Source organism: Protomyctophum parallelum (genome assembly GCF_964188405.1).
Source record: "Protomyctophum parallelum genome assembly, chromosome: 17".
NCBI lineage: Eukaryota > Metazoa > Chordata > Actinopteri > Myctophiformes > Myctophidae > Protomyctophum > Protomyctophum parallelum.
In genome coordinates, this window is record NC_139719.1 from 9880076 (window position 1) to 9952164 (window position 72089).

A 72089-nucleotide genomic window follows, 5' to 3' on the forward strand; every position below is an offset into this window, starting at 1 on the left:
GTAACATTACATTTTTTCCATCAATCAAAAGTCAACAGTCACTGATGTTCAAAGTCTCCTTTTTTTCTTTCTTTTTTTTACATTTTCTTTAGTTTTTAGTTACTTTAATAATGTCAGTCTACCTTAGTGGGAACGCTGGCACTGGGAAGAGGAGTCTAGTTTCTCAAAGTCTGGGTTGTAGGCGCTGGTTGCAAGCCTCAGCCTGTCATTGTGGTTCTGTACTTTGATTTGATGAACTTCATGTGAGAGAAAGCAGACTCACAGGTGCCCCATCGGTTGTAATGGAGATGAGTTTATGCAGTGGGCAGTTTGCTCTGCTGAACGAATACCATGAACGCCTGAAAGATATCTTCGCCTCCAGTGTGGCCCTTAAGTGGCAATATGGTGAGAAGCTCTTCTTTTGCACTCATGTTTTCAAAGGCCATTCTAATGAAGATACATAGCTGCGCCACATCTACCATGTCAGTGGATTCGTCGAACTGCAGGGAATAACACTCACAATTGTCAATTTCCTTTTTTAGTTGCTCCTGGACATCTCCTGACATCCTCACAGCACCGGGTCACAGTATTACGTGACAGCTGAAGGTCTGCTTGTTTTTGAAGTCATCAAACAGTGAATCAGCAGCAGCAGTAAACGACTCTTTTACTAATTCCCCGTCTTGATTTCACGATATGACGCTATTGTAGCCGCCTTTGCCTTTGTTGTCGGCCTCGTAAAAGTTGCCTGTTGCCCCGCTAAACGGTCCTTCAATTCCTGTACCTTTGTCGTTCGTAGGACTGATTTTTTTTGGGAAGGCTGGGTCAATCTTCTTTTGGTTCATTGAAGAATAATGCCGCTCCAAGTTGCCCCTTTTGGGGAGGGCCACCGTCGCATTGCAGAGCAGACAGATCAATTTATCTTTGAAATAAATAAAGAAAAACTCCTCCCCACACTCTTTGTGAAAATGATATGTTTTGGGTCGTTTCGGTTGTTGTGCCATTATTGTCGCTTGTCTCAAATCACTTTTTTTTCTACACCAGTTTTAATGCATGCATCAACACATTCGCCAGCATGATGGGCGTAACTCCACCTGTTGACTTGATTGACGGTTCATTGACCATTGGCAGCTTCCAATTATAATTTATTCACGTTCAGCAAGCTGAAAACACCACCTCCGCTGTTTTCAACCAATCGTTTAATTGTATGTTTAATTTATTCACGTGCAGAACAGATGTACAAGCAAACAACCTGACTGATGCAATGCATAATGCACTTGTAGAGAGGTTGTAGATCTGCTTTTTTCGGTAGCAGTGTATTATGGAGGGCTCAAGCTATCCAGCTCACATTCTTTTTTCTTTTTCCCGAAATCATCTCGCGGTCTACTGGCAATCCTCACGCGGTCTAGCGGTGGACCGCGGTCGACTGGTTGGGCACCCCTGAAGTAGAACAATCATCGGGAACACCCACATTCGGCTGACGCTGCTTAATTGACACGGCTGCTTGACTGGCTTAATTACAACCTGAACGCAGAAGGATGAAATCATCCGTCAATTAATTCAGTCATGAATTGAGCCGGGAATGTGGGATGGGACGGGGGGGAAGCCTCTCCCCCGTGGGGGCGAGGATTCCCTCCTCGTCACCTCCCGCGACCCCTCCCCGTGTGCAACCGGAACTGCCGCACACACAATCGCAATGCATTATGGTCCGTATGAAAAGTGTGAATAGGTGAAAACATAAATTGGCCTGCAAGCACCACCGTGAGGCTGATTTTAGCATGGCATGTCGTCCTTTACCTAGTAGGAACGTGTGCATTTTGTTCAAAATGGACCAATCGTGCAAACTTTGGAAGGGAATCTTAGCCAATGGGGATGGAATATGGGAAAGCGGACAGATGTTGATCACATGACTATGGAGATAGTGTACCAATTTGCGTGATGTATGGATAAAATGTTTATAAGTATCTACATAAATGTGTTTTGCCAAAATCTGCCTGTGGCGCTCTAACCGGGAGAGGTGAAGAAATGCAGGGCAAAGGCTTTTCCTTGGCCTCTAGGCACTGCATGCGCATACAAAGTTGTACACAGATCAGTGCTGCAGTTATAGGTAAGAACATGAATTGGCCTGTTATAGCGCCACCATGACGATGATTTGAGTTTTTTAAGTGGCATTTTTCCTCGACCTAGTGGGAATGTGTGTGCATATTTTCACGGAAATTGGTCAATTCTTGAACAGCAAGGTAAAATAAAGTAAACTGTTGCACTGGGCACATTTTTATTTCTTTTGGGGTTATTTTCTAAAATAATGAAATTGTTAAATTTTGTTCAACCTCTAGATTAGTTTTATCTGAAATGACACCTGAGGGCTTTCGTGAAACATAAAAGATTCAAAGACTAAAAAGGCAAAAGGTAAATGGACCGATAATGACTGGGGAGGTAAAAAGGGGTAAAAATGATAATAATTGGTTACTCCAAAATGTGGTAATAAACCAAGTAGGCAAGATGACTACTTAAAAACCCCTTCAGATGGGGGGTCCGTGGACAAATATATCAAGAACCACGGCAATACAACACACATCTAATCATAACATGGCTGCCTCAAACTTGTATTAACCCAGATTTTGGTGTAAGTTCCATAAGACAAGGTGACGTTTTTGACACTTTTCAATTGATCACACGGGTATAGTGAGTACAGTAGCAGGACTTTGGGCTCACAGAAAATAAAAAGCTTGTCTGGGGGAAAGAAAAGAGATATCTCGCGGAATGAAACTTTACAGCAGACGTTTTCACTTTCATACCTTTTAAGATGTGTCTCCGGAGTTTTGGCACGAGTACTTTTTGTTATACTGTACATCGCAGTAGCAGTGAGACTATTGTGGTCTGACAGCGGGGTTTGGCAGCTCACCAACCCCAGTGCTTTGAAGTAACTAAGTACTTGAGTACTCAAACAATTTTGAGGTATTTTTTACTTTCTACCTCACTGCATCTCAGAGGAAAATATTGTTCTTTTACGCCACTATACAAGACTATTAACCCATTCTGACCTGAGATCAGATTCTAAAAAATGTCAGTCGTTCTTCGATTTTTCAAAAATAGCAGACCTACAAGCTCGTAGCGCGCCACTCGGTGGCGCGCTATGAGCTTGTAGATCTGCTATTTTTCAATAGCTAAAGCATAACGTGATGCTGACACCAAAATGGGTGCCCGGTCAGAATGGGTTAAAACAACTATTTGTTGATTTTAATTATTCCAAAACACAAACTACTTCAGCCCTATATATATATATATATATATATATATTAAGGCCATAGCAGGTTGGCTATTTTCAAAAGATTTCTTTTACACATTTTGAACTTGGGGGAAATGGGACATTCTGCACAATGAGTATACTTTTGGTATTTCAAATTCCATATTTCTACATTATATTTTACACATATTCTACTTGGCACGTGCAGGGTGCTTTCCCCACCACTGAGTCCTTTTTTATAATGCTGTAGCGGTGAGACTGTATAGTGGTCTGACATGCCGTTATCACAGCCGGTGGGGTTTGGCAGCATGTGAACCCTGCATGCCCCTCACATGGCTTCAGGTCGTTACTGTACGTGGCATATCATGCCATGTACGTATAGCCTGTACTGTACATTGTGTGTGTGTGTGGTGTGTATATATAGATCGTACTTCTGGGAGTGTGGGGACCCGACAGCCTGCAGAGCATATCGTTTCTGTCGTGCGGAAAAACACTCCATAATTATTTAAACTTTGCATGAATTTTTTTCTTCTATAAATGAATGCATGACTTCATCATACAAGAGTGTTGCAGTCTAGACCTGCTATTTTCATTACTTTTGTAGTATATATATTTTTTTTACCCACGTTTCTCCCTTAAAGTTATATTCAGTGATTTCACTCAAAAAACCTTAGGTTTAGTTTTTGGCTGTGGGACCTAAGCCTTTCATCCAATCAGGATAGAGAGCCAAAAACGAAACCTACGTTTTTTTGACCCCCAGGGGTTAACTGGGGACAGGGAGGAACTCCTTATATGGTCAGCACACTCTATAGTAGAGAGGATTATCACAACAAAACAAAAAAATAAGTGATATTTGAGTGAAAGTGAAATCACTGAATATACCTTTAATTTAGTGGTTATGGCTTTTCTGTGCTGTTGTCACTGCTGTACTGTTGTATCCTACTGGCTCACTTTCCAGTGAGGAGCCCTCACCGGGGACGACGTAGAGTGCAGCCTCCTTCTCCTCCTGCCCAACACTCCCTACTGACAGGCGCCATATAATAAGAACAAACCATTTCAGATGGCTAAAATAGGACTAAATGGTGTGTTATTCAAAAGACTAAGACTAAATCAGAATGTGTTGTCGAAATTAACACTGGTACTGGAAAGATAAAGAATGTGTAACTGTGATATTGGTGAATTCTGAATAATTATCAAGTTATTCTGAGGCACCACCTGGACTGGCCTCACCTGGACTCACCTGGACTGGCCTCACAGCACCCTAGGTTGTCCTATAGCACCCACTTTAAGAGACCCTGCAAATGTATACTGCTTTATTGTAAGCTTTTACTGAAATGTGTCGTGCGACACACTCGCCTTCTTTGCACGTGTGAATCAGAATTGCATACATAAAAACATGAAGACGAGAGCGACGACATGTCTTTCATCATTCTGCTTAAACCCTTGGCCCGATTCTAAATGTAGCCTCACAGTCGAATGATAGACAAGGACATCTGTGGTCATGATGACTTTGCGCTTTTTCTCCTTTTTTGAAGGTAACTAGTCCTAGGGGTCCCAAGGAGGCAAAAAAAAAAAATCTAACGATAAAAAAGAAAATCAAATGATAGTGGAGGGAGAAAACTGTGCAATGCACAAAAAAGCTTTAAGGCCTCCAAACAGCGTATACTTACAACTTTGTGTTATTTTGGGGCGGGAACCCCTTTTGGGGCATTATGCTATGCTTTAGCTATTGAAAAATAGCGGATCTACAAGATCATAGCGCGCCACCGAGTGGCGCGCTACGAGCTTGTAGGTCTGCTATTTTTGAAAAATCGAAGAACCGCTTACATAGAAACATAGCTTTTTCAGAAAACTGTCAGGATGTAGAAGACGTTTTTTGAATCTGATCTCAGGTCAGAATGGGTTAAGACCCGAGGGGGATTCTACAAATGCCTTTTAAATCACACTTTCAAGATGTTTCAAAAGTGTTCAAAATTAGAAGATGTACAATCTTGCACTGTGGCACAAAGAGACCCACTATGAGCTTATCTGCTATTTGTGAATAGCTACAGGTAAATGGCACAGACATGATGCATCTGATGGAGGGGGAAAGGAGGCCCGCCTGATGGAGGGGGAAAGGAACTGGTTGGAATAACGTGTTCCTTCCACGCGCTACGTCGGGTCGTGGAAACTATACCCCTGTCAGGGCAAAATAAGCAACTCCTCAGGCTGTATTTTGCGTGTCTTAAGTACCAGGTCTTATTACTTAACTTAAGACCTGGAGGCGTGATCAATGCCATTTGGCTATTCTGAGTGGCCAAAGAGTAATAAGTAATAAGACCTGGTACTTAAGACACGCAAAATACAGCCCCTCATGCTTAGAAGGAAGCATGAGGTCAGTCCGCTGCCCTCCCCAGGTTGGCAGAGGAAGTGCAGCGCCCAGGGTTACATTAGATATGACACTGGCAGGTTGATTAACCAGTTCCAATAATATTACATATCATATTACAGTTTTTAGAGCTGGGGGCATGTGGTATGTCATATTGCAATTTTGGGCATGTTAAGAAGCGCTTTCGACACCCCGTGAATTGCGCAAAAACGGCCTTGAATTAGTCATGGGTGTGTTTAAGGTGTGTTTGAGACGTACCCAATCAACATGTCCGTACTATTCTCTTTACCAGTCAGCTGATGTCACATACGGAATGCGCACGTTGGGGATCGTGGTATTACATTTCTTCAGGCTGGCACCATAGAAGACATGACATGACTTTGTCACATTTGGGTTAATTATTCCTATTGCACTGCATGCTGTCACCTTTATGCCTCAAAATAATTTGTTTCTATTGAAAAACACCAGTAAAATAACGTGTATTATATTTTATTTCATTCAAGTCATGATGAAGGAATGAGTTGAATGTTGCTGCTTAATGCTGTGCCTGTGGACCCGATGTTATATGGTCTTCGCTCGTAGCATTTTATTGAAGAAGACTTGAATCGGGTGTACAGCATATGAAAGCAAACTTCCCAAGGATTATGGAGATGTTTTTATTTATTTTTAAGGTTGAGAAATGAAAGAATTATGGCCGTTTCTAATCTCAACATTTTACAAAAGAAAGACGCTGTTGCCATGTCTCATAGAAACAAGTAAATAGGTCTATAAAAATAAGCGCATATAACAGGGGTCTGCAACCTATTTTAAATGAAGTGCCATGTTTTTATTTTCTAGATAGTGAGTCTGCCATATCCAGATTAACTTTAATGACACCACATTAAAATAAAAAAACATATTTTGATTGTCCACAAATATAAAGTTCTTCCTTATTTTTAAATATGTTCTTGCACATCGTTATAATGATCATTATATATATCCCCCTGCAGTCAGAGTTCATAGTTTTAATGAATGAATGTGATGCATTGTGAGCTGGTATAGATCTGCTATTTTCAAAAGTAATCTTGGAATTTTTTTATTACATTTTTGGATTAGCCGTCCTTAGTTGGGCAAATGCATTCATCTGGGGATCCTTGACATGGGAATGTGCTGTGTGAGGATCACTGGTTTAAACAACATTAGGAGTAAAGCCCAAATAACCACTTTATAGAAACAAGAAAAGCAACCACAAAATAGTACAACTACCAATATTTACAAGCAACTTTACAGAAAAAGAAGCCGCTTATAATAAACAGACATGGCAACACTCTACCAGCCTCCCAGAGCCGCTCAAGTGTAAAATCAAACAGTGCTTGTTGCGTTTATGAGGTGGTCAGACCCACGTCTAATCGTTATGCGCTGAGTGTCTTTAGGTCAAGGGGCTTAATAGCAAATTGCGCAAAGCGAAAATAATTAACATATGGACACTCCCACAATGCTAAAATATTCAGGAACGCCGTATGCCATAATGTGTGTGCGTTCAACACGGGCCGAGTGCGTTCAACACGGGCCGATATGCCTTTCATAATACGAATGTGCGCAGAGCGAGGCCAATTTATGTATCACCACATGGTAAAACGCACCTTCAAAATCTAGGCCTGGGTGAAAAAATGGGTTGCAACAATCGTGGGATAAAAATGTTGATAAATGGCACAGATACTCTCCCAGTTTGAATGGGCTATAGTCATATGAACAATTAGTTCAAAACCTTACGGACCACTCAACACATTGTGATGTATGATAACTCTTCCTCGGGCAAAAAATATGCATGAGATTCTGAGCCCATTGTGTGTTCATTTGTCCAAACAAAAAAGTTGTAAAATTGCTGCTTGAAGGCATTCCACCCTCTGTCGGGTGGAAACGTCCAAAACAGTTCCTTTTCAGGATTACAATTCAAAAGTAGCAAAAGTAGCATATTTGCAAAAAGTGCCACTCTGTGCCAAGTTTTCAGCTGGATCTGCTGCTTCTTTCTTACAGAAAAAGAAAAACACGCAAAGTTTGAATATGGAGATGAGGATTCTGCCCAACATAATTATGATAAGTACATGCATAGTCTTTCAAGTGATTGACCAACCATCTGTGAATAATAATAATAATAATAATGATGAATTTTATTTATATTTCACTTTTCATTCACAAGGAATCTCAGAGTGCTACAAGGTTAAAAACATATGGTCTATCATAAAAGGTTAAAAACAGGGTTACACAAAAAGGCCTTCCGAAACAGGAAGGTTTTCAGGCCTGTTTTAAAACATTCCACAGTCTGCGGCACTCTCAGGTCCATGGGTGGATAATTTTTGTTATTTTGTTTAAACTGAATGTGATGTTATTATGTATTATTTTGTTATGTCCAGTGAGTCGGCATGTTTCTGCCAGTCAGGCAATGAGGAAATCAGTACATCCTGTATATGGTGATTGTGCATATAAGCTGGACAACATGTGTCTCACTCATTTTTGTGTGTTTAACTGTCTTGTTGCAGTTCCTTGATGTCCAGTAAAACGGTCATAAAATCAAACCACACTGATATGGGCTCATTCATTGAAGTGTGTAACATTTACTTAAAGATGGGGGAATCTATTTTCGTCCATGCTAAACCCAATATCCCTAAACTACTTTAATTGCCTTTTTTACTATTTTGAAAAACATTTTTGAATAGTTAAAATAGCCAATCGACACATTGTGAGGTTGTAGATTGGCTATTTTAACTTTCAAAAAGTTTTTTTATTGTAAAAATAAATAAAGCAAAGTACTTTAGGGATAAGGGGTTTAGCATGGACGAAAATAGAGCTTGCGGTGCCATAGTTTTGTACTTTTTCTGTTTTGTATGTCTATGAAGTTACTCTAATTGGCCCCCAGGTGTGGTTATATGCAAGGGTGTCTTCCCTGTGTATTTTTGTTTCTTACTGAAAGTTGAAAAGGCCCAATCAAAATAAGTGACACAGTAAAATCAGCCCCTCCCCCAGTGGCGTCACTACGCAGCAACAGGCCCTAACGCAGGATGGTCCAGAGTGCCCCCCCCCCCCACACCAAGCCGCTATATAGAAACAAATTAACTATGTTTAAAACAACGGTTTTGTATCAGACCAAACACTACTCTAAAATGAATAGATTCAAGCTGTGGCAAGTGGCATTATATATCAAATTCGGTCTCTTTTCTGTTTAGCCAATTATGAAAAGAAACTAAGAAAACAGCCAAAACAATGCGCTGTCAATCTATAAGGCCATGTTGCACAGCACGGAAAACTAAAAAGCGGCAAGCTAGAAATGCTTAAGGAAAACAACAAAATAATCAAGTACTGTAAAACACTGGCATTTTATTTTAAACTATTCATTTTGTTTCTCAAAGCTGTTTTGACCACAATAAATGAGCTGATGGGCAGAATTGATAGTTAGTTCGCAGCAGCGGCAGCGAGCTGTATGCGCCCATGCACAAGTCAATTAATTATGCTCAAGTCCTCCATGTAAAATGCAGCAACATTCCATTTCCAACACAACAATGTCCATATGAAATCTCCATATCTCCATATGAAAAGCTTCGTTTGAAGACCACCCACAGGCAGCAGGCCACCTTGGACAGCGGGTTGAGAGGAGAAAAAAAGAGAGAAAAAAAAGAGGTGAAGTTGAGCTATAAAAATATGGTGACGGCGCACCACGAAAATTAGACAGCAATTATGTAATTAAATAAAGAGGCTCTGCCTCTGCGCTCTGCTTACCTTATAGGTGAACCTTCCGGGATTTTCTCTCTGCAAAATCATCTATCAGGTCCTTCACATCCAGCTGGCGTGCATGGGTATTCTCGATGGACAGAGTGGCAAGTCCACTGAGCCGACCCTGTCCCATTGTACTCAGATAACTTTTGATCAGCTTTAATTTTGAGAATGACCGTTCGGCTGATGCCACTGTGACTGGAATGGTTAGGAAAAGCAGCAATACAGTGCAGACTTCGCCAAAACTAGCACTAATGCTGCTGTTCTCCACAATAAGCAGTTTTGTGAGCTCTCGGATGGTCTTCACGTTAACTAATGCCGTCTCTCAGGCACTCACGGAATGATACAAGTTGAATGGGGAATTCACAGGTTAAGTCGTGATTGTATTTTTCTACAATGGTTTGCGACGTAAAATCAACCTCAGTTAACAATATATTGTTAAGGGGCCCGGCCGCCTCGTTTATTTTTATTTTTTAAATTTGCCACCTCTTTTTTTTTTTCTCCCGACCTGGGTGTGCCCTCAGGCGTCATGGGCCCCCACGCAATCGCGTTGTCTGCGTCACGGTAGTGACGCCCCTGCCCTCCCCTTATTATCATACAACAACAGCTGTGGCCGCGGCCCAAGCTGAAAACCAGGTGTACTTAATGAACTGGTGGGTGTGGCCCCATAAAAACATAATTTTAACACTTTCTGTACACCTTTTTGAAAATAAATCTTTCTACTAGTACCTGATGATCATGTTTTACGGGGGGCACTCCATTATTAAGTAAAAGTACCGATACCACAATGTAGAAATACTGTCACAAGTTCAGTATTCAAAATTGACATGAGTAACAGTACAAAAGTATTCGTATCTAAATCCTATATTAAGCCTTTAAGACATGAGACAAGATTCTACAAAATGTCTTCTAAAGACAGTTTTCTGGAAAACTTGTCAGTGGTGCTCAAACCTTTTCATGTCAAGTAGCCCTTTCTGAAAATGTGGGACCCCTCAGAAGCAAATATTTGAGTTAATAAAAACATTTGCTGTGAAAGAATATTCAAAGATTTGCACCACATTGTCATGATTAACCCTCTAACACCTGCATTAATTTCTACTTAATTTCTACTTAATTTCTAAAAATAGATTTCAACCTTACTGCTACTTTGTACTACTAGGACTAAAAAATATGTTAAAAAAAAATATCTTTCACAATAATGAATAAAACATGTTCTAGACATTCTAATGATCACAAAAAAACATGTATTACAATTATTTTACCTACTTTTATTAGGGTAAAGGTCAAAAGTCTTAGGTTGCAGTCCAGACATTTTTTATTTGTGTGAATTTCAGCCTCTGTGGGGGGTATTTATATGCAAATATCATGACCAATGGCATTGAAATGGCATTGCAATGAACATCACTGATGACGTTTAGGTGAAAAAAGAACAGAAAAAGAAAAAGTAATTAAATAAAATAAAATTGTTGCTAAAAAGCAACGCTGGGTCTTAGAGGGTTAAAAGTAAGTAAAATTTAAGTTTTTCCGTCACCTGAAATGTTGTAGTGTTGGTCTGAACACACTCTATATCAATGATCTATATAGTTGGACTAAATATCATACGAATTTACTACTAATCTACTAAATCTACAGTTGATTTTGTCTACAATAATGCATTTTGGCAGGCCTTGGTGGCGTAATGCCTGATTTTACACTTGGTTGCAAAATTATCTCTTCTCCACTAGTAGGCCTACGTACCTCCCTAACATTTTAGGCAAACCAAAAAACAAACCAAAAAGTACCGACTGACACCATCTCAAGGCCAAGTTTATTAGTATGTCCCAAACTGGGCACTTCATTTTACATGCACATCCCTGCTAGGTAAACTAGTGCCAACAACCAGGGGTGCTGCAGTGCACCCTGACCAAACCAGCCACTGTGTGACTGAACGTTTCACATGGAAATCACAGTAGGGGCTGAGACAGAGACCATGGCGGCTCTCCACTCAAGAGCTACTTTATGGCTCTCCAGAATCTGCGATAATGATCTTCTAATTCCCAGAATTATTCCCACAAGACTCTATTTTCTTGAGCACATCCATTCTCTCGATGCCAAACACAACATGCTTTCCATTCATCCTAAGGAGAGAATGAAGAGGTTTGCTATCATCACTAGTCCGTACCCGTCTGGGTATACGCACACTCAAGTATTTGCAAACTTTGGGTGATGCCCTGTGTACATGTTTTGCATTCGTATTGCTGAACATCCGTAAAGAAAGTAGTAGTAGCAACTATTCAGGTGAATGAATTATTTCTGTATTCACAGAGAGAGAAGCTTTTGACTCAGTCACGCACGCACGCACGCACATACGCACGCACGCACGCACGCACGCGCAAATTCAGATCAATTGCTCCAGCCACTGCAGAAGGCAGCAGGGGCAGGATAGACAGGTTGTGAGTTTTGTGGACAGGTTGTGTGTGACCAGAGCTTAGGTTAAAATAGTTGTTAGATTATCACCACCTCGGACAGGGTCAAAATTCAGTAATTCAGTATACTTCTTAACAGGCATAACTCATGCCTCGTTTGTCCAAAAGCCATGGCACTTGTTTCCATCCATTTTGAGCAGTTTGAAAAACACTTAAACCTTGATTTAAATTAAAATTTGTGTGAAACATTCTATACACACAATCTATAGTATAGACCATTATCTGAAATCCCAGTTGAAGAGAAGGTTGTATGTGGAAAAATTGTAAAATAAATGCAGGTATAGCTGCAAGCACTGGACCTTGTTTTGTGATTATTATTATTTATTTATATTGCAGTTATTTAAATTATTTGACTTTGTTGTCTAATTTAACATGTGGCATTGTTGAGAAACCTAAAAAGGCCATTCAGACTGAGCACTGTAACTGCAGCCAGCCAGCGGTATTGTTGAGCAACCTGTGTGAACTGAGCAGGTGTGATTTTTCTTATTGCTTGGTCCCGTCTTATCGCTGCTTGCAGATATATTATTCTCTTATATTTAACCCATTCTGACCCGAGATCAGATTTAAAAAATGTCTATTACATCCTGACAGTTTCATTATTAACCCATTCTGACCTGAGATCAGATTAAAAAAATGTCAGTCGTTCTTCGATTTTTCAAAAATAGCAGACCTACAAGCTCGTAGCGCGCCACTCGGTGGCGCGCTATGAGCTTGTAGATCTGCTATTTTTCAATAGCTAAAGCATAACATGATGCCGACACCAAAATGGGTGCCCGGTCAGAATGGGTTAAGGCTGATGAGCGAGTACATTTAAATTGTCGAGCGACTGACTGTGTCCTCAAACTACCGGATTTTGGCGGCTTGTCTAAAACTGTGAACCGCGTTTGTATGCAGCTTTTGCTAATCACTGTGTCCTTGAGTGGAGTACTCTAAATGGCGATGACAAATGTCACAGTCTCACACTTGCTAGATTAAATGCAAAACATGGTCTGTCATCGCCTCGTCAAATATAAGCATTCCAAGCTACTCATGCAAATTGGGACGTCAACGCATATACTGCAGAGTCTAGCACACCGTTTCCCAAACAGTGGGTCGGGACCCATCTTTCGATGGGCAGCTTAAATGTTATACATACAACCATGTTAATGTGCTGCTCTGAGGGCAGCTTTTGAATGCTGCTCTCAGGGCATCTTAAATGCTATACATACAAACATGTTAATTTGCTGCTCTGAGGGCAGCTTTTGAATGCTGCTCTCAGGGCAGTTATATGCTATACACAAGGCCGGTTCTAAGGGGGGGCAAGGGTGGGCATAGCCCACCCAAACGTGCATCCTGCCCACCCAATCAAAGATTATGGAGTGTGTGTGTGTGTGTGTGTGTGTGTGTAGAAACTACTGTAATGAAGTAATTGTTAATTTTATTAACTGTCCTACGTCAAACTGTGAATATCAGTGCATGGTCAAAGGACGGCAGTGAAGCAAGACTTTTATTGCAGTGAATGGAATGAAGTTGGCACGGACGATCATCTTTTAGGGAACTGTGTTGCTGTTGGACAGATTAATTTATACTGCATAAACAATATAAAAGCATGATTATCAAAAGGACTGCTGATATTCACCGTTTGACGTGGACAGTCAATAAAAATGAACAATTACTTCATTACAGTATTCCATAATACATTTGTTTTGGCCTCGCATTACCTTTATTCACCTCACTGAAGCGCTGGACAGACTCAATTCAATTTATACACATTATATTCTTTCCTTTTTCTTCTTTTTCTCCATTCATTTATGATTTCTTACTTTAAATCAATGCTAAATATCTCTGTATTCCAATATTCCGGTAATCATTGCCATAGTGTGTTTATTTCAGTAGCAGGGGCCTCCCAGTTTCTCCACCTCCACCGACAACTTTAAACCCCTGTAGCCTACCACTGTATAAACGGACATTAAAAACACTTGACCAAAAGCCCAACCGTTACCACCATTGCCACATAGTTCAAAAGTACAACTTATTTAATTTTAACAGCTTTAAACACTTTGCAGATGCTTGTCTCATTTTTAAGATCGTAAATGGACTTGCACCTCCACCACTGAAACAGTTCATAGATCGAAGGGACAGTGGTGACAGAGCAACAAGGGCAACTACCAGAGGGGACTGTGAAGTGCCAATCAGACGTAGTGTGTTTGGTAAAACAGTCTTCTCTGTTAGCCTCCCATTACTGGAACAGTCTCCCCACATAAGTAAGAGAGACTTCCAACTATCTGACCTTCAAATTCAACCTGAAAAGGTGGATAAAAACAATTCAAATCTGTAATCATGAGTAACTATCAGCACTAATTAGTATTCATCACCAGTGTCATTTCTCACTTCACTTTGCAGTTGTTCTGTCCCCTGTACCATGTTGATCTGTTCCTGTATTGTATTGTATTGTGTTTGTGTATGGACATGGTGTTGGGTGCTTGCACATATGCACACATGGCATCAACGCATGGTGTTGTGTGCAGGCGCCCTACACTCTGTCTTTCTTTTATCTGTATTGTACTGTGTTTTTGTATGGACGTAGTGTTGGGTGCTTGCACATATGCACACATGGCATCAACGCATGGTGTTGTGTGCAGGCGCCCTTTCAACGACACAGTAGTTAGCCGTGTGTGTGTGAGACGGGAACTACCCATAGATCCGAAGTCCCGTTAGTCCGAACATGCACTGCTCCCGTGCTTAATTGCGGTTAGGTTTAGGTTTGCTCCCGTGCTTGCGGTTAGGTTTAGGTTAGGGTTAGAGATAGGGATAGTAATTTCAGAACAATGAACCTTCTGACTAATGACATGGCACCTGTGAGACTTACATTGTGAGTCAGTCAGCTAAATACACCAGACCACTGGTATGCATTTTTTACATTAGATGAATCTAATCCACATGGGTGTGGTGCTTGAGTAAAGTGAGTCACATGTCACCCATGCAGGTTACTACTTCGCCACCCCATAATGGAATGGTGTACAGCTGACCGGTGGAAATGTTCTGTGTGAGAAAGACGGGGAGGGGAAAAGAGAGTGAGGCGTGGAGATTATGGCAATTTGGCAGTGACTATAGACCGGTGACTCTGAGGCCTCTTTTAGACGGCGGCCATCTCCATATAACACGTCAAAGTCCCGTTGCGTTCTCATTTTATTGGACCATTTACATGAGAACGCACACTTGAATGAACACGCTACAAAGTGCATGCATATATATGCTAGGTGGCGCGTGTCCTTGTGGGGTCCGTGTGACGCAGCGCTTGGCATAAACCATAGACATAAGTCACGCATGCGTAGAACTACTTCCGTTCTTCTTCTACACAGAAAGCAAACAAACGTCGCGTCCTCATCACACCTCCAGCAAACCGGACTATCCGACATGGTTGTTGTTGTTCGTTTCCCCTAGCAACTGACGCATGCCTATGACACCATGTAAAAAGATTGTGGTGGTTTCACTTCGTTGCGTTTTCACCTTCTGTGAACATGGTTCTCGTCTAAATGACAGCAGCAAACGATACTTTATTTTGCCGTTTTTTATGAACACCATCCTCGTGTAAATAGCACCTCTGTAACGGCAGTAGCGCCGGAGAAGTTCATCTGAACACAACAGAGAAGACAAACTGATAACAATTATACACTTTTGAGTGAGTATACCATTTACTATGGGGTGAACACTGAGGTATTTAATTCTCTATTGGTGTCATGAATCCTTAAATTGGACTCCAGGTTAATGTTGGTTATATCGTACAACAAACCCGTCTATGGAATGACAGATTTATAGTCGTGCCATTTGTGTCCATGGACCAAGAGGATTATGTTCATAGAGGGTAAATTTCACCCTGAATGGTGTGTGCTTATTTAAACTTTAGGACACAGTATTGGGATTCCGCATTCATACCTGAATGCTGTGTGTTTGTACTTGGTATGTGTTGGTGACTGCCTGGGCATTTTAATCCAAATAGAAAGTGGTCAAGGTAGAATGTGGTTGAACTCGTCTGACAGGATGTAGCCGATAACCTTTCACTCACGCACACCATGAAGGGAGAATTGAAAGAGGAAACGGTGTTCTAGTTAAATGAAATGCTGCTGAACGGGAGCGTAGGCATTATCAATTACCACACACACCACAGTACTTGTTTATTCAGGCGCACCGCATGGAAGGAATACTGTAGAATGGATGAAAGGGAGAATGTTTAATGTTTGAAAATGATACAAAATATTTTGAAGACAGGATAGCTGCACACTTACACTGACAACCGACAGACGGTTCATGACATGTTACAGTAACTGTAGTAGTGTGTTCAATTCTGTGTAGCCTTTCGTTATCATGGAAGGCAATATTTATTCAGGGCATAGCAGTGGAGTTCTGCTTTTCTAGTTTCATTATGACATCATTTCAACGACACAGTTGTTTGCCGTGTGTGTGTGTGTGTGTGTGTGTGTGTGTGTGTGTGTGTGTGTGTGTGTGTGTGTGTGTGTGTGTGTGTGAGACACACCTCAGGCTACAACCACATGTACTAACGTACAGTAAATGTAACGCACCCTCTGTCTCGTTGCCCTTATTCTACTTACCTAATTATAACTGTGATTCAGGTTGTGCACTTTAGGCTTGTACTACCGTAGTTGTCATAGCCTTTTCAGTTCCAAAATGCATCCTTCACATCTTGTATAAGGGTTGGTCTAATCACGGCGCAGCGTCAATGTGGTTCTCAGACTGATGTCATCTATGAAGTCAGTATGACAGTCAGTATATTTGGGAAAGTTTCAGCCCAAGCTGACTTCCAGTATCCATCTATACTGTGTGTGTGTTTTGTCTGTCTGTCTCTCTCTCCGTCATAAATTTGGTCCCAACCGCTGGCCTCAGGGAGCTTCATGCTTGTGCCGCATATAGGCCGTGTTGGGACCCATGAAAAAGTGCTTAGAAAATGAGTTTCGTTCCCATGTCAAGCGAACTACGCATTCAATGCATTTTTTCATAGATAATACCCTTCTAGACTTTGGGTAAAAAGTTCTACTCATAAAAACCTGCTGTTTTTTTTTTATAGCCATAAATGTATAAACAGTTTATAACCAAAAAACGAAAATCGTGTGCTGCTGTTTTTGCTTGTAAAATGTGTTTTTGGCAACAAATTTTTTTTCTCAAATGTCAAATGCATATACATAACATCTGACATAAGTATTGGTGCCTTTAGTTTACTCATATGTGAATTTATATCATGAAATGTAGCATATTTGTTAAAGAATATGCTTCAACTTAAGTGCAAGTACAATGAAACCTACACAGTAAATTGTGCCAAGAGCTTATGTTTCATACATAGAAAATGTCTCATCCTACTGTGTAATGAAAGGTAGAAAAGAAAATCAGGGCACCTTGGACCAAAATGGCAGAAAATCTATCCAAATGTTACCACGCCCCCTAAATTACAAGACTAAAAATTAGGTACTAGAGGTCAGAATGATTACAACATAATTGTATGAAACATTTATTTATTTACAAGTACCGCAAAGTGTCACAGCATCTGTCATTTGTACACCCCCCCCCCCCCCCCTGCCAAGAAAATATATGAAAATACAAAATAGCATACAAATGCCTCACAATAAAACCTTCTGTTGGCTGTGTAAGTAGTCTGTGCTGTTTGCATTTATGCATTGCATTTAAATGGATGTAGGTAGTGTGGCAATTCTTTAACATCTTAATAATTCCTGAACAAAACAAGTAGTAGGCCTACATGGTAACATGTTGGGTTACTCATCCCTATCACTTTCATCAGTCATCATCCCATGTACCTCTTTCTTCTGTTTCTTTTGACACATTTTCACAGTCCTGGCAGTGACATAAATCAGTGCAAGACAGTTTTGCAGACATACATGAACATCTTTCAGTCTCACATTTGCTTTTTTTTTTTACAATTACAGTGGACTACCTGCAACACACTATCAGGGGCAGGATTTCTAGTCATCCATGTTACTGTTAACTCCCCATCCTCCATGCCCCATCCACTGCCAATGGGTGAAGGAGCACACATCCTACTAGTCAGAGAACGTCTCATCACTGCTGCTTGGTAGTTTGCCCTTTTGCAATGTTGGTGGAGAGCATCACTTGTTGGGGGAATGGACAGTTCTGGCAAAGCTGATGATGCCGTACAGAATGATTTGTACCTTGCATCATTCACGTTTTTGGCAGATGATTGGCCATACAGGTAGCACACATATTTGCTCAGTGTGTTGAAAGTTGACTGGTCAAGGTTAAAACAACAACATGAAAGTCCTGTGAAGAATTTCATTTTGCTGTCATCAAATTCTGAAGGATCAAGAGTACGATGTTTCAACTCACTTTCTAATTTGTTGACTTTATCCCTGTGATTGACATTCAGCATTTAAAGATTTAATCTGTTCATGTAATGAGGCAATGTCATTTTGTGTTTCCTCTGTCTGGACCCCAATGCCTGGGACTTCAACAACAGTCTGTACCTCTGCTGTACTTCGATCAGTGATGGAGGTGAAACCAAATAACCTTGGCACGTAGTCAGGATGTAGAGGATCATCACTCTTTTCCCCTTAAATAACAAAAACAACAAAAACATTTACTAGAAATATGATATTAATTTGTTTACATATATGGGGTGTTTTCACATATGTCCTGTTTCAGACATCAGCCTCAAAACAAACTCATCCGGGACAGGGCTGCCAAATCATTGTGAGATTATTTTTTTACATTAACCACTGGAACAATAGCATCCCTATTCTGGAGGGAACATTTGCAGAAAATAGCAGATCTACAAGCTCACAACATTGTTGGTGTAGAGCAGGGGTAGGCAGCTTTAACCACGGGTGCTAAGGGTGACCACTGGCACACACTGGCAATGCCAGTGTCTCACTCTAATGCCAGTCTGGCATTAGAGTGAGAGAGGATTAGCCTGCATGTCTGTAACTGTGTACAAATGGAACCAATGGACCCCATTGGACCCCAAATGGACCCTTCTTAGGAACCAAATGGACCTTACAGGTCTGTAACTCTGAGAGATGGAACCAAATGGACCCTTACAGCCTGAGTGTACAAATGGACACATGCAGGTCTGTAACTCTGACACTATGGGTCCATTTGGTTCCATTCGTACACTCTCAGAGTAAGTCCATTTGTGCAATAACAATCAAACGTTATGTGGGTCCTTGAAAAAAACAAACAAAAAAAGTTTGATATTAAACCACTGTAGTGGTTATCAGTGGACTCTTAATGTGTCATATAAATCAGTGTCATACGATATTCTGAGGGAAACCATGGAGACTTAACATTCAGTAACTGCAGGGTGTGTTGATCAATAAGAACATTAACATTAAAGTCTTTCCACGGACTCACGTAACATGTTGATGAGTAATTACTCCTGACCAGATCTCTTTCAGGGGAATTAACGGACTATGTTAATCCACTTCTTGGTCCACAAGAAGAGAACTCCGTTAGGTTCGTTTAAAACGGGACATTGTGTGAAAAGGCCCTTTTACATTGAACGTATGGTTTTACAAAAAAAGCAACATACCTGACACAAAGTGAAAGTGGCACCCGCAAATCCATGTAGCCCTGAAACATGACTACATCGGCGAAGTGCAGCGATCCATTTACTTCTTTTTTCTTTACATTTCGGCAGTCTGTAAAAGGATAGCTCCGAGTTCTTTTTTAATCTGTTTGTACAGTCAATCGCACAACGGCTCTTTCCCATTTTCCCAGTTTAGAGAATGAAAACAGCGTCGCAACAGTGAGTTGCTAGGTTGCTATGGACAACAAAAAGTTCTTCCGCATACGAAGACGTTACGCGCATACTCAAGGGAATAAAGCGGCTACGCGATTGGTCCACGTGACCAAAACCACACCACTCCCCTTGCACATATTATTACGCCTTGTAAGAAATAGTCCCGTCTTAGATCGCGGATTATAAAATAACTGCAGCGTCGGACGAGTAGAACTTTTTTATTTAGACTGTCTACCTATAAATCTCTTTTATGGAGAAAAGATTGTGTAGTCCCCCTTCCGTGGGAACGGACCTGAACGAAAAGGGACCTCACCACACGGCCTAATAACGGTATAAATGGAACAGCTTTCATGGTTCCTGTCATGCATCTTCCCCAATAGGCCGGGGCCCCGTTCCTATTAAAATGTACGTGTTAAAAACATGCATAGGAAGAAAACCCTCCTCTCTAGACAACTCGAGCACCTACAGGACTTCACTGTAAGAAACCTCTGATCGTATCTTAATGTCACCTGCCTTCCCTCTCCCTTCCCTCTCTAAGCTATGAACGAAGACCACAGTGGAAAGGTCTCTGGGTCGCCGGCATCGGGAGACACCGTCCTGGGCCAGCTGTCTCCTGTCTCTCGCTCTGACGCCTCCAGGAGCTGCCAGATACGACAGGAGGAGGAGAGGAGAGGAGAAGAGAGGAGGAGGAGAGGAGAAGAGAGGAGGAGGAGGAGGAGGAGGAGAGGAGAAGAGAGGAGGAGGAGGAGGAGGAGAGGAGGAGAAGAGAGGAGGAGGAGGAGGAGGAGTGGAGGAGAAGAGAGGAGGAGGAGAGGAGAAGAGAGGAGGAGAGGAGAATAGAGGAGGAGGAGGAGGAGGAGGAGGAGGAGCAGGAGATGAATCACTGCATGCTTGGCTGACATCTCACAGTGATTGTCCTCCAACCACCTCAAGCTGAACCCAAGCTTCTCTTCTTCCCAGCTAAGTCCTGCCCTATACGGGAGGTAACTATTTCCATAGACAGCGCCCTTGTAACGTCTGTCCCAACCTTAGTGTTGTCCTGGACAGTCAGCTCTCGTTCAAAACTCACATCACAGCTGTCACTCGATCCTGTAGGTTCACACTCTATAACATACGACGAATTAGACCGTTCCTCACCCAGGAATCAGCCCAGCTCCTAATCCAGACAACAGTCTTGTCAAAACTTGACTATTGTAACTCCCTCCTTACTGGCCTACCAGCATGTGCACTTAAGCCTCTCCAACCGATCCAAAATGCCGCAGCTCGCTTGGTCTTCGACCAGCCAAAATTCTCACATGTCTTCCCCCTGCTCCGCTCCCTCCACTGCGGCTCCCGGTCGCTGCCCGCACACAATACAAAACTCTGATGCTGGCATTCAAAGCAACCAAAGGTATGGCTCCCCCATATCTTGCAAGTATGATTGAACCCTACAAACCCTCCCGCACACTCAGATCAGCCAACGCAGGGAAACTGGAAGTACCCTCACTAAAAACGCCGGGACAACGCTCCACACGTCCCAAACTCTTCTCCCTTCTGGCTCCAAAACTGTGGAATGCACTTCCCATTGCAGTCAGAGCTGCAGCATCACTGACCCAATCTTCCCCAGTAGTCTGAAAACCCACCTTTTCAGACTCCATCATGGCCCATAGCACTTACCCTATACCCCCTTAGATAGCATTCTGTAGACTTAGACTTATAGCATGTTATGTAGACAGCACTATAATTGCATAGTATGTAGTCATAGCACGTCATAGTACATGTATAGCATAGTATAGTATATATATAGTTTATATCTATAGTTTCATTATATAGATATTCCACTGTTACGTTCTTAGCTTACGCATGTTTCATGATAAATGCTTTTTATGTGATGTATTCCCATGCGTTTTTGTTCTTGCTTAATGTAAATCGCTCTGGATTAACACAATTAAGACATACGACGTCTGAGAACGTCATAAGGATCACGAAATATTAGTACCTTTGACGTGTGAGGACGTCCTAGCGACGTCCCAGCGACGCGGGCCGAGATAAGATTTTTTTTTTTTTTTGGCATTTCGCTTTTCGCTTGCCTTATGCTAACGCTCAGTGCAACTATTAGCTTGTCATTGACTCCCATGTTAGCACGGCGGAAAGAATGACTCGTATCTCCTAATCCAGGGCGCTCTCCGTGGTGATGAATGGATCGATATGCTGGCGCTTCATTTCTGCTCCTTATCCGTCTCTCCCGCAAAATATGAACTCTTTTTGGAGCGTAAAAAAATATATTAAGATGATCGGGGATCTGAAGTCTCTTTGTAAAGTCAACTTTTTTAGGAAAGTGTTTCCTGTTTCATGGCTTTCAAAGTAAAAGCGATCAGACAACTCTGGCACCCAGAGCTTCTATTTTGAAGGCACTTCCGGCACTAAATGTTAGAGCGTCTGCTAAATGCACCTTGCACTTACTATTGGTCAAAGAAGGAGAATATAGATAGATAGATAATCTGAGATGATAGCATAGTTTTCTATGCATTTCAGGGGATTATTACGCTATGTGGTGCATGCGGGATGCACCCCCATATATTTGTCCTGCCCACCCTAGTGGGCCAGGCTACAGCCGGCCCTGGCTATACATACAACCATGTTAAAACAGTTTCCCTGCAAAGAACGACATCGGACGAGTTATAAATGTGATTGAATATCGCCTAGGATGACATCGAGCGACCCCTTAGTTTAAAATGTTTAATATGGATTTTCACCGGCTCTTGGCTTCATCGTCACCATGGTATCGCTTCGCTCCCTATTGGTGCTGTCATCGTTCATTTTCCATCCACGGATCCTGGGCTGGACGCGATCCAAAAACCTCTTTGTATTGGAGTTGAGCTCAGATTGAGGTGATCATACAAAACATCCATGTTTTCGGAGGTCAATAAGAAATCATCACGACCACGCGGGACCGTTTCCAGCGCTCATGATGAAAACAAAAGTGTGCGCCCTGCATGTGCCCCGGACATGATTCAGTGTTCCCGGAAGCGTCACTTTCGGTGGCGCTCCGTACTGAATTGAACCAGGCCTTCTAGAATCTAGACCGTCCAGGACAGCCGCGGAAAGGCCACGGGCGTGCACAACACCCCCCCCCCACACACACACACACACACACACACACAGACAGACACACACACACACACACACACACACACACACTCACACACACTCAACGGCGCAACAATGAGCTGCACATCAACGTTATAATACTGGAACTGGAGGTCTGAAACAACAAAAGCACACACAAAATAATAATAAGCTGCAGCCTGTCAACCTGTCACCGGGGGACCGCACGCACACAGACACACAGAGAGAGAGATCCGCACACAGCGCATAAGTTACAACCAAGTGGGCACTGAGCTTGAGAGAGACTCGGCCACACATTCAGCACCAACCACCAACAACCATAGCGCATATAGCCAGCCATAAAATGAACAATGATCAATAAACCGCATCGCATGTACCGGTATATAAATATCCTTACCATGGCTGATCATATGACTCCCAGGTAAAAAACACTTAAATAGACACAAATAGCCCCAAAGATGAATACAAAATCAATATCAATATATAGGTTAGGTTATAAATAAGGCATGAGCTTTGCTGCCCGTGTCTCTGTCACTTTGTAAACGACACTCGTGTGCGTGCATGTGTCCGTGCATGAGATGGAGCTACATTGGCAGTAACCTCATGTCACCAGACTTTCTACCTCACCTCGGAGTGACAATGTGCAGCCCCTCACCCTGGGCAGCCCCTCACCCTGGGCAGCCCCTCACCCTGGGCAGCCCCTCACCCTGGGCAGCCCCTCACCCTGGGCAGCCCCTCGCCCCGCATGCACATTTCTGTTGTAGCCAACGTGTCCAAAATCACAGCAAGCCGCCCTTTGTTTTAAACGCATGTCCCCCGTTAGCAAGTCGGCAAAACCGGTTTCAGTTGCGCGTCCCACGTCTCCCTTTTTGTTGTTGACCACTGCTATTCTGTCCTCTTCCATCTGTATGCTGAACACGCTGTCTGCCTGTAAAAGTCCGCCTGGAGTTTTGACTTCAATGTTAGCTTATTAGTACACTCCTCGCCCTGACAAACCTGTTCCTTCCAGAACAGACTTTACAAGTGTATTTCGGAGTGCCTATGGTCGGGACTGATGCGCTTGATCTGAGTACCTAAAAAGCAGATCCAACACATCGCCAAACCATAATAAATATATTGCTCATCTTATATCCAATAAATATATATTCCATCCATTCTTGAGTTGTCCTGACTGAACAGTACTTAGTTGTCCTTTTACTTAAGTACAGTACTTAAGTAAAATGTTCATAGTCACTCTCCACCACAGGGTGCCAGCAGCTCTCATGAGCAGTCGATTGAAGATGCTGAAGAGCTTCCGCTCAATGCGGCGAGCTGGGTTTACTTGAGTGTGCGTATACCCAGACGGGTACGGACTAGTGATGATAACAAACCTCTTCATTCTCTCCTTAGGATGAATGGCAAGTGTAAATTTCATTACACCTTTAGAGCGATAGATGGTCATCATATGGGCATAACTAACAATAGATGTCAAAACAATGGGAGAACCCCCCCCCCCCCTCCCCCATGGATGACATTAAAGTGACACTTTAATGTTTTAAAGAATTGGCCGCTCTGTGTAGAAATCCATGCTGTCTGCCTCTGTTGTAGGAGTAGCATGCTGAAATGTGGACTTAGTTATCGGTGTAACCTATCATGCTGATTCTAATTTAAAATTATATATTTTCTTAACCTGGCCTCAAATATAAAAATATTGCATAATTGCTCTTTTAGAAATGTCTTGCCCTCATACATTATCTGAATGCACATCTACATAACATAAGTGTGGGCTGCATGTAAACTACATTATTTTTGTCTTGCTGAAGAATGTCCCGCTTACTAAAAGTAACCGGCATGTTGGGCTGCCACCCGCACATACTGTACTGTACTGTACTGTACTGTACTGTACACTAGGTCGCCCACAACCTCCCTGCTTCCAAGTGACAAGTGTGTCATGAAACCAGGACTCAAATTTCTTTGCAATTCCTCCACGCTGCTGTGGAGCCTAAAGATTAGTTTTTATTAAAAACGCATGTGAAAAACTGGTGCTCAAACATTCTCATGTCAAGGACCCCAAAAATGAGATGTATTTAGCCGCGGACCCCCAGATCAAAATATTTTGTTCCAGGGACCCCCAGAAGCAAAGATTTGAGTTAAAATGTTCGCTTTCACTATATAGGCCTATACAGGCAGACGTAGGCTACTTTAAGGAACATCTAATTTGAGGACATACAGTATAGAGCACCGAAGTCCTGACGTAACTCGCTCATCCCTTCGATTCCCCTGGTTCATGGAAGTAATGTCTCTATGGAGAATAACATGGGGTGATCTTAATATCGTCTACTATAAGCGTTGTGGTCCAAAAATAAACAAGCTGTCTCGGCGTTATTGTCAGTTGATTCTTCATATCCATATGAGTGAAGCGGCCGGGATGACATGTTCATTTTTCAAACACAGTTCTTATATGAGGCGATCTAAAATCCCCCTATGGGGATTACAATGCAACTAAAAAAATACATGAACCTGGGGACTGACGCCCTCTACTGAAAGTGACGTCAGACTTCGGTGCTCTATTACTGGACACATTCACAGACACTGATTTACGTAACATCCTATCCAGTGGTTAAGTGCCAATGGCGTAAATATATGTCAAATTTTCTTAATAACGGTTTATGATAGATGCACGATAGTGTGCTATACATTATCTCTTGGTTGCTAGGCGATCGAGTAAACAGACAGTTGTTTACAGTTTTCCAAATGCCTTTATCTCAAATTCCTTTCCCTGATTTCGCCCCTGGTCTCTAAACAACCTTTATTTCAACGTCCCACAACCAAAGAACCAACGATTGTGGCCACAAATATAATATCTTCTCCGGCCGGGTGAAAGAAAAGACAAGCATGCACAAAACACATACTTTTCCCACATCCTGGTTTATATCTCGGGTGTCACTGAAAAATACTATATTCATTCATTCTTTGGAAGAATGAATGAATACCTGGCAGTCGGGGGAGGGGTGTAAATAATAAAACTATTACAGTAACTCCTTCCTCCGAGCTTTGCAGACTCGTGTGACCTTTTGATCTCATTTCGTTTGGATTGTTCACCTTTGTTCGCGCCTTTTCTTCGACCAACTCTACAGCAAACAAAACAAGCAAAACCAGACAAACAGATAATCGATGGGGAAGCCTGGCCCGAGGGCTCGCCGCATTGAGCGGAAGCTCTTCAGCATCTTCAATCGACTGCTCATGAGAGCTGCTGGCACCCTGTGGTGGAGAGTGACTACCGTACGCCAAAATATGGGCGCACGCCGAAATTACCGACATTTTCGGCATTTACCATTTCCGCCAAAGCTTGAAATTGAACTTGACAAAGTTCAAAACTCACGTATGGTCGGGAGCTGTCGATCGTACGCTTTGTCCTCACTTGTATTTCCATGACGTTGGTGCAGTGCAGCACTACTGTACATGCATGGGTAGCCTATATACTGTAGCCTAATCTACAATGTCTTTCTGGAGTTACGGTATGTGCAATCTCCTCCTCGTTTAATAAACCCGACGCGTCGCTCGAATGCCAAATGTACTGTGCCAGCGCAAGTGGGAACCGCATCGGAGATAGGTATAGGCTACCCAGCCAGCCCACCACCACCGTCCACCACCACCACTCCACCAGTGCCAGCCACATGGGCTACGGTTTTAGTTGCACATTCATATATTGACAGTTGACTGCCCAGCCACTGCGACTATAGCAACTGCGAGGCAATCTAAATAGACTGTCGAAAGTGCATGGTCAGTTGGTCACGGTGTCACAGACAGACAGGACAGGAGGAGCACTGGAGCACCTATGCAAAACAGCAGCGTGTGTGTCTGTGTGCCTATTTGTTATTTAATTCATGGTTCACAGGTTCAGGTTTTCGTTCACCAATATATCTTGTATATATTCAATTAAAAATACTTTAATTTAATATACAACTAACAACACACAGTGACAGTTGCTTGCAAATTGCGATATGTGCATGCGTGCGTGCGTGCGGGGGGGGGGGGGGGGGGGGTGTGAGGCGGGCAGCAAGGGGGAAGCGAAGCGAGAGGAGAAACAGACCTACAGCTTTATTTAATTCATGCAGGTGTTCGTTCTTTATTTATTTAACAACACACCAGTTAGTTGGGCTTGCAAGTTGTGTGTGCGTGCGTGCGTCTGTGTGTGCGTGTGTATGAGAGAGGGGGGGTAAGGCGGGCAGCAATTAGGCACGGGAGAAACTTTATTTTTCCTGTAACCATGGTTTCTTGAGCTTAGTCCAGTTACCCTGTCCCTGGGTAAACATAGTAGGCTACCTTTCCTTTCCACGTATAGCAGTTGTTCATGTCGCAAAAACGAGGGCGAGGCTTGATTTCATAGGGCGTGCCAGATAGATTTCAGCCGTCACATTTAATAAAGTCAGAACGAAATTAAGGAAGGATCAGCTGTTTGCGATCACTTTATAAATGCCGTGGCGACGTGGGTGTACTACGAAACCTGCACTCAAATCTGTGGCAGATTTTACACTCGATTGATAAATGAGGGCCTAAGTGCAGTGGTGGAAAGTAACTATAAACATTTTACTTAAGTACTATACTTAAGTAAAAGGACAACCAAGTACTGTTCAGTCAGGACAACTCAAGAATGGATGGAATATATATTTATTGAATATAAGATGAGCAATATATTTATTATGGTTTGGCGATGTGTTGGATCTGCGCTGATACAGCAGCAGCAAGCAAGCAGGAGGAGGAGGAGGAGGAGGAGGAGGAGGAATGCAAACCTCCGGTTAAAGTAGCCGGTATGAACATGGAGTGAGTGTGTGATTGGCTGAGTAATGCTTCTACTCCACTACATCTCAGAGCCGATTTCTTTTACTTTTATTCCACTTACAATTATTTGAAAACTTTAGTTACTATTTACTTTGGATATTTTGATTAGAAAACATCAACGCTGTACATTTCGTCCATTTGAAAATAGACGATCTACAAGCTCACGATGCGTCGCGATGCGACGCATCGTGAGCTTGTAGATCGTCTATTTTCAAAAGATTCTGTACACATTTTAAACTTGTGAAATGGGACATTCTTCAATATGAGTACTTGAGTACATTTTGAATGCGGGACTTTTACTTATAACGGAGTACATCTACATTGCAGTATTTATACTTTTACTTAAGTAAAACATTTGAGTACTTCTTCTGTCACTGACTTAGTGCATTTACTCAAGTTGGCCTGCTGTACTACAGTACAATGTAGAGTTATTTTATCTAGTTTTTAATTTGAAGTATTTTCAGTTTAAAAAAAAAATACTTCTATATCTACTCCCACCACGTCTCAGAGGCAAATTATAGTGTAGGCTACTTACTCCACTACTTGTTATACTCCACTACACGTATTTGCTAGTTACTTTGCAAATTCAGAATATGCCTTGAATACAAAACATGCATTAACCAATGCAACACTTGTAGAGTGCATGTTAAGAGTGGCTATTTTCAAATCATTTTTGACAAATTTGAGCACTTTTAATTTGGTATTATTTGTTATAATGTACATTTTGAATACAGGCTTACTTGTAACTGCTGAGCATTGATTTAATTTATGGTATTTCTAGGCTACTTTTACTCACACCACACTCTGGCGCTCCTCACACATCAAACAGCACAGGTTTTATCCCCCAAACCTCTAGACATGTCAGTTTCAGGCCTGAAAAATCTCTTGAAATATTTACAGATTTTTAATCAATAGTGGCTCGTGCGTTCGAACACAATCTACAGTGCCTTCAGCAGTTGCTTTTGACGTATCTTTTCCATTCTGAAGAACAATAACCAGCGTACAGGAAAGCAGGACCAGATGGAATAGGTTCAAAATGTAGAGACGTCTTTATTTGCAGCAAAAGACACGGTCCACGGTCGAGACAAAACAAGAACAAAGGAATCACGAAACGGACCTTTGGGATCCTCTGGATGAAAACACACAGCAGCACTCGATAGCCAAACACAGCGCACCACCGGACCAGAGGAACCCTTTCTCTCCTTGGTGACTGACCTGAGATCAGATTCATACGAGGTTTCCGCCGGACACACACTGGTCTGACGAACCCATTCTGACCTGAGATCAGATTCTAAAAAATGTCAGTCGTTCTTCGATTTTTCAAAAAATAGCAGACCTACAAGCTCGTATCGCGCCACTCGGTGGCGCGATATGAGCTTGTAGATCTGCTATTTTTCAATAGCTAAAGCATAACATGATGCCGACACCAAAATGGGTGCCCGTTCAGAATGGGTTAAATACCATAACTGGGTCCCTCCTCTTCACCGGACATATAGGCCTACAGCAGGCACTTCCTGACTTTTGATCAATGAGATCTGAGATCTAGCTGTTGCCGGTTAGAGAGAGGCGGGACCCGGTATGGGAACAGAGGAACAACTGTTTGACCGGAGTTCTAACTTCAGAATAGAACAGATGAATGATGAATTGCAGATCTAATGAATACATAGTTAAAACATATAACAGAACTAAATGCAACTTTAACAGACTATATTAAGAAATGAATTAACTACTAAATAAAACTATGATCCTGCAACCTGTACCTACTGGCAACGTTTTAATTTATTCTATGATGGCGGATAGATGTTAGGGACATTTTATTATAAGTTCAACATATGTTGTTTAAGTCAATCCAGAGTAGATTATTTAACTTCATGATTCTAAAACTCCAATCAGGACTAGCTTTTTCCCATTTGGTCAAAGGACTATAAAAACACAGGGAACCTTTTCCAACCCAATACTACCTACCAGTTCCTGTAACAAACAATAGGATCTGGTTTCACTCACACCTCTGAGCAAGCTTCAAAAGGGTTAGAAGTAACTGTTAGGTATTTTTCTTTTGTAGATCTGTTATTTTGGTGGATGACGGTTCTTATGTGATCTATGACCCGGTGTTCCCTATGGTTTTGCAGAATCATGGATTATGTATTGCCCTGTGACTGACATTTGATGTCCCTCTGTCCCACTGACTTTAAAATAGTAACACCTCTCTCCTAGCCAGTGTCTTGATATGAATTGTTTTGTTTCCCGTTGGCCATAAACACCCAGCCTCTGTGTTTTTGCCCTTGAAAGTTAGTATTCGCTCTTACAGACTGGTATACTGCACTCATTGACGTGATGCCCTGCCCCCCGGTTCCACTAACTGATATTGCAGGTCCGGACTATCTCTGCCCCGTGAGATAGTTCCTGTGTGCAATATTCGTGACGTCTTGCATTATCTGTCCATTTGTTAACAAATATGTTTTTTAACCTTGTTGTTCAACACATTGTCCGGTGTATTGATTACGGTATGCTATATCAACCATGTTCAATTGAACATGGTCAGAGATCGTTGTGAAACGCTGTCCGGATGACATGTCTTCTTCTCTCCCGAAACAATGGTGAATATATCTGATTGAACCTCCCTCTAAGTTCTGCTTGTCTGAGTTCTCTTCTTGTGTCTGTCAAATTCATTCTAAGATATATTGGTTAACTCTGTTATACTCTGACTTTTACTCATTATAGCCTAAAAGGTTTTTATAACCATTTCTGTAAAGTTACAAGCCCTCTGCTTCTATTCTGGTAAAGAGTATTTATGGTACTTAGATTACTTTCTAAAGTATTTATTCAGTTCCGGAGCTCTCTCTAGCTCTAGCTCTCAAGCTATCGATCCTAAGCTATTGTTTATTATTATTTATACAGTCCTAATACAGTCCTATAGTCTTTTGGTGGAAATATATCCATCAGTAACAATGGCTTCGGATTCAGGTGTGAAGTGTAAACATTCCAGGCTCTGAGAAGTGAGGAGTCTACAGACGGACCCTTGTATATTTACAGTAGCTTACTATACAATGATGTGACATTTTACTGATTTAGCCTAGTAATTTGGTTTCATTTATACGGAATTATACGACACTTTTCTTTTCAGTTAAAGCCCGACATTCAACTTAAAGGTATATTCAGTGATTTCACTCAAAAAAACCGTAGGTTTCGTTTTTGGCTGTGGGACCCAGCCTTTCGTCCAATCGGGATAGAGAGTCAAAAACGAAACCTAAGGTTTTTTGACCCCCAGGGGTTAACTGGGGACAGGGAGGAACTCCTTATATGGCCAGCACACTCTATAGTAGGGAGGATTATCACAACAAAACAAAAAAATAACTGATATTTGAATTAAGTGAAATCACTGAATATACCTTTAATTGGGTGGCAAACTCTAGAATTCAGTCTTACCCAGAATACTTTGTTCAGTTTGACGTCGCCGGCTGGGATCGTGCAGACCTGTCGGTTAAACACTTTCAACCTGGTGAACGTGCAAACTATTCTAAATCGTGTCTGTCGGGTGGAAACCTCACTTGTTCAATATTGTTGCTTTTCAGGATTCAAGTTCAAACCTATCAAAAGCAGCAGATCTCCTACCTCAAAACTCCTCGCAGCCTTTAAGCCGCGCTTTGGGCTTTTGGATCTGCTACTTCTGATCGTTTTGTGTGTCGCTGTAGTGTGAAAACAAAGTGAAAAGAAAAATCCACACAAACAGTTAGAATGTGGAGTTAAGAGGATCTGCGCAACAGCAATGATATATTTCAAGGGGGAGAGATCACAGTAAACATCCTGACTTCTTCCTACGCAGTGAGGAAGAATCGAACTCACATGCTGTGAGTTCGATTTTCACACATGAGTGCCGTGTCTTTTCCATTCATGCAGTGGTATGTTCTTAAAAAGAACTCTTCAGCAAGTGCACAAACCTTGACATGTTCCTTCCTAGCTAACTAATAAACATAACCCTAATCTCAACCTATAGACGGGAGGATAGGGCTTGTCAGGTAATAAAGGATCTCAGATGGTTGCTTGTGTAGTGAGTTGAGCTTTCCTAGACATGTGATGTGACTCCCCAATCACCCATATTCAGGACAGCTGTGACACCTGGCTGCTGACTGAATAAAGGGGAGCCACACCCGGCCATCAGAGTAGCTGGCTGGCTTGTTGTGGTTGCCTGGTGGTGTGTTGGGTCTAGGTGCAACAAGAGACTCATTGATGGTATGCAGTATGCACGGTTTCATGTGTTTTGATAAATGTATGTTTTGAGCAAAATATGAATGTTCCTTAACTCTTGCAGGGCAGGCATGGACAGTGGGAATCCCAGCTTCCCTGGGATAGGCTGCTTCTTCCCCCCACATGTCGTAGGCTTAAGGCCTTGTCTGCCCATCAACTGCTGATGGTTCAGTGGCATGGCGCCTCGAGTCATGGCCTCGTATGCCGACTGCATGCGGCGCACTTCGGCTCCGGTTCGGTGTCATGCAGCGTTTATGGACCAGAGCATGACGTCATGGCCTAGTGTGGCCCTCTTAATTTGAGGAGGAGCTCTTTACCACTGCTGTTTTTGTCCTCTTTAATTTGTTTATGATTTCGTTTTGTTTTGTTTAACTTCGCTTATCGTTTGGTGCAAACCTACTGTGCAACGTGTCTCAGCCTTAATGCCCCCCTTTCTTTGGATAAATGCTTGATTGAACATAACGTAGTATTAGTATTAGTATCAGTCTATACTCTATAGTATTGCCAGTAGCTATAAGGGTGCTGTAGTTGTAGTCCCGACAGGTGGTGGGTCACGTTGTCTTGGGGTTTAGTTAGTGCATGCTATTTGTTTAATGTGGGACTAGTGCTGTGTATAATTGTTTTCTCTTGTTTTGCAGTGTTTAATGTGAAGTGTGCGCTCTTTGGTGGCGGTGACCTTTCCCCTCCTTCCCCTCACTCCCTGCCTTCCTCCTGTCAGCAAGGACACCTGGGCACCCCCCCCTGGCTACTGGTATACGGGTTTTAAGATGGGCTATTGCATTTTTAGATCATTTTAGAGATTGACCCCTTTGATTAAAGTCAGTTTTAATGAACATTTTGTATTAAACATAATTCAATAAAACAATATATATTTCAACTGGAACTGCGCGTCTCTGCTCCCCTTATCTTTGCCCAGTGGGCTTGCAACTTGTATTGTACATATATTCTCTGGGTGAAATTCCCAGAGTGGCGTAGTCTGGTGGTTCTGTTTCCGGGCCTTAGTGCCCAGGTTACACTTGGATACCGCACATACTTCTTGCTGACGAACACTTGAGGTTCCTCTCACGTCTCCGCTATCAATGTTTGCTTCTCTTGCTCGACTTTGTTTCAAAAGGTGTTTACTGCTTACTCATCACAATGCATTTACACTTTGAAGTGCATAAAATAATAGCAGCATTTTAAAGTTAACTTCTGAAGAAGTTACGCAGATAGATCTGTTTGGCAGAATAATGCCAAATAATAACAATAAATAAAGAAATCATCTCTGCAATATGAATGTGACTACTCGGCATATATTGAAAGAACTTAAGCCCTATTTTATACTTTGGGTATTTGAAAATATTAGATCTGCAATCTCGGTCCTATTATGGACATGGATATCATGGAGATTTCGAAAACCTGACTAATGACAAAAAAGCTCCCTTATCGGCTGGGCGAAGTACCACAATGTGCAAACTCAGCAGCACGATTGGCGAGCTGCTGTGATAGGACAGGGGTTCTCGCCCCTTTTTGGCTGGGGACCCCCGGAAATGCTTTGGCCATATCTCGCATCAAAACATGCCGTTGCATGTAGAGGATATCACAGGAGTGGATTTTCACTACTGTCCCATTCCACTCCCACAGACAAACGTCCCATCCCGTCCCACTCCCATTGTTTTTTGTTCTCATTAACCCATTCTGACCTGAGATCAGATTCTAAAAATGTCTATTACATCCTGACAGTTTCATTATTAACCCATTCTGACCTGAGATCAGATTCTAAAAGTTAAAAAAAAAAGTTAAAAATAGCAGACCTACAAGCTCATATCGCGCCACTCGGTGGCGCGATATGAGCTTGTAGATCTGCTATTTTTCAATGGCTAAAGCACGACATGATGCCAACACCAAAATGGGTGCCCGGTCAGAATGGGTTAAAGGACAACTTTAGTTTTTTTCAACCAAGGTTCATGTTTTAGTTTGTTATTAGATAAAGTAAAATATGAGTGTTAATCTTTTTTCATTTGCTGCTTTCTTTCATTTTAGGGATTTTAGCTGTTTTTGACAGGGGGGCGGGGCATTCGAGCATGGGTCTAAATATGTATATTTTAACACAATTTGACGGGGTTTTTTTTTATGGTTTACTATAGTCCTAATAAACGTCAGGAAATGTCATCTGGCCACAGAAGATCACAGGATCTACTGAATGTGAAGGTAGCCTACTGGGGGAAAGGCTTATACGGTGTGTATAGGCTCAATATGTCAGTTTGTCACATTCAATAGATCCTGTGATCTTTTGTGGCCAGATGTAATTTCCTGGCGTTTATTAGGACTATAGTAAACCATAAAAAAATAAATCACCATAAAATTGTGTTAAAAAATACATATTTAGCCCCATGCTCGAATGCCCCCACCCCCTGTCAAAAATAGCTCAAATCCCTAAAATGAAAGAAAGCAGCAAATGAAAGAAAATGAACACTCACCTTTTAGTTTCTCTATTAACAACCTAAAACATGAACCTTGATTGAAAAAAACTAAAGTTGTCCTTTAATAAGGTAGTCATTAGGAAAGGCAATGAGTGTTGGCTCAATGGAAATTGGACGCTTCTGTCCTTTTTTCGGTGGCGAGATCGATCAGGCTATTATTTGTTTAACACTGAAAATGATCGTCGATGTCATTCCTGCTCCCGTTGACTTTTCATTCCCGTCCCAGTCATGGGATTTATTTTTATTTTTTATCCCATCCTGCAGGAATCCCATGACCCGTGAAGGAGCTGGCTAAACTGAAACTTGTGTTGTACATCTATTTTCTTCGCCGTTGGGCCCAAGTAATAGGTAATATGAATATGATATTATTACTTTATTAACCCATTCTGACCGGTCACCCATTTTGGTGTCAGCATCATGTTATGCTTTAGCTATTTAAAAATAGCAGATCTACAAGCTCATATCGCGCCACCGAGTGGCGCGATACGAGCTTGTAGGTCTGCTATTTTTGAAAAATCGAAGAGCGACTGACATTTTTAGAATCTGATCTCAGGTCAGAATGGGTTCATCAGACCAGTGTGTGTCCGGCGGAAACCTCGTATGAATCTGATCTCAGGTCAGAATGGGCTAAGGAGTAATTTGTAATAAAGGTATCTTATTACTCCTGAGTAATAATGCCTGACACTGCTGCTCCTGAGTCTCAGAGACCAGCATCTGCACAGGGGGCAGATTGCAATTACTGTATTATGTTCCGCAGTGTGCTGCTCACTCTCCACACTGCCATGCTGCGCTTTAACCCATTCTGAACGGGCACCCATTTTGGTGTTGGCATCATGTTATGCTTTAGCTGTTGAAAAATAGCAGATCTACAAGCTCATATCGCGCCACCGAGTGGCGCGATACGAGCTTGTAGGTCTGCTATTTTTGAAAAAAATCGAAGAACGACTGACATTTTTAGAATCTGATCTCAGGTCAGAATGGGTTCATCAGACCAGTGTGTGTCCGGCGGAAACCTCGTATGAATCTGATCTCAGGTCAGAATGGGTTAATGTCTGCCAAGCTCCACTCCTTCATATAGAGATGATTTGAAGCAGCCCCAGAGATTTGAAGTGGCCTTGTACCCTGCTGTTCCTGCCAGCATTCCCACGAACACTAGATAGATGACCGCAGTACCGTACTGTGTTACACTACCAGTGGTGTGAAGTAACTGTACTACTTTGAGGTATTTCTTTTTTTACTATACTGGAGTATTAGCAGTTCTCTGTCATTTCACTTCTACTCCACTACAGGAGTCCTAGGAGAAAAAATAGCATAAGTTTACTCTACTACAATTACTGGAAAACTTCAGTTACTAGATACTTTGTAGATTCGTATTATTATTACAAAAGATATACATATACCTAATAGCCAATCTCGACGCATTGTGAGCTTGTAGATCTGCTATTTTCAAAAGATTTGTTTATACATTTGTCACTTTAATGAGCCAATACATTGATGACTGGGTCATCGGTCATCAGATAATTGGCTTAGAATAACAAAAACTAAACAATATCCATGAATTCAAGGTGCCTCTACCCTATTGGTGAAAGGGCCTTTATGTGAGGACTTTGGATGTTCTCCCCGTGGAAACAAATCCATTTGTACACTCAGCGTTAAATTAACATTGATTTTACAATATAAATTTGTGCGGTCTCATTACTCCATAGATAGAAATGGCATTACATGGGCGTCCGTAGACTAATGCAGGTTGAAATTAAAGGCGTGGAGAATCACTAGAGCCGTAAAGATCTTCTCTTATGGGGGTCCCTGCATGGCATATCTAATTAGTGTCAATTTGGGGGTCCTTGACATGAAAAAGTTTGGGAACCACTGCCCTAGGGCCTAGGCAAGGGTATAGGTACCCTCCCAAAAACATGCGCCTGAAGGAGGGGAAAGGAACAGTTTGGAATAACGCACTATAGTTCGCCCTACCGGGGATTGATTGATTGATTGAAATATTTATTAACAGTTTGCAGAATTACAAGCACAACTCAAGTTAACTGTGAGTGGACGACCCAATAAAGCATTACACTTGTTTACAAGAGGGTCCACCCCTGGCAGGTGAAGCGGCCTGCTCACTCCTCATACATTGAAGGAAGCATGAGCTCAGTTCGGGGCTCTCCCCAGGTTGGCAGAGCAGAGGGAGAGTAGTATCCATGATTACAGTTTAGGCAATTGACAACAGGTGAAAAATGGCTTCCAAAAATATCTCCATAATACTTTGTAGTCTTCTTAGGTTGTGTTTACATGTGCGCTGTGGCACTAGCCTCAAAATGTTATCAGTCTCGCGTTGATCCCACCTCTAGCGGCCGCATATCGCTCCGGTTCGGAGTACATCGTCTCTGCCCGAGAGAGACCAGATGGAAGCAGGAGGAGGAACTCACTACTGCCACCATCTGGCGGAGCCAGGTTAGCCACTGATACCCTAGTGCAGTAGTTCTCAACCAGTGGTCCTATAGGGTTCCGGTGTTCCATAGTTAACCCATTCTGACCTGAGATCAGATTCATACGAGGTTTCCGCCAGACACACACTGGTCCTGATGAACCCATTCTGACCTGAGATCAGATTCTAAAAATGTCAGTCGCTCTTCGATTTTTCAAAAATAGCAGACCTACAAGCTCGTATCGCGCCACTCGGTGGCGCGATATGAGCTTGTAGATCTGCTATTTTTAAATAGCTAAAGCATGACATGATGCTGACACCAAAATGGGTGCCCGTTCAGAATGGGTTAAACATAAATGATGGAGAGTGGTAACCAAATGAACCCATGCAGGACCCTTATAGATCTTTAACTCTTGAGACCTTAACATGAAACCCTTTCCCTTACGGGTAATTTGTTTTCATTTTACGTTTAAGAGTTACATTATTGTTAAACATCCGCATGACATATTTTACAAGACGTCTGCACGATTAGAGAATGTAGAATAATTGTTATTTTTATTGTTTTCCTGCATCTCACCTATGGAAGCCTACAATATCAATACAGCATGGAATTGTGGAAATCTTATTCAGACAACAAAATATAAGACAAGGTTTGGATCTGAGAGGCTAAATGTCACCATATGGTGGTCCATGGCTTAAATGCAAAATAAATAATGGACCTCGACATGAAAAGGGCTGAAAACCACTGCCCTAGAAAGTAGACACTAAGTGAATTGGTAGACACTCCCTGAGCACTGAGCAGGCTTCAAGTGTGCTCTTTAAAATCCTCTGGTAGCCACGCCCCCTCCACACACACCTGCTGCAAACAAACAGACAAGCTTATTGTTTGGTGGTTAAAAAGAGAGAAATAAGCAACTTATAATGTAACTTTACACCTCATGCTCAGTCACAAGTGTGTGACTGTTTGAAAGAGAAGTTAATTCATCTTCATAACAAACTGCTTGGTCGATTTGTTTTTATTCTGCAGGTGAGTTAGCCATTATGCTAGCCCCTTTCGGGACCCTACGTAAAACTTTTTTGATATTTTGTTGAGTTTAACGTTGGGTCCCTGCTCTCTACTGTATTTTCGTATGGAAATTCCTAAATGCGGATGTGGAGATTCTCTCTAAAATAGGCCCCGCGGCATGTGACGCCATTATTTTCCTTGAGTTATTCTGAATTCGGTAACTTTAAGTAGCTATACATCCCGGTGCGAATATCTCCTGTGGCGCGGAAGCCGTTAAGTATTTTTAATCTTTGTTTGACCGATTTGGTCGCTTTATTTCTTCTTGTTTGTTTACCGTTTATTGTACCGCCTCCCGGTGTGCGGTTGGCTTGTGAGGCTACGTCCCTGCCTCTGATCTGCTGTGTCATAGCTATAGCGCCACTAGCTAGCCAGATAGGCGGTACAATGAGGTGTCAATAAACAAGAAGAATCCAAGCTTCCAAATCGGGCAAACATATATTAAAAATACTTAACGGCTTCCGCGCCACAGGAGATATTCGCAAAGGTATGTATGTGTACTTATACTTTACATATTCAGAAAGCCTCATACTGAAGAATATCGTCAAAGAGCGCGGGGAGGCGTTTTAACATGTAAACATAGCCAGTAAATGTTTTAATCAGGTGGCATGGACGACGAGGAACAGGACCCAATGCACTGGGTCGAACAAATGTCAGAAACTTCAGTAGCATTTGGGTTCTGCTTGGAGGGCTACCATTATGCTAAGCATTAGCATTTTTTGAAATGTTGCTTCACTGAACTTCTCTCTGCTCTATCTTCCTTGACTTCCCATTGTAACGCCTCCCGAGCGGCGACTGGCTAGCTGTGCGTCCGTATGTTACTGCCTCTGAAACAAACCTCCACCACAGCATGTACGAGCTCAATCAGAGGCAGTTCAGAAAAGGTAACCGAAAGGGGCTAACCTACACTAAGCTGTGTTGTACTGGCAGGATATAATAGGCTATACTAGGATGTGCTGTATATGTCGTGACCAGTAGGATGCAGTATACACGTACAGTATACTGTACAGGCTGTGCATTTGTCTGCTATTGCTAGTGAGTTGTGACGGGGTACATTGCACAGTATGTGGCTCTTGGTCAGCTCACCTTATTTCTACCTTACTTAATTACACTCAAAGCTTATGGCGTCTCTCTCAACCTGCTCCACAGGTACAGTACAGCCAATGTGATGACCCCAGACCCCCAAGCTCAGCTTCTTCTCAGCCCTGAGTCCATACTCCTGTGACATGCTGTGAATGCTGGACCCTAGAGTCTGCCTGAACACTGCACTACACCAGAATGTTACAAAACATCCAAGGAGTGAGAAGATGGCAGCCAGGAGAATGAGGCTGGTCGGTGCTATTGATACTGGGAGGAAAGTACTAGCCAGTTGTATGGAGGATGGAGATGACTGGAGGGCTCGTCATGATACAGTATCTCTCTTCGGTTCCAATGTTTGACCCCATGGCATCACTTACACAACTGACTGAAGACGGCTCAAGGTAGGAATTAGTTTTTCGTTTCTTTGCTGCTGCTGCTGCTGCTGCTTGTGTTGTATGCTGTGTGTATACTAGTGTGATTCAAGCTGGTGTGCTATTACTGTCATTTTGGGACCCAATGACTGGGTGGCAATGAAACGTGTTCAGTAACTGAACTCTGGCTCTGGAGTCGAATGCTCATGTGAATCTACAGTTTGTGCTGTATGTTGTGTTTGTGTTTGCATGTGAGCTCAAACCCACAATTCAACATTTTGGTTTTAAGATGTTGATATTCATTTTGTATTCATCCTTAGGACCCCAAATCACACCTTGGAAAGCATGAGTGTCTATTTCAAACAAAGTGTTTTTTGACTGGGGGGGGGGGGGTCATATTTTGACAGCAGGAATTGCCTGTCATAATTTGACCCCCCAGTATTAGGATAGCCAACACTCCACTGACAGGTAGTTAACCCATTCTGACCGGGCACGCATTTTGGTGTTGGCATCATGTTATGCTTTAGCTATTGAAAAATAGCAGATCTACAAGCTCATATCGCGCCACCGAGTGGCGCGATACGAGCTTGTAGGTCTGCTATTTTTTGAAAAATCGAAGGACGACTGACATTTTTAGAATCTGATCTCAGGTCAGAATGGGTTAATCAGACCAGTGTGTGTCCAGTGGAAAACTCGTATGAATCTGATCTCAGGTCAGAATGGGTTAACCCCCCTTTGATTTACATCAAAAGGGCATGTGAGCTCAAACCCACAATTCAACATTTTGGTTTTAATTAGGTGCTATTATTGTTTGAATTTTTTTAACAGACGGTACAGATCAAAGTACAGAGAAATGTGGTAGAAATGTTAGCTTGTGTAATCAAGTAGGCTCACTGTCTTAGTTGTAAAACAAAGAGAGGAGAGAGATGCTCACAATGCATCAATAATCTTCAATAGAGGGTACAGTATATGCATGGTTATGGTGTTACTCACCTCCTCTGAAGTGTAGCGATTGATTATGATTATACAGTAAATTGATTTGAAAACAAATTGGCATTTCTTGAAGGCAAAGGATGTGACGGTACTGCTGAAGACTTTATCCAAGGTGCTTTACATAGATGGTGCACTGCATTCACCCATTCACACACACATTCATACGCCGATGGCAGCGGAAACCATGCAAGGCACCAACCAGCACATCAGGAGCAATTAGGGTTTCAGAGTCTCCTTGGTGATGCTCCCTGCTTGTTTGTACAGTTCAGTTCATTGTTGGAGATTGTATTATCGGCCAAAAGATCTGGCACGTACTGTACGTCTGAGGCATCTGTTGTTTCGCCTTTATTTTATATTTTTTATGGAGGGACAGACAGTAGGCTGACAGGAAATGGGGGAGAGAGATGGAGGGGATGACATGCAGTAAATGCCGTCGGGATCGGGAGTCGAACCCGCGGCACACTGCCAGACTGGATTTCCAGCCAAGGTGCCTGGACCACTGAGCCATGGCCCAGGCCCCTAGTGTCTGTTTTGACCACTCTCCAGCTCTCAGAACCATACAGCAGAACGGACGTGACATTGCTGAGCATCTTCGTTTAAAGCAGATGTACAAGCTCCAAACATGTGGCGCGAAGCAACGCGTTTTGAGCTTGTAGATCTGTTACTGTTACTGTTTTTTTTTTAAAAGAATACTGAAGAGTGACAATTTTGGACCTAATGTGCCCTCATTTATCAATGTGGTGTTGTAGACCAAATAATAGGTGTACAGTGAGATTACCGCGCTATAGGTAACCTCCATTAAATGTTTACGCATAATAATCATTCACTCCATATATGTTCATATGATGGCAGCCCCAGCCAGGCTATCTATCTTTCATAAACACGGTGTCACGGACTACATAGTGACAGGAGGAGATCCAGGACTCCTTTATTTTGCAAAACAGCAGCATGTGTGTCTTATTCCAATCATGATAATTGATGTGATGGGTTATTCAAAAACATACGTAGGTCTACGGGAAACAGACAACGCTATTTGATTCGCATGATTCAGGACAGGTTCATTCATAGTATAGCTTTACTTATGGCTGCAATATTTTCTTCCCCAGACTGCAGTCTTCTGACAAACTCTTTCTTCTTGGCTTTCCACATGTTTGTTTGGTCGTATTCCGGTTGTTCATGCCGTAAATTATATTTAAAGGGATTGTGACATTAAAAAAAAGGTTTTGGAATTGTTCTTGTTTTTTTTAGGTTTTCTAATCTCAATTGCACCCAAAAAACATGAACTTTTAACATTCAGTAGATTTTCTGTGATCTGGGGTTTTCTGGCTCAAACAGGTGCTCTGATTTGCCGGCAGTAAGTGACATCACTTACTGCAAATCCCATATATGTCAATGGGATTTGCCAGCAGATGTCACTGTTTCACTGTGTTGCCTGTTTTCATTGTAGCTCAAAAGGCCCAAAAACCCCCAAAGAAAACTTCAGACCACAGAAAATCCACTGAATGTTCAAAGTTCAGGTTTTTTGGGTGTAATTGAGGTCATAAAAAATAAATGAAAATGAATGTCATAAAACCTTTAAATCACATGAGCGTTGTCAAAGGAAAGAACAACACACTTGACAGTACAATACAGTAGAGGGACCCCAGCTGGGGACCCCCCACACGGTAAACTCTGTCATTTCTTGACCGTTTCGGACGCGGGCGGCTCACCGGAACCGGGCCGGCACCCTGGGCACGTTCCTGTGGGTCTGGAAGTTCCAGCCCCCCCCCCCCCCCCCCCGGGGACCCCTACACAGAGTTGCACCACTCAGTTCACACGGGGTGTGTAACATTTTATTACTTTTTCCACCACTGCAATTCATCAGGCCTATTCTTTTCTACTCTGCTGCAGAGGAAATGGGCTGTGATTAAGGGGCTACACAAATGGAGGGTTTTCTGCCGTGTGGAATATGCTCAACGGAAATTAACTTAATATTTATGGAGGTGGAAGTATAGTGGGATTTTTAAGTGTTTTAGTGGTTTAGATGTTGTCTGTCTGTCTGTCTGTCTGTCTGTCTGTCTGTCTGTCTGTCTGTCTGTCTGTCTGTCTGTCTGTAATCATATTTGAACTGAGGACCCCCCCCCCCCCCACCCTGACAAGCACGTCTTGGAATTGTCTAAGTTGAGAGACATTACATTTTGTCGCAAAGTGAGGCGTTGTGACTGTGAGCATATACATTGTAGATCTACTTTTTTCCACAATGTGTCCATGTTTCTTTTAGGTAATATTTGACAGTTTGGCCAATGTTTGTTTTGCCTTTTTTTTTTTTTTTTTGTGTAGTTTGTTGATTACTTTTGACACAGTAATGCATTTTAGATGTTTGTGTTGGTTTGTTTACTAGCTGTTGAGTGATATGGCAATGTTAATTAAGCAAATCATCTGGCTCTGCAGGGTCCCGACCCACAATTTGAGAACCACTGCTCTTCCACATTAGATGTGGATACAGTATGTATCTCGAGGACCATAAGTCGGAGAGTGTACAAATGCATTATGTATACACTCTCAGAACTATACTGACTCGTGAAAGTCAATTTATTTCCATTAACTGTCAATCCCAGGGACCCCACAGAACCTCTTCAAGGACTCCCCGGATTCACTTTGAGAACCAGTGGTTTGCTGAGAATGAGCCTAAATATGAAGAACAAAAAGTTAATATTAAGAAAGGATGAAAATTGTGATGACGCCCCTTTGAAAACGAAAGGCACAAGCAAAGAGCTTTTGTGGTGATGACTTGTCTTGTTGCTTCATCATATTGCACATCTTAGTCCCAAACAAGCTAGTGCTAAAGATAACGCCTCAGTTTGCACTTTTCCTTACTTCATCTAACCCATTCTGAACGGGCACCCATTTTAGTGTCGGCATCATGTTATGCTTTATCTATTGAAAAATAGCAGATCTACAAGCTCATATCGCGCCACCGAGTGGCGCGATACGAGCTTGTAGGTCTGCTATTTTTTGAAAAATCGAAGAGCGACTGACATTTCTAGAATCTGATCTCAGGTCAGAATGGGTTCATCAGACCAGTGTGTGTCCGGCGGAAACCTCGTTATGAATCTGATCTCAGGTCAGAATGGGCTAAATGATGTTGTGTCTGCTGTGCTTATATACCCCAGAGCACGGGGAGGTGTATGGAAGCAAACCGCCTGAGTTAGAGCAGCGATCAGGCAAGGAGACGTGGGAAATGTTGCTGTAATTGCCTTCTATCCCGTTAACGTTTAGCCTTGTCGAAAAGAGAAAGGGGGAGACGTCCCTATACTCGTGAAATAAGTTTGAACGTTGCTTTTAACACAGAGCAGTAGTACAAGAAATAAATAAAACGGGATACCTACAGCCTTTGTCAGCGTTTGACCACTTAAACCCGAGCATTGCTTATTGTGGGAGAAAACAGTGAAAATATAAAAACAGAAAAGACACTCTTATAGAGCCCAGAGGGACTCAGGGCTGTGTGTGTGTGTGTGTGTGTGTGTGCGTGTGCGTGTGCGTGTATGTGTGTGTGTGTGTGTGTGTGTGTGTGTGTGTGTGTGCACGCGTGCGCGCGTGAGCGCGTGTCAGTAGTTCTCATGCTTTCAAGATTTTTCAAACTTTATCAAAAATATGAAATGCTTGTATCTGCAATTTTTTGCCGGTTTTAATGGGTTAATTTTAGATTTTTTAAATAAAATGATCAATCTGTATGGTAGAGCTAAAAGGTTAGACTCGGTGGTAAAAATGTCAGCACTTGTTCCCCAGTTCTAGATGGATGGGTGGAGCAGGAATGTTACATTGTGCCGCTATCTTACATTATTTTATACCTTCAAATGTTTTTTTTACAGAATGGGTTCCCTGATTGAGAAAATACAAGAACATTATGAATTCATCATGTGTTACTTTAGGGAGTTCAGTCAGCAGATAGAGAATCCAATCCAGGGGGGCAGTCAGACAGATGTTTTGTGAAGCCACTAAGGAAATCGTAGTTCATATAATGGCCTGTTGTGGCGCTGTCATTGGACCCAGAAAAACCCATAGCCCCATAGAAGTCCATGTATTTGGGCCCAACTTCACCTAGACTGTATTACCTTAATAAACATGGTCATGGATACTTTCTGCTTCCAGTCACTAGTTTAAAGTCTCATTTCTAATAATAATAATATTCTTTTTGGAAAATTATGGTCCCATTAATTAAAGAAATGACCATAAAGTCGCGTATGTTCTGCGGGGCGTGGCTACCGTTACAGTCTTATGATCGGGATTCCCCACCCACTCGAGTCAAAATAAAAAACAACGGAGAAGAAGGGGGGAAGTCCCGCCTCGTTGTCTGGGCCAGCCAATGGCTCAGCTGGGCCAAAACGGAGCCAGCCAATGGCCAGCTGGGCCAAAACGGATCTAGAAAGATGGCGACTTACAGTGCAGGAATAACAGGCTTCCTTTTACGTCCATGTTAGACCCGGGGAACGCTTTGTCCATATTTTTTACAGTCTATGATCCAATCACTAAAATAGCTATACCAGCTCACAACGCGTCACATTGTGAGAAAAGGTGACCCCTGGAGGTGAGGGTTTAACCCATTTTGACCTGATGTCGAAATTTATAAAACGTCTTCTAAATCCTGACAGTTTTCTGTCAGGATTTGCGCCACATTTTCACGATAAAAAAAATAAATAGCAGACCTACAAGCTCGTAGCGCGCCACCGAGTGGCGCGCTACGAGCTTGTAGGTCTGCTATTTTTCAATAGCTAAATTATAACATAATGTTTAAAACACCAAAAGGGGTTCCCGCCCAAAAAGCATAGTCAAGTTTTTTTTATAGAAGCGATCAAATAAATGGTTGTTTTATTTACACATTTCTGTTAGAGGATAATGAGCCCCTTGCGATTTAAAGAACTTTGATCTGAATTCTGAAAGATTCTTTCTGGAACCAAAAATGGTTCTTCTGTGGCATCACTCCGAAGAACCATCAAGACCAGTTAATGGTCGAAACACGTTGGCTGTTGCCTTTTTAATTTAATAAAGCCAATTTAATTTAATAACTTTTGAGTGCCTCTCTCTTTTTTTAATATAAATTACTGGTCGTAATGGTGGCACCACGAGTTCACCCAACAGTGAAGTGTATCTCCAATACATTAAATTAGCCCTTCGCTAAACCCCACCCCAAAAAGTGATTGTCCAATGCCAATCCAAATAGTTTAGCAACTGTTGCTATGCAGGTCAAGCTTTCGCCACCTCATAACTGTCTATGTTATTTTTGCATGGCTGTGTTGTTGAGCATACTGTATGTACACAGCTTAACATTGGGAAAGCGACACGCCTGACCCACCTAATGACCGTATAATCTTACCGTGCAACATGAAAACTTCTGTCGGGGAGTCGTTAAAAGTTGATTTCTCCCTCTGTCATTTCCTCGTATTTCAAGTTAATTTAAATAATGTCATGCACATTTTTCCAGTGCATAGCCTATATACTTCAGGCCACGGTAGACTAGATTCAGAAGACATTTTGATGCTCTTGCTACTGCAATGATCGATTATGTGAGAAATCCCCTCATTGCATCACATGCATCTCTATGGGGCCACCTGTATTTTTCTCTGTGTGTGCATGGCATTGAAATGCCTGCATGTTAACAGGAGACCTTTCATCATGGTCTCTAATGTTGTTCTCATGTTCAGAGACTCTGACCCTCATATCTCCCACTTTCGCAGACACAGCAGAATCCACATGGGCATCATAAAAGCTTCTCTACCCCCTATACCTTTATCTGTTCTGTACCTGCGTGAAGTGCAGGAGAGAGTCGACATTAATCATGACATTACAGTTCTTACAGGCAAACATGCCTGAGGGTAAGAAGGCGCAAGGCGGCTAAGAAATACTGCATTATGTTACATAATAAATACTATATATGTATTATGTCCGCGGGGCCATATATATACATATTATGTTTTATTCTCGACCATTCCCAGTCCACCTATCTGATCACTTAACACAGCGGCTGCGTGTTAAGTTCATATTTATTGGTATAACAAATCACAATGAAAACTCGTTTTCTATTACATTTTTCTTTTCCTTTTTTTATTAAAGGACCAAGCAGTCCTGAAAGGACTCTGTCCTTTATCGTATTTGTCTCTTTTTAACCCATTCTGAACGGGCACCCATTTTGGTGTCAGCATCATGTCGTGCTTTAGCTATTTAAAAATAATAGATCTACAAGCTCATAGCGCGCCACCGAGTGGCGTGCTACGAGCTTGTAGGTCTGCTATTTTTTGAAAAATCGAAGAACGACTGACATTTTTAAAATCTGATCTCAGGTCAGAATGGGTTAATCAGACCAGTGTGTGTCCAGTGGAAAAACCTCGTATGAATCTGATCTCAGGTCAGAATGGGTTAAAGGAGGTTATCAAACTTTTTTGGACCCCAAAATCGATATGTTTGGCTGCAGACCCCCATGTGAACAGTTTTTGTGCATCTGCTATTTTTCAAAGCTCGCAGCTCGGCACAAAGTGACGTGCCGTGTGCTTGTAGATCTGCTATTTTTAATAGCCGACACATAAAGTATAAATGGATAAAGTAGTTCACCCATTTAGGCCATGAGGCCGATTCTATAAATGTCTTCTAAATCCTGGAGTTTTCTGAAAAACAAACAAATATTTATTCAAAAATTACAAACTACTCAAAAAGGGGGTTCCCATGTTGAAAGATAAAAACCCCAAATGGGGTTCCCGTCCTAAATGGGTTGAGATGATTATTGTGACGCTATACTGTATAACTAATTTAGCTGGGGGCCCCTGTTACCCTCCCAATGACCCCTGGGGGTCCCCTAACCACACTTTGAGAACCAATGCTCTAGTGTCTTATGTCCAACCCACGCATACCCTTCAAAAGCCGCCTCCTGCTGGATGCTACAGTAGATCATATTTAAGTTCTGTCTTACTGCGATTTCATCACCTGTCCACTCTTAAAGGTATATTCAGTGATTTCACTCAAAAAACCTTAGGTTTCGTTTTTGGCTGTGGGACCCAGCCTTTCGTCCAATCAGGATAGAGAGTCAAAAACGAAACCTAAGGTTTTTTGACCCCCAGGGGTTAACTGGGGACGGGGAGGAACTCCTTATATGGCCAGCACACTCTATAGTAGGGAGGATTATCACAACAAAACAAAAAAATAAGTGATATTTGAATTAAGTGAAATCACTGAATATACCTTTAAAGCCCGCCTGCATGACACGGATATATACCGAGGGTGGGGAAAAAGGTCATTACACATATAAGCCACCGTGCGTGGCCACAAAGAGCAAACGCGATAACGTCTGCATTATACATTTTGTTGTTTGCTGATTTGGTAAAGAATAAAACATTTTGAGTCGTATAATCATGTACACGCCCGAGTGAACATACCCCCACCACGCCCGGTGGTAAAGGTTGAAGCGCTCTCTCGCCCGTGGCCATTTGAATAATTCACTCAGATGTGAGGCTGTGATTGCACCTGCGACCCCGATGTGTCGGCGCTCGCTCCGACCGCCGCGCGTGCCATCGAGCAGATAAGGAAGGCGAATCATCACAGACGAGAGAAGAGAGAGAGGCACCTCGGGGAGGCCTTGAAGCTGAGCGGAGAGGGGCCAGCCAGGGGTCAATTATATCTGCCCGGCAATTACTGCCCGCCTGCCTGTCTGCCTGCCTGCCATGTGGTGTAACCAAGTACATTTACTCAAGTACTGTACTTACGTAAAATGTTGAGGTATTTTCTTTAAAATAGAATTGCTATAAATCCGGTGTATTTGCACGGCATTGTGTGGCGTTCATTAATATGCACTGTCCCTCCCAAATAAACGTATAGATTACATACATTCAACAACTTCAGCCCTATAAAACTATTTTGGCCAATCAACACAGTGGGAAGGAGGGGGGGGGGGGGGGTTGGGGGGGGGGTGGGCGTGGTGGCGGCTCAGGAGTGGCTGGATGGTAACCGCAAGGTTGCCTGCTCGAACCCGGTCTCCCACAGAGTCCGTGTCGAAGTGTCCTTGAGCAAGACACTGAACCCCAAATTGCTCCTGATTTGCTGGCTAGTGCCTTGCATGGTTTAATTCTTCCGCCATCAGTGCATGAATGTGTGTGTGAACGGGTGAATTGGTGCATCTACACAGTATGTAAAGCGCCTTGGATGAAGGTGCTATATAAATGCACCATTTACCATTTCACACGGCACGCTCGGTGAGCTTGTAGATCTGCTATATTTTCAAAAGACTTTTATACATTATTGATGTGGACATTCCGCACATGGCCGGAGCACTTTCACTTTTGGAGCATTTACGTCTATTTTGATCGCAATACCTGTGTACCTTTACTCAAGTAAAAAAAATTGAATTACGGACTTTTACTTATGTAGGCCTGCAGTAAGTGCTTCAATCCATCCCTGCCTTGCCTGCCCGCCCGCCCGCGCCAAGGAGATGTGAAAGACAGTCCAGATACGCCGGGCGTGTTTCATGGGGCTCCGGTTTAGAGGGAGCGTGATAAGATTTCCACCTTTAGAAGGCCTTGGACTGGAGTGTATCTACTTTACAGTACAGAGGAGACAGGACAGGACAGATTCCAGCGGGGAGGTGCGGCAAGATGACACGGAAAGGCAGAACATATAAAAAGCCGTCACATCTCTACACCATCGTGATACCGTTGACGCGGCCGTTAAGCCACTCGATTGATCTATAAGCTCCACTTTAGGTGCTGTAGTGTCGCGTGATACCCAGCACAGTGGTTCTCAACCTGTGGGTCGGGACTCCCAGGGGGGTCCCGGCGTGATTTTGGACGGGCTCCCCAGCCCCCAGGTGACAATGAAGCAACCATTTAAGGGGGGTGCATACTTAGTTTAGACTAGTCATTGGTTAGACATGGGTTAAGGTTAGGTTTAGGTGTGCTGCCCCGTGGGAGGTTAGGTTTAGGGTGAGGGTTTGAGATAGGTTGTAGTTGTAGGACATTTAAGGACTTTTCAGACCTTTTTGATAACTCAAAAGAAAAGAAATTAAAGGCAATTCATACACTATACTATTAAAACTGACCAAATATTGGCCAAATTGTCAAATATAAGACAGAGGCACATTTTGTGATAATAGCCAAGGCAATAAGTGTCCAATTTAATCTCACGCGTGAAAAATGTGTTAAATCCTAATCTGCCGTTCATGAAACAGCCCACACACAATAACACTGTGCTTCCTAATCAATTAGCACAACTAAAAATTGACCAGCCTTTGACCGGTCTCACTCTAGCGCCACGCCATCCAGTGTTCGTGCGTGCGTGCGTGTGTGTGTGTGTGTGCGTATACGTGTGTGCGTGCGTGCGCAGAAAGAGGAGTGGCCTAAAATGTGATGTAATTTGCGTCACAGTGAAATGTTGCGCAATAACATGGTATTTCATGCAAATGCAAACTGTACAGTAATTGCATGGATGCACAGTTGCATGGATGTAACATGCGTTATATCTGTACAGGCATGTAGGTACTGTAGGTGGTGTGCATGGAGAGATTTGTGCAAACGGTGTGGTTTGGTAGGATACAGCAAAACCAGATGAAGAAATTGACTGTAACCTTTGCTTTCACGAAATATGAGAGATCAAATGGGGTTTTCTGGATGTAAATACTCTTCAATCTTAAAATAACTACTGTAATAACTGAAAACAGTCAGTGAGTCAACAACTCATTGCAAGCTTGCAGATTGACAGTTTTCGGTGTGCAACATGCTTCCATAGGAAGCATCCTGCATGGTACATGCTTCCATAGGAAGCATCCTGCATGGTACATGCTTCCATAGGAAGCATCCTGCATGGTACATGCTTCCATAGGAAGCATCCTGCATGGTACATGCTTCCATAGGAAGCATCCTGCATGGTACATGCTTCCATAGGAAGCATCCTGCATGGTACATGCTTCCATAGGAAGCATCCTGCATGGTACATGCTTCCATAGGAAGCATCCTGCATGGTACATGCTTCCATAGGAAGCATCCTGCATGGTACATGCTTCCATAGGAAGCATCCTGCATGGTGGTACATGCTTCCATAGGAAGCATCCTGCATGGTACATGCTTCCATAGGAAGCATCCTGCATGGTGGTACATGCTTCCATAGGAAGCATCCTGCATGGTACATGCTTCCATAGAAGGCATCCTGCATGGTACATGCTTCCATAGGAAAGATGTCTCAGTCAGTCACTGCTATAATATCTATCTATCTATCTATCTATCTATCTATCTATCTATCTATCTATCTATCTATCTATCTATCTATCTATCTATCTATCTATCTATCTATCTATCTATCTATCTATCTATCTATCTATCTATCTATCTATCTATCTATCTATCTTGCTATGCTATGCTATGCTATGCTATGCTATGCTATGCTCAGACCCAGCCAGCCACACACATAGTGCTCAGACCCAGCCAGCCAGCAAGCCACACACATAGTGCTCAGAGCCAGCCAGCCACACACATAGTGCTCAGAGCCAGCCAGCCACACACATAGTGCTCAGACCCAGCCAGCCACACACATAGCTCCGTAAGGGAGTGGTTACACCACTCAAAAAATCTTCAAAAAACTGAAGAGGCTACTGGAGATTGGAGAACCTGATGCAGGACAATGTCACTATGACAGAAAGAGAAGATGGGTCTGGCCACATTCATTCACCCCATAATCTCAGTGGAAATTGGGGAATATGTTGACAATAGTCGACAGCTCTGCCGATTAATAATCGATTAATTGAACCCACCCCCCATATTAATCAATATCAGATAAAACGTATAAGATTTTATATTATGCACATGCCATGGTCACATAACCATTATAATTATGTTGAGTGCGTGCATGCATGTGGAGATCTTCTCAGTTCTCATTGTATGCTAATTACTGCCATTCAGGATGGAAAATGAAATCCATTTGGATTTGGGGAGAAGTAGTTTCATAAGGGGCTGGTATGAAGTACTTGATATAAAGAGAACATGTTCAGTTCACTAGTCTACACTCTACAGTCTACTCTACACCTGCCTTCATTTCATCTGATTGTCTGTCTGGCAGGCACTTAACAAGCGATCGTTAACTGTGTCTGTTAGAGAGAGGGGCAGAGAAGAGTGGCTTTGCTCAACTTGATTTATACTTATATTCTCCACTCTGATGAAGGCACATGTTCGATATATCATGCAGCCTTACTTATTAGCCTAAATTGTAGCTAATAAAATAAAATAAATATATATATATATATTATTTTTTTGCTTGAGGCAGGCGGGCCGCAGAAGACCACGTCACCAGTTTGACACCCCTGTAGGTACATGCTTCCATAGGAAGCATCCTGCATGGTGGTACATGCTTCCATAGGAAGCATCCTGCATGGTACATGCTTCCATAGAAGGCATCCTGCATGGTACATGCTTCCATAGGAAAGATGTCTCAGTCAGTCACTGCTATAATATCTATCTATCTATCTATCTATCTATCTATCTATCTATCTATCTATCTATCTATCTATCTATCTATCTATCTATCTATCTATCTATCTATCTATCTATCTATCTATCTATCTATCTATCTTGCTATGCTATGCTATGCTATGCTATGCTATGCTATGCTATGCTATGCTATGCTCAGACCCAGCCAGCCACACACATAGTGCTCAGACCCAGCCAGCCAGCAAGCCACACACATAGTGCTCAGAGCCAGCCAGCCACACACATAGTGCTCAGAGCCAGCCAGCCACACACATAGTGCTCAGACCCAGCCAGCCACACACATAGCTCCGTAAGGGAGTGGTTACACCACTCAAAAAATCTTCAAAAAACTGAAGAGGCTACTGGAGATTGGAGAACCTGATGCAGGACAATGTCACTATGACAGAAAGAGAAGATGGGTCTGGCCACATTCATTCACCCCATAATCTCAGTGGAAATTGGGGAATATGTTGACAATAGTCGACAGCTCTGCCGATTAATAATCGATTAATTGAACCCACCCCCCATATTAATCAATATCAGATAAAACGTATAAGATTTTATATTATGCACATGCCATGGTCACATAACCATTATAATTATGTTGAGTGCGTGCATGCATGTGGAGATCTTCTCAGTTCTCATTGTATGCTAATTACTGCCATTCAGGATGGAAAATGAAATCCATTTGGATTTGGGGAGAAGTAGTTTCATAAGGGGCTGGTATGAAGTACTTGATATAAAGAGAACATGTTCAGTTCACTAGTCTACACTCTACAGTCTACTCTACACCTGCCTTCATTTCATCTGATTGTCTGTCTGGCAGGCACTTAACAAGCGATCGTTAACTGTGTCTGTTAGAGAGAGGGGCAGAGAAGAGTGGCTTTGCTCAACTTGATTTATACTTATATTCTCCACTCTGATGAAGGCACATGTTCGATATATCATGCAGCCTTACTTATTAGCCTAAATTGTAGCTAATAAAATAAAATAAATATATATATATATATTATTTTTTTGCTTGAGGCAGGCGGGCCGCAGAAGACCACGTCACCAGTTTGACACCCCTGTAGGTACATGCTTCCATAGGAAGCATCCTGCATGGTGGTACATGCTTCCATAGGAAGCATCCTGCATGGTACATGCTTCCATAGAAGGCATCCTGCATGGTACATGCTTCCATAGGAAAGATGTCTCAGTCAGTCACTGCTATAATATCTATCTATCTATCTATCTATCTATCTATCTATCTATCTATCTATCTATCTATCTATCTATCTATCTATCTATCTATCTATCTATCTATCTATCTATCTTGCTATGCTATGCTATGCTATGCTATGCTATGCTATGCTATGCTATGCTATGCTCAGACCCAGCCAGCCACACACATAGTGCTCAGACCCAGCCAGCCAGCAAGCCACACACATAGTGCTCAGAGCCAGCCAGCCACACACATAGTGCTCAGAGCCAGCCAGCCACACACATAGTGCTCAGACCCAGCCAGCCACACACATAGCTCCGTAAGGGAGTGGTTACACCACTCAAAAAATCTTCAAAAAACTGAAGAGGCTACTGGAGATTGGAGAACCTGATGCAGGACAATGTCACTATGACAGAAAGAGAAGATGGGTCTGGCCACATTCATTCACCCCATAATCTCAGTGGAAATTGGGGAATATGTTGACAATAGTCGACAGCTCTGCCGATTAATAATCGATTAATTGAACCCACCCCCCCATATTAATCAATATCAGATAAAACGTATAAGATTTTATATTATGCACATGCCATGGTCACATAACCATTATAATTATGTTGAGTGCGTGCATGCATGTGGAGATCTTCTCAGTTCTCATTGTATGCTAATTACTGCCATTCAGGATGGAAAATGAAATCCATTTGGATTTGGGGAGAAGTAGTTTCATAAGGGGCTGGTATGAAGTACTTGATATAAAGAGAACATGTTCAGTTCACTAGTCTACACTCTACAGTCTACTCTACACCTGCCTTCATTTCATCTGATTGTCTGTCTGGCAGGCACTTAACAAGCGATCGTTAACTGTGTCTGTTAGAGAGAGGGGCAGAGAAGAGTGGCTTTGCTCAACTTGATTTATACTTATATTCTCCACTCTGATGAAGGCACATGTTCGATATATCATGCAGCCTTACTTATTAGCCTAAATTGTAGCTAATAAAATAAAATAAATATATATATATATATATATTTTTTTTTGCTTGAGGCAGGCGGGCCGCAGAAGACCACGTCACCAGTTTGACACCCCTGTAGGTACATGCTTCCATAGGAAGCATCCTGCATGGTGGTACATGCTTCCATAGGAAGCATCCTGCATGGTGGTACATGCTTCCATAGCAAGCATCCTGCATGGTACATGCTTCCATAGCAAGCATCCTGCATGGTACATGCTTCCATAGGAAGCATCCTGCATGGTACATGCTTCCATAGGAAGCATCCTGCATGGTGGTACATGCTTCCATAGGAAGCATCCTGCATGGTGGTACATGCTTCCATAGGAAGCATCCTGCATGGTGGTACATGCTTCCATAGGAAGCATCCTGCATGGTGGTACATGCTTCCATAGGAAGCATCCTGCATGGTGGTACATGCTTCCATACGAAGCATCCTGCATGGTGGTACATGCTTCCATAGGAAGCATCCTGCATGGTGGTACATGCTTCCATACGAAGCATCCTGCATGGTGGTACATGCTTCCATAGGAAGCATCCTGCATGGCTTCTATGGAATCCAAATGACTGAAATCAGTCGTGGTGACTGAGAACTTTAATCCATGAAATGAGATCTAAGCTGTAAAGCACACCTCTGTAATGCAAGCAACCCTTTTCGGCCGTGCCATAAAAGTCTAACAGTCGGGGGACTTGAAAACCTGCACCGTCACTTCTACTGTATGTCATGCATGGGAGTTTATTTTTTAAAAGACAGAAGGCTGTGAACAAGATGTTCATTTTGACAACCTAACACCACAAAATAAACACATATACACTATTATTCAACCAGCAAATAAATAGATAAATGGTAGCAGGCTTCAGATTGTTAAACCTGTGATGTTAGGTGCACCATTATCAGTATAGGTTTTGCAGAAAGTGCCGGATTTCTCCTCCGGTGGTGACTGGTACAGTACACACATACAGTAGTAGCCAAAATGCTGCCTTAGGGACCTGACGGACTGACTCTATAGAAAGAGAAAGCACCCTATTTATTTATTTATTTATTTATTTATATTAACATTTCACACTTGTCTCTCTGCTGAACTGAAATGCAGTCACTCTCGCTGGCCTTCTGCTGTCGCTCAGTACAGTAAGGTTAAACCATGGGAAATGGTGCATTCATAGAACACTTTCTATTTTCTCCATTGCACTTTACATTGTATAGCATTACATGCATCCATCCACACGCCCATTCACACGCCGATGGCCAGAGTATACTGTGATTTTACTTTATGTTTTTACTAGTGGAGTGCTACTGTATGTCATGTGCACACGAGTGATACAACCTCTTTAACATATAGGCCTTTATTAACCCTAGTGGTTCCCAAACGTTTTAGCCCATGACCGGAAAGAGAGATTTGATGTCTCACCCAGTCCTCGGGACCCAAACTAGTGCAAAATAAGTAAAGTAGCAGTAGTAGTCTACAAGCTTGCGTCGCGTTGTGAGCTTGTAGATCGGCTATTTTCACTACTACTTAAACATGTGTTGTTTTTAATTCATGGAATTTCTTCTGATTTTCATTTTATTTCCTCATGAAAATACTGACAAAATCTTTGCATTTGATTTTGATTCATGGTCAATTAGCTTTTTTGGGAATGTTTTTTTTTAATGTTTATGTTTGGTGTTTGGGAACCAGTGCATTAACCCATAACCTACAGTATCACATTTGCTTGCATAATGGGGACACTTTCCACCGGTTGGTTCCCAATGGGAACTGGTTCAGTTCTTTTTGGTTCTTAGTCCATGAGCCAGAGCTCCAAATCTTGTGGGAAAACTAGACCTATATTAAATTGTTTATAGGATCAATACAAGTAAATTAATACATGATAACCCTTCCACAGTAGTAGCTTTTTCATGTTTTCGATTATTTTGCATATTTTCCTACATAATGCCTTATTTGCATATTTAAAAATGTAAAATTTGTAATACAATAAATCATTGTCTTCGTGTAAGTACTCAACTTTGGAAGTTCCATGGTGATAACAACACTCAATTCATAATTAACGTTCCAATTTTGGAGCTCTGGGTCATGGACTAAAAACCAAAAAGAACTGAACCGGTTCCCATTGGGAACCAACCGGTGGAAAAGGGGCCTTCGTGTTATGCATTTACCCTGCAGACGTCATCTCGATATTTAATCCATCCATCCATGCATTCCATCAGCCACTATTATCCAGACGTTCTCTTTGCTTGGGAGAGCATCTGACAGCATGCCTAGCAGCCTATGCACCTACAATGGGATACTTAGAAGGTCACATGGTGGACGATTCACATGCATCCAGCCAGAGTCATTCATTCACGCCGTTGACACTCGGCAGCTTTTGTAAGCGTTGGTTAGAGGTGTTTCTGAATGGTTGTTTTTGATGGATGCGTGGTCGCTCAAACAGCTAGGCTCCGAACGAGTGGAGGGGCAATCCACCACGCCCCGCCTTCAGTACGCCCCTGCTAATGGCAGAGAAAACCGCATGGTTCTGATCTCATAAGAAGCAGTTAGTGGTTTAGTGTGTACTATTCATTTATTCATGCACTTTATGACAGGCGTCGTCACCGCATCCCCCGTATAGTATAAGAGTCGAAAGTGCAGACGAGCATTTGTCCACCCCGCCCCCTAACACAGGCAAATGGCTGCCTGCGCTGACGACTGTCCCACCCCTGCGGTGCCCCAGGGGACAATTGTCTTGTTTAAAGACCTGGTGAAATGAAAAATATGTTTTTCACAATCTAGAACATAATCCGTGGTCATAATATGGATAGGATTCTTTAACAATAATGGATGTAAAAAACAAATTGTGGGAGGGAATCATAGATCTATTTTTATGTATGTATTCTTATATCAAAAGTCCATAAGAATCCAATCTTAATTACTTCCTACCGTATTGCGTAATGACACAGACTCTTATGAATACAAGTAAGACGCGGGAAGCGAACGCAGCTCGTAAATTGCAATAACAACAATTAGAATAAATTACGAATTATTGAGAAGTGTGTGGTACTGTAAAATGAGTGAAAACAGGGCCGCCACGAGAAGGCTCAGCACCGCTAGCCCCCTAATTGTTTATATATATATATATATATATATATATATATGTGTGTGTATATATATGTGTGTGGTACACACACGTTAGTTAGACAACGAAGTGCTGTTGTGGCAGTCTGACACACACACACACACACACACACACACACACACACACACACATGTTAGACAGCTAATGGCGCTGTTCTGCCTGGCTTCCATAGTAACTGTGCCCTCTGGTGGCGGGTGGTGTCACACTTTGATTGATTGATTGATTGAAATATGTATTAACAGTTTGCAGAATTTACAGTACATTTCAAGCCCAAACTCAATACAAAGACTGTTAACTGTCAGTGGACGACCCAATTAAGCATTACACTTGTTTACAACAGGGTCCACATTGTTCAATTCATCAAAACATTTAGAGACATACAAATAGACATTTCTATGTAGCTAAAGTACAGAACAGGAATTCATCATATAGGAAGCAAAAAGGGAAAAGATACATATACAGTGAGGGGGAAAGGGGGGGGGGGATTCAGATTTTACAGAGGCCAGTTTCGAATTGCAGCCGTCTGTAGGTGCCCTTTGAGAGCGTTTTGAAGGAGTCAAGGGATTCACATGTCTTAATGACTGTTGGTAGGGCGTTCCACATTTTGGTGGCATAGGAGCGAAAATAATTTAGTCCCTTGTTTGTGCCAAATCTGGGTTGTACATGGTTTGTTGCACTCCCTCTGGTGTTGTGGGTGTGGACACCGTGACAGACAGACAGACAGACAGACAGACAGACAGACAGACAGACAGTGAAGGAAGTAAGGAAGACGCCCAATCGTGTCAGTCCCTCCCTAGTTTATACTTGGTGGCGTGTTTGTGTCACACTAAAATAGGAGCTCTACAAGCGTGCACGTGGCAATCTGAGCTTGCATTTTGTGGAAAGAATTTCAATTGGAAAGTGAACCAATTCTGGTCTCTCGAAGACATTGTTGTTTGAAGTATGTAGCAATGGAAAAAAGGCCATTCTTGCATCAAGAGTAATCAACAAAATATAGCTATAAATAATGTTCAAATTGGCCTAAATAAGAAAGAGGCAAAAATAAATAAAATAGCCGATTTTTTGTTTTGCAGGAGCAGTTAACAGTGGGTGCTGGTGAATGTAGCATGATGCAGCAAGATGTGATTAATGTTTGCATAATGTGCAATAGTACAGAAATTCAGCTTGGAAGCAGCACATTTTCTCAGACGTCATCATGAGCCCCGTCCCCGATAAAGGCCCAGTGTCCCAAAACGTAGGACCCATTCTTTTTTTACCGCAGTCAAGAAGCCGCCTTGCTGAGAAAATTAGGTGTGATTTGTGTGTAGAAAAGCATGGCTGATTGAAAGCAATCAGCAGACTGACAGCTGATTACAATGACATTATGCAACTCATTTCCTTTTGTGGCTTCAACCGACACGTTCATTTTCTGAAAATAGCAGATCTACAAGCTCACATTGATTGATTGATTGATTGAAATGTTTATTCACAGGCTGTAGAATGGGTACCGTTCAAACGAGTATGCAGGTCAATACAAAAACTGCTACGAGGATAAAACCAGGAAAAGCACTATGACTTGCCTACATCAGGGTCCTCCATTTTCAATTCATCAGAACATTTAAAGACGTACAAGGAATATTATATACACACTCGTAATTACGATTTGTCCAACAATGTAGGCTTTGCGTGTGGATAGGGTTAGGGACAGGGTTGGTAATGGAGCGAGTCGGACCAACTGCCCCTAATGCAGAGGCGTCAGGTTCCTATAACGGCGGTGGGTGCAGCCCCCCCCCCCCCCAGCGGTGGAAAAAAAACGACAGGTTGGTACCTTATTTACAGTTTGCTGCTCCACAGCTGTAGAGCAAATGCTACAAAACACTGTCTTTAGTAGTCGTACGTGATCCATGTCTCTTTCCAGATGGGTTGATATTTTCGGGCATATTTGCGCGGCGGCTGGCTGCTATCTTAAAAGAGCCGTTGTGTTGGCGCTGATAGTGCTGTCAGCCTCGGCAGGTATACGTGTAGAATCGGTGTGGCGACAGCAGGCGCCGATGTGGCCGTGGTGGGTGCTTCTGCGCCTGAGCACCCGCGGAGTTGACGCCGCTGCCCTAATGCATAAGCATATTGCCCGAGGCAGATCGCATGCAGTGCAGCGCCAGTGGTATATTAGTATCGCAACGCGAGGCTAGTGAAAATCCACATTCCGGCCGTCTCGGGGATGTCATTCTCGGACACAATAAGAACAACAAAATGTGCACGTACTTTGACTGGAAGATGGAGGGTCAGATAATAGCACTGCCTTTCCATTTGGCTCCCCTGTCCCCTCCTCTTTAATATTCTGTCAGGCCCCAAACAAGCCAGGTTCTGGCTCATGAAAATAAAGAGCAAAGAAAGAGGCAATTTTGCTGCCCTAGCCCGCGGCTCCGATAATTTGATTTGTGGCTCTGGCTTGATTCTCACGTATAGGCTACAGATGCTGTCTGCACACGACACACACACACACACACACACACACACACACACACACACACTTCAAGGTTAAGGTTAACGCACGAGTCTTGTCGCTGGCGGCCGTAAGTCACGTATGTCCCCGAAAAACCTTATACTCCTCAAAGGAATGGAAACAAACAACCAAACAAGAACCCTGCAGTGTTCCAGTGGATCTGATGAAGTTATCATTTTTGTTATTATAATACATTTCTTTGGTTCAATATTCGTGCAACGCACATGACTTAATGGAGAATTTCTTACCTTTATTGTCTCCACTAGGCCGAAGGCATGGGGAGAGGGTATGTTTTGCACTCCGTCCGTGTGTGTGTGTGTGTGTGTGTGTGTGTGTGTGTGTGTGTGTGTGCGTGCGTGTGTCCGTCCGTCCTTCCTTCCGTCTGTCGTACCAGCTAATCTCCGGCACCGTTGGCCCGATCCATGCCAAACTTTGCACACACACTCCTTGGATGCCAACGATGAACCTCTGCCCCACATTTTCCAGAACGGCCTGTTATAGTGCCACCAGGAGCCGACTTTTGTAAAAACACATTTTTTTATATTACTCCTCCATATTTTGTCCAAAAATCCCGCAAATCATTACACAGTATCTCTATAGTCATGTGATCAAGACAGATCTGTCCAATATTGCATATTCCATCCTGATTACCTAACAGTGGCTTTCAAAATTTGCAGGATTGGCTCGATTTGAACAAAAAAGCCTCAAATCATGAACGCAGCGTGCAATTTACATGAAATCTTTCACAGACGAGGTTGAGGAATATATCCCACCTTTTCACATTGGCCTGTTATAGCGACACCAACAGGTGGATTTTTTTAAACATTTTTGGAACAAAATGCCTCAAATCATCCAATTGCCATACAAGGCGTAAGAAGAAATGGCACCCTTTTCACATTGGCCTTTGACATTATCGCACCTTCCTACCTACATGACTGCCTGCCTAAATATGTCCCAAACCGCCCCTAAGGTCTTCCACTGCTGGCCTGCTCCCTTTGCCTAAAAACATGGCTAAACTAAAAAATACGGGGAAGCAGCTTTTTGCTTCTACGGGCCGTCGGCATGGAACAAGCTCCCACTGTACCTTCGTCAGGCAGCCTCTGTAGACAATTTTAAAGCTCAGCTCAAGATCAACTTCTACAACATTGCTTTTAATTGATCTTTTATTTATTTGTTATTCATGTCCTCACTGTATTGCATTACTGCTTGTTTTGTTTTTTTTCGTTGCCTTGCTTTTCTTTTATTCTCCATTGTTCTGTAAAGCACTTTGAGCTGCATTTCATGTCATGAAAGGTGCTATACAAATAAAGTTTTATTATTATTATTATAGCGCCACCAGGAGGCCACAACCTGACCTGCCCTGGTGGAGACCTGTGCCCTGAGGGGCACTTTTTCTAGTTTGTCCCCACCAAAGAGGTCCAGGTGTTTTGTGCAAAAGTGCTTTATTGGCTATTTCCCCTACCATAAGCCCTCATTAGTTTTTGTGCTAATTCGCTTATTTCCATCAAAATAAGTAGTAAAGTGTGCCGCTTGGGATACTATTTACATTATGAAGAGAGGATATACAAAGATTTTTGAGCGATGGAAATAAGAGAATTAGCACAACAACCCAATTCAATTCAATTCATTGAGGGCTTATGGTAGCCAATAATGCAATCAGGAATCGGGATTAAAGGGACATTCCACCGCACCTCAAGCCGAAATCAGGCTGATCTGGATGACGTCTCAGGATTGGAGTGCTGAATAAAGAAGTGCGCTGGACCAACTGGAACGATTTGAGCTCTTATTGTTTTGATCACCGGTGGGTGCAAAGCACAGCAAAAAGAAAAGAAAAAAAGATGACATTTCAATGTCAGATTCCGTCTTTTGTATATGGTAAATGATGCATTTTTTATAGCGCCTTTATCCAATATTTATATAGATTGTCCATTACATTCACCCATTTTTACACCGATGCAGAAGGAAACCATGCAAGGCACCAACCAGCACATCAGGAGCAATTTGGGGGTTCAGTGTCTTTCTCAAGGACACTTCGACACTAACTCTGGGGGAGCCCGGGGTCGAACTGACAACCTTGTGGTTACCATCCGGCCACTCTACCCCTGAGCCACCGCTGCCCCAGATGCAAACTTAACCACTTTCACTTTACTTTCAAGATTTCTTTAACATTATCAAAAATGGCTGACATGTTAAGCTGTTAAGTCATGAGGCGACGTGTTGTGAGCTTGGAGTCATCGGCTATTCTATTTTTATGACAAAGTAGGAGTTGTTCCGAGGCTAGTAGTTGATTGACTGTGGGAAGAAAAGACTTTACGAAATCTGAAATACGGAGATGCAAGGTTGTTGCCCGACATCAATGAAGTGCTGCTTTCATCTATTCTATGTGCTCCTGTAAGTAAATGCTCTCTTTCCCTTTCTCTCTCCCACTGTGTGTGTGTGTGTGTGTGTGTGTGCGCGCGCATGTGCGTGCGTTCCCTCGCTGCCTACACACATGAACTATCTATCACAAGGCCTAGCTGTTCCTTGCACAGAGAAGGAGAGAAAAAAGCCAATGTCATTCTGCCTTGAATGACTGCCTTGAATACAAACCAGCCTTTGACTGAGAGGCTTTTCAGGCCAAAGGTTATATATTGTGTGTGTGTGTGTGTGTGTGTTGTGTGTGTTGTGCGTGTGTGTGTGTGTGTGTGTGCGAGCGAGCGAAATATCTGAACTAAACTTTCTGAATAGAGAGTTATCTAGTTTTTTAAACCCGGCCATAGCATGGTGACACTTAATTCCTTCACTAATTTCTAATTAATTCACTGTTAAGGCTCTGTTCCTTTTTAGTGTGCGTGGTTCTCAAACCTTTTAATATCAAGGACCCCCATAAGTCTGAGAGTGTACAAATGGAACTGTGTGTCTGTGTGTGTGTGTGCGCGTGTGTCCATTTGGTCCATTTGTACACTCTCAGAGTTACACACTGTACGGGGCTATTTGGAACCCACGCAAGGACACTCCAGGCAGCATGCACAATAGCGGCACCCTAAATGGTAAATGGTAAATGGTGCATTTATATAGTGCCTTTATCCAAGGCGCTTTACAGAGATTGTGCATTACATTCACCCATTCACACACACATTCATACACCGATGGCAGCGGAAACCATGCAAGGCACCAACTAGCACATCGGGAGCAATTAGGGGTTCAGAGTCTTGCTCAAGGACACTTCGACAGTAACTCTGGGGGAGCCCGGGTTCGAACTGGCAACCTTACGGTTACCATCCAGGCACTCTACCCCTGAGCCACCGCCGCCCTGACTCTGTTTTACCAGAATGAAACAGAGCCTTAATTAGTGTCACGGTGCACCCGTGAAGGAAGTATAGGGAAGGGACCCAAGTTCTTTCCAAAATGGCGTGTGCGTGCATATAGCCCATTGTAATGATACCAGTGCGCAGGAGGCGCGTGTAACAGGCATCCATAATCAAAAATGTAAAGTAAGTGTGTGTGCGTGCGCGCGTGCGCATGTGTGCGCGTGGGAACATAGCAATATTGACACGTTGGAAGCAAGCGAGCGGCTCTGTGAAACGTGCCTTCATTGTAATGTATGGGCTTCATCTAAGCAGTCTGCTCGGGCCCGCCGCGGTGGCAGACCGGCACTAAATGATGAATGCACCACGCACTGCTGACAACATGCATGGGCACGTGCACTCACAGTCTCACACACTCACATGCTCTCACGCAGCACTGCTGCTGCGGCAGGACATTCGCATCTCGCCGCCGTCTAGGTGAACACCTTGTGTGTGCAAAACCGTTCCTTTTGGTATGATGATGATATATATATATATATATATATATAATTATGAAGACCTCCTAGTAGGTCGAAACATTGCAATTTGTTGCCTCTAAATAAAGTAGGTCTCGGAGCTCTATAGAAACTAGTGTGCGGATGTTCTTTCTCTTCCGAGAATACCCGTTCCATCCATCTGTCTGTGTCCCTTTCATGCCCATATATGGAGATTTCTGTATCTGTCTCTCTGTGTCCCTTTATTCCTACATGGAGTTCTGTGTAAGGCATGCCCAAATAATGGAGTGTTGTGATGTCAGAACAGGCCAGCTCCGTATATGGAGCAGGGGCTCTGTCCAGAGCCCGGGCAGAGGCCTTTTGTGGCGGTTCTGGACAACCGTGGGTCCGACCGATTGCACTGCACTCCCTGTGGGGGGTGTGGAACGTGGTGTGTTGAATTTGAATTCGGTGGAGCGAACGGTTCCCGAGTTACGTGGATTACAACCGTGCACACGTACAGAGACATGGTGCATTTATAGATAGATTGGTTTATAATAAACCTTAAAAACCTCAAAGGAGTAGTTCCTACCAAACACACTCCATTGGGACTGAGGTTCACACATTATATGCTATGGATATGATGTACATGCAATGAGTATCTGGATAATATGTCTAACAGTATTGAATAATATAAGTGGATATTAATTCATGCAGAGTCAAAGAGAATTTCTCCGCATTATTTCAGTAACATCAGAACCAAGTAGAACCAGCTCTGGTGAAGAAACAACTGCTCATACTGTGATTTACATCCCAGCATCTTACAAAGAAAAACAGTTAGGCCTATTTGTTTTCCAAAACACAAACTGCCACTCACCCCTAAAATGATTGTAGATGGTCTTCATGAATTGTATACAAGCCTTCACATCTTGTCTTTTACATATAAGTATACTATACAGCATCTCCTGTACTTTCTTATTTTTTAAGTTGCAATGTAAGTTCAATTTGTCAGTCTTCATAAATAGTAGGCACACTGTGAAGGCCTTCACATATGTTACGATGTCATATTTTATATCTTGAGCACTTTTATTCAATGTTTTTCAAATGCTAAATAATGAACAAACCCCACATTCTTTCCCCAGGTTAAAATGTAAACAGGCTAAATGATGATGGCTGATGCTTCATTCACTATAGACAATGCATTCAAATGCAGAGATTAAACGTGTTAATGGTCACTGGTTGTCTGGCATTGTCTGTTAATGATTACATTATGGATGAACTGAGACCAGTTTACACCTCTTTGACTCTGGTGAGTTTCAGCAGAACTACAGAACTGCCTTTGTGAAATGTTAAAGGTGCTGTACGGGATATGTTTTCTTAAAATGGCTCTAGTAAATCATTGCTGTTCAGTAACAGAGGTCTTCCCATGTCTCCATACCTACTCCACTAACATCATTATTACTGTTTCATAATGTGAATTGTGTTAAAAGTACAATTGATCAACATGTAATATGAAGTAATATTACGGCCTGGGCTCTATTGTTTATTTAAGAACATATTAGCCTACTTTAGTTACATACAATGTTATGCACCAATTAGTCTAGGGGTAAAGGGTACGCATAACATATTAAATGGACAGGAAACCTCACTCAAAAGTTGAAAATACTTTACTTGTACTTCATACATAAAAGTTACAGTGGTACAAAAGTGTTGTTCTTAATACAAATGGATACATGATGGAAGCTGAGAGAGACCCAGCAGAAACTTAATGTGCAAATACTTTGTGTGCATTTTAATTGTGTACTAAGAAAGGGTGGTTGAGTAACTAAAATAACTTAATTGTAGTAGGCCTATTCTATATTTTTGTATGAAGCACGAACAAACTCTGGTTGATTGATTGACATTTTTATGAACAGTTAAAAAAAGTACAGGTCAAATCATCTGCTAAATATTCTAAATGTAATCTACAGCAAATCAACATGTCAAATTGCATAATGATCAGACTAAACAGATCCATCGTTCATATGTTCATGATGTTTTCAGTGTCTTGAATTAGTAAAACATCCCACACCGACCACAAGGGGCAGTTTAAATCGAGTGTGTACAACCCTGTGAACTTCTAAATTATTTGAATTACTAAAAGCATGCATCACAATTATTTGGCTTTCTCTCCAGTGTGAATTATCTGGTGCCTTTTAAGGTTTGCCATTTGAGAGAAGTGTTGTCCACACAGATCACAGCCATAGGGTTTCTCTCCAGTATGAATTCTCTGGTGGCTTTTCAGGGTGGTCTTGCTAGAGAAGTGTTGTCCACATTGATCACATCCATAGGGTTTCTCTCCAGTGTGAATTATCTGGTGCCTTTTTAGGTGTGCCATTCTAGAGAAGTGTTGTCCACACTGATCACATCCGTATGGTTTCTCTCCAGTGTGAATTCTTTGGTGTGTTTTAAGGCTGGACATTTGAGAGAAGTGTTGTCCACACAGATCACAGCCATAGGGTTTCTCTCCAGTATGAATTCTCTGGTGGCTTTTCAGGGTGGTCTTGCCAGAGAAGTGTTGTCCACATTGATCACATCCATAGGGTTTCTCTCCAGTGTGAATTATCTGGTGTCTTTTAAGGGTTGCCATTCTAGAGAAGTGTTGTCCACACAGATCACACCCATAGGGTTTCTCTCCAGTGTGAATTCTCTTGTGGTTTTTCAGGGTGGTCTTGCCAGAGAAGTGTTGTCCACATTGATCACATCCATAGGGTTTCTCTCCAGTGTGAATTCTCTGGTGTATTTTAAGGACTGCCATTCTAGGGAAGTGTTGTCCACACTGATCACATCCATAGGGTTTCTCTCCAGTATGAATTTTCTGGTGGCTTTTAAGGTTTGCCATTTGAGAGAAGTGTTGTCCACACAGATCACAGCCATAGGGTTTCTCTCCAGTATGAATTCTCTGGTGGCTTTTCAGGGTGTTCTTGCCAGAGAAGTGTTGTCCACATTGATCACATCCATAGGGTTTCTCTCCAGTGTGAATTATCTGGTGTATTTTAAGGACTGCCATTCTAGGGAAGTGTTGTCCACACTGATCACAGCCATAGGGTTTCTCTCCAGTGTGAATTCTCTGGTGTATTTTAAGGCTGGACATTCTAGGGAAGCTTTTACCACACTGATCACAGCAGTGGTGTTTTTGCGTAGCCAAGCTTCTTTGTTCATTCACCTCTGGTAGAACAGGTAAACCAGGTTGATGATGCAACACTGAATTGGATACAAAGACAAATGAAACATTGCTTAGTTGTACTTCATGGACTTAAAATCATCAAACTAATTTGAAGTTAACGTACAGCATTTTACATTAGCATCCATTTATAGTTCGATTCGATTTGTTGTGCATTTTAGAAAAAGAGGTATTTTAAGTCAATGCTAATATTAAAATAACAACAACAAACAATTTAATACACAGTGTATATCCATATAGACAGTTAGTAACTTACAGAGGTCTTGGTGATCATTGGGTCCTCCCTGTTGAGCATAACTGTTCATGGTGGCATTGGTAGAGTTCATCTTCAGCTGAAGTCTGGAGTCCAGTCAGATGTGATCAGAAATGATTGATATCCTGGAGGAGTTGTGGAGAACTGACAACTACAAACTCTTCTTATACTAGAGAGCCTGAAGAGGAACCACTAACTGCTTGGTGTTGATTGGCCAAAGAGTGGAACAATATAATCATGTCTCCACCAATCACAACCTAACAAACTGCTGCATGTGCTATACCCCTCTCTGACTCCTCCCCCAGACCATGCTCTATGCAACATTCTAGAAATTAACTGCTAACTGAGATTGCTTTGTAAGCTTCATGTTTAATGAATCTATATAACTAACTATATCAAAATTATAATACATTGATGTATGAATGTAAGTACATCCTATCAGTCTATGTGAACGTGAGTAAAGTCAAAGCAGGAGTCAGCATAAATCCCAAATAACAGACACTGTCAGAGTCAAAGCATATAATATAGAAAAGACGATTATTTAGTTATTGGTAAATCAGGAAACAAATAACTGAAACAAAATAAATAACAATAACAAAACATTACAGCGCAGAAGAGAAAGAAAGTCAAACTCAATCAAATGCAGTGGGAAACAGAACAGTCTTTAACTGTGATTTAACATAAATAAGAGTACCAGCATACCTGCTGTGTTCTGGGAGTTTTTCCATATGTGGTGCATAAAAACTGCTGGTTTATAATAAACCTTAAAAACATCAAAGGTGTAGTTCCTACCAAACACTCTCCATTGGGACTCCTACTGGAGACTGATGTTCACAAATGATATGCTATATATTATGTACATGCAATGAGTATCTGGATAATATATGTCTAACAGTATTGAATAATATAAGTGGATATTAATTAATGCAGAGTCAAAGAGAATTTCTCCGCATTATTTCAGTAACATCAGAACCAAGTATAGAACCAGCTCTGGTGAAGAAACAACTGCTCATACTGTGATTTACATCCCAGCATCTTACAAAGAAAAACAGTTAGGCCAATTTGTTTTCCAAAACACAAACTGCCACTCACCCCTAAAATGATTGCAAACGGTCTTCATAAATAGTACACAATAGTACACACGCCTTCACCACATCCCCTGTACTTTTATTAATATTTTATTAAGGTGCGATGTAAGTTCAATTTGTTTCCACTTTAGTATAGAAGACAGTGACAGTGGTCTGGTTTCTGTACAAAACTGGTTTAATAAGGCCTAACAACAAATTAGTATATTGTCAAATCCTCTTAGTCTCATAGCCCATTGTGTAATGTGTAGGCCTGTGTAATAACAGCAACAACTGTATTTGTGTAAACCTGGGAAACATGGACAACTTTAAGTCTTTAAGTCATTCTTCAGGTTGTGTTGCTCTGAGGGAATGAGGAGCAATCATGTGTGTGGAATTAGTTTCAATAGGGTTGTGATGACTGCCCTTTTATTCAATGTTTTTTCAAATGCTAAATAATGAACAAACCCCACATTCTTTCCCCATGTTAAAATGTAAACAGGCTAAATGATGATGGCTGATGCTTCATTCACTATAGACAATGCATTCAAATGCAGAGATTAAACGTGTTAATGGTCACTGGTTGTCTGGCATTGTCTGTTAATGATTACATTATGGATGAACTGAGACCAGTTTACACCTCTTTGACTGATGAGTTTCAGCAGAACTACAGAACTTCCTTTGTGAAATGTTAAAGGTCATGTAAGGGATATGTTTTGTTAAAATGGCTCTAGTAAATCATTGCTATATTGTTTGTTCAGTAACAGAGGTCTTCCCATGCCTCCATACCTACTCCACTAACATCATTATTACTGTTTCATAATGTGAATTGTGTTAAAAGTACAATTGATCAACAGTAATATGAAGTAATATTACGGCCTGGGCTCTATTGTTTATTTAAGAACATATTAGCCTACTTTAGTTACATACAATGTTATGCACCATTTAGTCTAGGGGTAAAGGGTACGCATAACAAATAAAATGGACAGGAAACCTCACTCAAAAGTTGAAAATACTTTACTTGTACTTCATACATAAAAGTTACAGTGGTACAAAAGTGTTGTTCTTAATACAAATGGATACATGATGGAAGCTGAGAGAGACCCAGCAGAAACTTAATGTGCAAATACTTTGTGTGCATTTTAATTGTGTACTAAGAAAGGGTGGTTGAGTAACTAAAATAACTTGTAGTAGGCCTATTCTATATTTTTGTATGAAGCACGAACAAACTCTGGTTGATTGAGTGACATTTTTATGAACAGTTACAAAAAGTACAGGTCAAATCATCTGCTAAATATTCTAAATGTAATCTACAGTGTCAAATTGCATAATGATCAGACTAAACAGATCCATCGTTCATATGTTCATGATGTTTTCGGTGTCTTGAATTAGTAAAACTTCCCACACCGACCACAAGGGGCAGTTTAAATCGAGTGTGTGAACTTTTTACTAAAAAGCATGCATCACAATTATTTGGCTTTCTCTCCAGTGTGAATTCTCTGGTGTCTTTTTAGGTGTGCCATACTAGAGAAGTGTTGTCCACACTGATCACATCCGTATGGTTTCTCTCCAGTGTGAATTCTTTGGTGTGTTTTAAGGCTGGACATTTGAGAGAAGTGTTGTCCACACTGATCACATCCATAGGGTTTCTCTCCAGTATGAATTTTCTGGTGGCTTTTAAGGTTTGCCATTCTAGAGAAGTGTTGTCCACACAGATCACAGCCATAGGGTTTCTCTCCAGTATGAATTATCTGGTGGCTTTTCAGGGTGGTCTTGCCAGAGAAGTGTTGTCCACATTGATCACATCCATAGGGTTTCTCTCCAGTGTGAATTATCTGGTGTCTTTTAAGGGTTGCTATTCTAGAGAAGTGTTGTCCACATTGATCACATCCATAGGGTTTCTCTCCAGTGTGAATTATCTGGTGTATTTTAAGGTGTGCCATTCTAGAGAAGTGTTGTCCACACTGATCACATCCATAGGGTTTCTCTCCAGTATGAATTTTCTGGTGCCTTTTAAGGGTTGTCATTTGAGAGAAGTGTTGTCCACACAGATCACAGCCATAGGGTTTCTCTCCAGTATGAATTCTCTGGTGGCTTTTCAGGGTGGTCATGCCAGAGAAGTGTTGTCCACATTGATCACATCCATAGGGTTTCTCTCCAGTGTGAATTCTCTGGTGTATTTTAAGGTGTGCCATTCTAGGGAAGTGTTGTCCACACAGATCACAGCCATAGGGTTTCTCTCCAGTGTGAATTCTCTTGTGGTTTTTCAGGGTGGTCTTGTCAGAGAAGTGTTGTCCACACAGATCACAGCCATAGGGTTTCTCTCCAGTGTGAATTCTCTGGTGTATTTTAACGCTGGACATGCTAAGGAAGCGTTTACCACACTGATCACAGCAGTGGTGTTTTTGCGTAGCCAAGCTTCTTTGTTCATTCACCTCTGGTAGAACAGGTAAACCAGGTTGATGATGCAACACTGAATTGGATACAAAGACAAATGAAACATTGCTTAGTTGTACTTCATGGACTTAAAATCATCAAACTAATTTGAAGTTAATGTACAAAATGTTACATTAGCATCCATTTATAGTTCGATTCGACGATTTGTTGTGCATTTTAGAAAAAGAGGTATTTTAAATCAATGCTAATATTAAAATAACAACAAACAAATACACATGACTATTTATGACATAGTGTATATCCATATAGACAGTTAGTAACTTACAGAGGTCTTGGTGATCATTGGGTCCTCCCTTTTGAGCATAACTGTTCATGGTGGCATTGGTAGAGTTCATCTTCAGCTGAAGTCTGGAGTCCAGTCAGATCTGATCAGAAATGATTGATATCCTGGAGGAGTTGTGGAGAACTGACAACTACAAACTCTTCTTATACTAGAGAGCCTGAGGAGGAACCACTAACTGCTTGGTGTTGATTGGCCAAAGAGTGGAACAATAGAATCATGTCTCCACCAATCACAACCTAACAAACTGCTGCATGTGCTATACCCCTCTCTGACTCCTCCCCCAGACCATGCTCTATGCAACATTCTAGAAATTAACTGCTAACTGAGATTGCTTTGTAAGCTTCATGTTTAATGAATCTATATAACTAACTATATCAAAATTATAATACATTGATGTATGAATGTAAGTACATCCTATCAGTCTATGTGAACGTGAGTAAAGTCAAAGCAGGAGTCAGCATAAATCCCAAATAACAGACACTGTCAGAGTCAAAGCATATAATATAGAAAAGACGATTATTTAGTTATTGGTAAATCAGGAAACAAAATAAATAAAAATAACAAAACATTACAGCGCAGAAGAGAAAGAAAGTCAAACTCATTAAAATGCAGTGGGAAACAGAACAGTATTTAACTGTGATTTAACATAAATAAGAGTACCAGCATACCTGCTGTGTTCTGGGAGTTTTTCCATATGTGGTGCATAAAAACTGCTGGTTTATAATAAACCTTAAAAACATCAAAGGAGTAGTTCCTACCAAACACTCTCCATTGGGACTCCTACTGGAGACTGATGTTCACAAATGATATGCTATATATTATGTACATGCAATGAGTATCTGGATAATATATGTCTAACAGTATTGAATAATATAAGTGGATATGAATTAATGCAGAGTCAAAGAGAATTTCTCCGCATTATTTCAGTAACATCAGAACCAAGTAGAACCAGCTCTGGTGAAGAAACAACTGCTCATACTGTGATTTACATCCCAGCATCTTACAAAGAAAAACAGTTAGGCCGATTTGTTTTCCAAAACACAAACTGCCACTCACCCCTAAAATTATTGCAAACGGTCTTCATAAATAGTACACAAGCCTTCATATTTATCATTCTCTTTAACAGTATACTACCACATCCCCTGTACTTTTATTAATATTTTATTAAGGTGCGATGTAAGTTCAATTTGTTTCCACTTTAGTATAGAAGACAGTGACAGTGGTCTGGTTTCTGTACAAAACTGGTCAAGGCCTAACAACAAATTAGTATATTGTCAAATCCTCTTAGTCTCATAGCCCATTGTGTAATGTGTAGGCCTGTGTGCAGAAACATGTGTCCATACAGTGTTATTAATTCATGATCAGGATAAGTCAGCATAAATCAGGATAAGGCAGGATAAATGAGCAACAGAGACACAATAACAGCAACAACTGTATTTGTGTAAACCTGGGAAACATGGACAACTTTAAGTCTTTAAGTCATTCTTCAGGTTGTGTTGCTCTGAGGGAATGAGGAGCAATCATGTGTGTGGAATTAGTTTCAATAGGGTTGTGATGACTGCCCTTTTATTCAATGTTTTTTCAAATGCTAAATAATGAACAAACCCCACATTCTTTCCCCAGGTTAAAATGTAAACAGGCTAAATG